Source organism: Thalia democratica, chromosome 3, assembly GCF_965202585.1.
Source record: "Thalia democratica chromosome 3, ktThaDemo2.hap1.1, whole genome shotgun sequence".
Lineage (NCBI taxonomy): Eukaryota > Metazoa > Chordata > Thaliacea > Salpida > Salpidae > Thalia > Thalia democratica.
The window spans coordinates 61,951,410-62,014,616 of NC_139167.1; the positions used below are offsets into that span (position 1 = coordinate 61,951,410).

Here is a 63,207-nt window from a genome sequence, read left to right on the forward strand (position 1 = left end):
ACGCCACTATGGACATTACAGAAAGTTAGTTTTTCATTTTTAATGTGCTTCATTTTTTTTAAAGGTTTTGTTATATAAAAGAATGATAAATAATACAGCAGAGAACTTTTTACCAACAACAAAACAGGCTATAAGTAGTTGAAAAGAAAAATGTTTCCTTAAGTTTAAAAAACTAAACTATCATGTTTTGACATCTTTTAATATTATATATTTGCTCTACAATCAAGTAAATTAAACCAATACTTGTTTAAACTCCCAAATACAAAGCTTTTCTAGTTAGTTTTACATCAATTAATTTTAGCTAAATTATGCTACAACGTTAGATACGCATTGTAGGAAATTTTACCTGCCGTATAAAAGTTTTAAAAATTGCGTAAATTGTAAATTACTTTATAGTTACTGAGTATCATTTAAAATCTATACGTTTAACAAATGTAAGAGTTCAATACTGAATATCACTCAATATTTTTAAAGTTTTTATTCTAATTATTTATAACTTGACTAGACATGTCTAACTTACAATTAGTTTATTTCTGTATAACTTGATAATCTTTTAAAGTCTACTATTTTCACTTTTATACCAATTTCAAACAATAGTTGTTTAATTGAATGTAATTTACTAAAATATTTTTTGTAATATGAAACTTTTACCGCGCTAAAAAAGGCTTTGTGACGTCATGTGATAAATAAACGATGAAATTTTTAATTTCACATATATATATATATCAATACAATTTGCCATCAGATTAACTGGAATTGAAAAACCTAGAATTTGACAATTATTTGTAAGCTGTATATGATACAGCTATTAATCATTTATTTAATAAAAGTTTTGTTTGAAAACTTAAAATTTAGTTTTTATGTTCAGCTTTTAATCATTTAATTAAGAAAACTTAAATTTGATTGTAGTTAATTTATTCCTATGTTCAGCTATAATTCAATTAATTAAGGAAATTTTCATTTAAAAACTGCATATTTTTATTTTTACGATTACGATTAGCCTTTTTAAGTATACCTATATAAGTATATATTTATAAAAGGTGGAGTAACTTCGCACTTTAAAAAAAACATGTAAACTTTTAAAACTGAAATTTTTCAGTAGTTTAAAGATTTATTTTCAAGCATTTAATATTTAAGTGAATACTTTTATTTTATAACAAAAAAGTTGTACCTATGCTAAATTAAACTCGTTTGTGTAATAAAAAATCTTAGTTTAAAGCAAGTTTCTCACGATATTTTCTGCAAAGTAGTTTTTAAAAAATCTGTTAAAATAAATTATTTTATTTTGTAATTACTACTTGTTCAAATAAAAACATTTTTAAATGCAAAACTTTAAACAAAATGACAAAGAAAGTTAACAAGTTATAACAACTTTAAGTCACCTTCTGTGTAACTACCTACTATCAAACATTCAAAAAAATGTTTTATTTAAAAAACTTAAACAGTTTCACAAAATCGCGCTGTGAATTGCTCTGTGATGTCATGAGTGAAAAGAAACGTTCAATTTTATTAGTTTTCATTAAATAATCGCAATTAATCTATTTTTACTTGGACTAGTTTATTTAATGAACAATTAACTTGTGAGCTGTAAGCGTTATAGCTATTATTCATTTTTTTAACAAAAAGTTTTTTTAACATCACTAATTTATATCTTACAATGTTTTGGAATTATTATTATTTAATTAAAAGCACGCAAGTATATATCTAATTATTGTATAGTGGAGTCGCTTCGAATCAAAAAAATTAAACTTTTACCTGCCGTGCATACGCACTTTTTTTTCAATGGTTTAGCACGCGAGGTTACGCAGTATTTTACTTTAAATTGATAATTGGTGACAAAATTTTTATTTAGTTTTAGTATTTTTGACAAATATTTACAAATTTACTTTTTGGCTGGTATTCAATCAACACCTAACTTATTTCGAAACGTTGAGAACAGAAACAACCCGAACGGAAAAAACAATTCAGCGAAAGAAAAAGGCAGTATCATAAGTAAAACCTAATGCAATTTTTAGCTGTTAAATTATATATATATATATAAAAATTAAAATAAAATATGTTGTAAACTTAAAACTTAATTATATACTTAAGATACACACTAAACAGATTTAAAATCATTAAATTAGATGATTAATAGTTTAGTATCAAATAAAACAATTACAACTAAGTTTTTATTAGAATACTCTAACAACTTAAAAAGCAGAAAGTTATATAAAACTCATCCGTAAAAAACAGAAGTAAAACAATACAAAGCTGATACAAGTATCAAATAGTTCTATTAAAAGAATTTAATGAACTAAAAACAAACATTTTACTCAAAACTTGTTTGAACGAGCTTATTTAAATAATTGTTTTTATAAAATTCTTATTTTGTTATCAAAATAGATTGTAATTATGTTGTTATTAAAAGAATATTTTAATTATTGTTTTTTCTATTTGCAGGTTTGAATATTTTTATTTGGGTTCCCATTTCTTTAATAGCTGTTGGAATACTCATGATTTTATTTTTTAAGTAAGTTTTTAAAGATTTATTTATGATTTTATGCTTTAAATAAGTTTTTAGAAATGTGTTCATGATATTATGTTTCTATTAAGTTTTCGAGCTTTTTTTATAGCTCTGTTTAAGTTGCTAACAATATTTCTTTAAGTATCGTTTATTTAATTACTTTGCTTTTACAGTAAGTTTTCATTTCAAGTACAAAACAGTGTTAAAAGGTTCAATAAACTACATAAACTACCCTTCTTATTAATTTCTGCTCAATAAGTATGTTAATCAGAAAACAATTATTTGCAAAAAAAAAAGAAGCTCATAAACTCGTAACTTAAAAAAAAAAAAATTATAAAATTGTATTTAATTAATGTTCATCAGACTTGGATAAAATTTTAAAATGTTTTAAGTTGTACATTACGGTGCAGCTGTTACCCGACCCTGAAAATTCGCAAAGTTCAATTTTTTGACGTTGGGAAATCAAATGATTAGAAAGCACAAAAAAAATAGCTCGCTTTTTTTAAGCCTGTTGGAGCAAATAACTTTTGAAAATTTTGCTTTATATCGTTTTATTTAAAAAGGGGAAAAATACTATTTCACAAATAAAATTATTTTCTCCTACGTTTTTTGAGATAATTACCTGAAAATGCTCCTTGCCATGTTTAGAAAACTCTGTATAAACCAGTTTATAAAAATGAGAATTATGTATTAAAAAACAACAAAATTAAAGTTTTTTTCGTTATTTTTGCACAATTTTTATAAAAACTTTTTTACGACAGAATTTTCTAAATATGGCATGAAACATTTCCTAAACGTTTGAGGTAATTATCTCAAAAATCGTAGGAGAAAATTTCTTTTTTAGTTAAATACTTTTTTTTCCTATAATAAATATACCGATATAAAAGAAAAAAATTATAAGTGATTTGCTTGAACAGCCATAAAGCTAGAAAGTTTTTTTCTGCGCTTACTATTTATGTGATTTTCCAACGTCAAAACGTTAAACTTTACAAAATTCAAAAATTTTCATTTTTAAGGTGCAACAGATGCACCCTATTGTACATATTACTTACGTTTTAGAACACAGTCTGTTAGATAATAAACTAAAATAAAACATTCTAAAACGTCATTTTGATCAGATACAAGATAAACTCTACTAAAAAGCTAGTTAACAAAATATAATGATAGTTGAAACAAACAGTTAATATAACTGCGCTTTAATTTAAATGACTAAAGATATTTTTTTTAAATTTTTTTTAACTAGACTCAGACACAAATTGAAGTCTAAGAAAAATCGAGATTTTTACGCGGTTGCAAACATTGATGTTGAACAAGAATTGCAAGAAATTAACAGAAACAGAACGAATCATTTGAGTAGAAGATCGACTATGTACTAGTGATTTAATTGTAATATATGTTTGCTTATTTAACTTGTGACATAGAAATGATTTTAAAAGTTTTTAAATATTTTTTTGTTGGTAAACTAATTTAATTTTATCTCAAAATTTCTTGCAATAATTTGTAATTTAATTTTGATTGGATATTAAACTAATACTTTAGAATTTCTCTTCTGTATTATAAACTAAAAGTTTATCAAAATCTAAGAATTTATTTATTTATTTTTTTTTTTTGTTAGGCCAAATTTGTTTTCTTAATTTTTTCTTTAAAGTTGCTTAACTTATAAAACCTTTGAATTATTTAACAAAAACAATTATGTGTTACTTATTACAATGAACTTTGTGTTTTGCATTTCAACTTCTGTATTAAAAACTAAAAGTAGCTAAAATGATTTAAATCTAAAATATTTTTTTCTATGCTCTACTTCGTAGGATTACTCTGAACAATTATAAAATTCAGTTTTGCTTAATTTGTTGTTTTATGAAATATCAACTACAAAAGACCAATAAAAATTCATTCAGTTAAACTTTAGCAGATGGTATGATTAGTTTTAAATAAGCAACCAGATATCAATTCTAAATTCTTATAAATTTATGTTTTAGTCTTTTACTCTTTTTTTATAGCTAATACTATACTCTATTGTATTCAAAACATTTATAGAACTGTTTTTATTTGTAATGATTTGTAATAGAGTTTATATATCTGAAACTTTAAACTCTTTTTGACGCTGTTTTAAATGTAGTTTTAAACTTTAAAGTTTATACACATTTAATTTGGAGCTTAATAAATGTTTTGTAATACTTTATTTACTAACAAAGACATCAACATATGGATTAAAAATTGTTATCATTATGAGCACTTTTATTATAATAAAAACCTAAGCTAAGCCTTTTTTTTAAGAACTTTTATTTAATTTTAATTCTAAACATTAAAAACTTTGTACAAACGTTTATCATTGTTTGATATTCACAAAAAAAAATCAAAAAAATCAAGTCTTTTAAATTAAAGTCTAGCTGTAATATTTTATTTAAATTAATACTATTTTACCCTTCATATTTTTTGCTCTTTTTTTAGATCTAGAATGTTATTTTATCGTATAAACTTATATTTTGAAAACATTTTATGAGTGTCTTTTAATTTACACACACTGTTTTGATCCAAAGTTCTGTAAGCTTACTAGCATTATTTTTAACTAAAAACTAAAACAATTTTATTTAATACAAACACTTTAAGTTAAGTTTCAGTAAAATTTTGTTTGCTTTTTTTTGGTGTATGATTCGTAATCTTTTAGTTCTATTTTACTTGCCTCCACTCATAAACATTCTCTTGATTGTTCTATGGTTTAATAACTTTATTATTTCTTACATAATGTAACAATTTATTTTAATAAATTTTCTAAAACAAATGTGTGGTTATTATTTTCGTAGGTAACAACTAGATAAATGTTTGCTATTTTATCAATTTTTTTTATCATAAACACATTATAGTTCTTTAAATAGCAATTTCATTTAAATGATCCTTAAAAAGTATTTATATTACTAAAAAAAAATATTGAAGTGATAAATATATATTTAAATATTTTAAATATTTGTATTGAAAGCTTTGTTGAGAAAATGTTAATATCATTCGTAACTAACCTTTTTAAAAAGCACAATTTTTTATTCAAGTATTGTGTTAAATAAAGGTAAAAAAATCACAACAAAAACAATAAACAGCTCTAATTTTTAGCAAAGAAAAAGTAGATATATAAAAGTAATGAATAAAGGATATCCAAAAAAAAAATTTTCCTTAAACTAGAAAGTATTATATCGTATTTGAAATATATTACGTTGACTATTTTAAAATTTTTGTTTTGAAGTATTGATTTATTGTCTAAATTTATCCTTGTTGTAAAAGACAAAAGATTTTTTTAAGTTCTTTAATGAATACTAAATCTGATTAAAACTATAACAGTTTTTTTAAACTACACTTTTAAGCTTAATTCGTAAGCATGTATTGTTTAAGTTTTAAATTTTGTTTTATAGATTTATTAATACTTTAATTCTGAATGTTTTGAGAAGCTTGTTATATAAAAAAGTTAGCGTTTAAGCTTAAATTATTTTCATAAATGGTTTTAATAACTTTTTTATAGCCTTATTTGTATACTTTGATATAAATTTTTATAGTTGTTAAATATATTTTTGTTTGACTATTTAGAAGTTTACGGCTATCTTATGTAGTTGAAACTAGTTTAAAATTTTTATACAACTTTAGTATTTTCGACGCTTAATTGATTATAAAGGTATTTTTACTTTTTGTTTACAACAAACATATTGGACAGTTTTTTAATATCAATGTAAAAATGAGGTCTTATTTCTAACTTCTAACAAGTCCATTTGTTGATGTGACGGAAATGCCCCAATATTTGCTGAGTCAGCATAAAAAAATTATAAAACTTTTATGTTTTAATTACTTTTTAATATTTTTGGTCAAGGTGGGTTAGGTTAAGGACATAAATAAAAAAAATATATATTTTCGGTAAGTGGGTTAGGGTTAAGGGTATAAATATTTAAAAAAAAATTCTAAAAAAAAATTCAATTGATGATTCAGCAAATATTAGGGGAAACATCTTTGCTTTAAAATCGGACCCCTTTTGACAAGTATTTCTGTTTACTTTGCAAATGGTGAATGCAACTCTTTAGTATGTTAGTTTGGTTTATTTGAACAAAGCTTGTTTTCGTTCAGATATTTATAAATAAATATTTTTTAACAGTTTGAAAATTATAATTGTAATTGTCTGTATCATATTAGCGACGTATTTTAAAAACCAAATCAAACAAAACTTGAAATGTACCAGTTAAAACCAGTTTCAAAGACTAAACATGACTGATTAGATAAAATAAAGTTTCAAGTATTGAAGTTAAATAATTTTTGGAAGAATTTTATTTTTGATTACATTTTATAATTGTTTATAAAGACTTAATACGGTGCAAATAAGTTTCAAATCTGAGCTAAATTTTCAGAAAATTGAAAACTAGACAATTATTTAAGTTGATAGATGCTTTAGTTATAAGTAACAAGTGGTAGCGAAAGTTTTCTTTAAAACATTAGCACGAGCATTTGCACATTACAGATTTATTTCAAAATTAAAAACAACTGCATTGACAAAAAAATTCACTATAAATTTTTACTTTGAACTAAAAAATAAGTTGTCAAAAAACTAAATAATTTTTTTAGTTTTTAAGATTTTAGTTTTGAGATTAAGTGAACCCGATTGAAACTACAACTCAAACAATATAAAAAGTTTTCCAAATATTTCAAAAGTTTCCACAACACAGAAATCAACAATAAAATAGTTGATTAAAAAATCAATTCTTACTTTTATGCTAATCAGGATCCTAAAACTAAAACAAAAATACAACAAACAAGTACAAAACAACAAACAATAATGGAGTCATACCATATACAAAATATGTCTACGACGAAACAACAACAATATATTCAAAAACTCAAAATGGTAATAAGTCAACTGATAATCAAAATAATACACATATTTACGAAGTTATAGCAAATGGACATATAACAACAAATACTAGTGAAGTACCACAAAATAAAAACTTATCTAAGGCTGCAAGAACATCAAATAAGTCGCAAGTTTCTGCTGACACAACAGCCCAAAATGATACTAAAATGAAACTGATGCAATTTCTATTTCAATATCGGCAACATTAAAAACTGTAAAACCCGAAACTGTTTCGGCGACTGTGACTTCAATCAGAGAAACTGATAAATACAAAACTGGTATTGAAAAACCATCCCGATGCAACAAAAACTTTTACTAAAACCACAGCATTATCAAAAAATAGCACTGCTATACTCACAAGTGTTTTTGCTTCGACAAATGAAAACTCATTTACCGAAACTGCTGACTTCAAACAGGTTTCTTCTACAACATCTTTAAAAAATCTCTTACTCCGGAAGAAACAACAGTTGCTGGATACTTCAAAGCTCAACAACAAAAATAATAATTGCTTTTTAATGACAATAAAATTTTACAGCTAAAATTTAAATTTAAAAACATGATTTTTTTCAGCTGATTTCATGTTTAACAAATAATGATAAACTTTGTGCAAAGTAAAAAAATAGGACTAGAGTTTTAAATGTTTAAGAATTAAGATCAAAAAAATGTTCTTACAAAAAGGCTTAGCTTAGGTTTTTATCATAACCAAAAGTGTTAATAGTGATAATAATTTTTAATCCATATGCTTTATTGTCTTTATAAGTTATTAAAGTATTTAAAAAAAGTTATTAAGCTCCAATTTAAAGTACTTTACAAACTTGAAAGTTTAAAACTATACTTAAAATGACTTCAAACACTGTTTAAATCTAAAGATACATAATCTCAATTACAAATACTTAAATATAGTTGTGGGCAACGTACGGCCCGCGGGCCGGATCCGGCCCGCGATGTGAAAATGACCGGCCCCCAAACCTTTTTAAATTTAAATGGAATCCAGCCCGCGGACAAAATTGATCCGGCCCGCGAGTCGATGATCCGGCCCGCTAAGCATTTTCAAAATTTATATGAAATCCGGCCAACCAATGTAAATATTACAAAATTTGTAAAAAACCTTTTTAGAATTATTTTAATAAAACAAAAATGTAAGACTTTGACCCTGAAAACGTTTGTAAAATTGGCTTTTTTTGTGGTGATAAAAACACTGTTTTGTTAAAGTATTTTTTTTCTGTTTCGAGTCAGTTAAAGTAATGCTTTCTCAAATTATTCAAAAACAATTGTTTGCTGAACTAACTTTGATGATCTTACCTACGACTTTCATAAAAAATGGACGTCTTAAAAATTGTCTTTCCCAGATGTGTAGTGAGTTGTTCTTATATTTGTTTAGAAAAGTAAAAAAAATCTTTTTAAGCATTGACAATTATTTTATGTCAAACTGCTCAACATTAAATTTTGATAAAATATTATAAGTTTAGACTACAATTTTCACTCTTTTTTGTTATTGATTTTTTTATTTTTGACTTTTTGATTAATTATATGGTTAAGTTTAGTGATAAGCAATTGATGACAATAGTTTCACTTGATAATGAGTTTGGTCGTCGTTTTTCAGACTTTTAACAACTAATAGAATGATTTGATATTGTGTCATCATAGTTGACGTTTGACACCGAAAATGCACCTAGTATTATACGGTTAGAACTGCTTAACTTCAATGTGACAGTACACTAAAAAAATTCAAACCTTAAAAGTTTTACAGGTTTTACGCCCTACTTAACAAGTCAAAGTTTGTTAATTTAAAAAAGATGGCAATGAAGTTACTTGTTCTGTTTGGGTCTACATATATTTGCGAACAAACATTCTTAACCATGTATATAAACAAAAGTTAGCTGCGTTCAAATCTTACTGATACCAATCTGCAGTCATTACTGAGAATATCTACTTCGAATATACTTCCAGATTTTAAACAACTTGTTAAAAACTTTGATGATCCACAAATGTCTCATTGACTTCCTTTTAGTGTAATCATTCTTGCTAAACTTTTTAATCTTACATTTAAAATATAATATGACAGTATTATATGTTAGTTTTTCGTTTAGTACTATTTTCATTAGTGAAACTTATCTTAATCCAAAAGTCTATTAAATTAATATGGTTATCATGTTTAATTATTAATTAATCTCTTTTTTATTTTAGTATTTCGGTACTTTATGTTATACTTTTATAAAAGTATTTTAGATGAATTGTTTGACAATATTATTTTTCGAGTACAGAACTTAGTTAAGTTTCATAAGTTGATTCATTATTGATATTTTGAAAGTAAAAGTACAAGAATTTTAAGCCAAAGTAGTTTTTTATCTAGGTTTAACTGTTTTTTAATATGTTGATATGAAAGTTTAAATCAAATATATAATTTTTGTTGCTTTTAGTAGATTTTTAGATATATTTTTATGTATTATTGAACGAGCCAAAGTTTGTCAACTTCAAAATATGACTATGAAACTAGTTGTTTTGTTCGAGACTTCATATATTTGAAAACAAACATAACCGACCATAAACATTTAAAAAGGATTAGCTAATTTCAAAACTAATCGGTATTTCAGTGCACTTGCAGAATTTCCCAAACCGTCATGCAACTAGATTTAAACAACTGTAATATATGATTTACCTTAAGTGTTTCATCGAGACTTTTTAATTTAATTTTTTCGCTTTTTATGGTAAAACTGTTTATTATACCAGAATTATTTGTTGTTTGGTTTCTTTTATACGTGCAAAAATATGTAATGAATCTTTATTAGTTTGTTCAAATTATAAGTTAATAGTTTAATTTTGTAATATTAGTTAACTTCTGAATATTATTATTATTAATATAAACTCCAGCCAAGGATTGGCAAAATTAGATAATTTCGGATAGTTAACAATTTTTCAATGTTTTAGCTTGAAATATTAGGCTCAAGTATTTTTTAGTAAGTAAGCTATTGTTTTTGTAAGACTAACTAGTATTAATTCGGTCCAGACTTATAATAAATATAGAGTTATGAATACTTAATAAAAATTTACACAAAGTTTCATGCTTGAGAACCTTGGTACTTAAAATATTAATTCAAAATTCTGAAATACCCGATCAATTAGCATCCAGCCGGATCGAAATCTTTTTCAAATTAGCTTCCATTCGGATCCGGATCTCTTTTTTTTAAATAAGTATTTAGCCGGATCAGGATAATATTTTCAAATAAGGATCCGGATCTAAAAAAGGATCCAGCTGAATACGGTAGATCACTAACTCGAAATGCTCCGGCCCGCTGAGGACTATTTTTTTTTTGGATCCGGCCCGTCAACTATTTACGTTGCCCACCCCTACTTTAATAGATACTCTATTAAATACAAGTAGATACAATTCTATAAATGTTTTGTTTACAACAGAGCAGGGGTCGGCAACCTTATGTAACTCGCGGGCCAACTTTCTTAAAAAAAAATTGCTCGCGGGCCGCACTATTTAGAAAAAAAGCTCTGAGGGCCGCATTTATTTAAATTAAATTCTAGTAATCAGTAGAAAAGAATTATTTAAGATCAAACATATGATAAATCAAACAATATTAGAGCCCTTATAAAATGTGTTTATTGAATTAATAGCCTAACAATAAGTTTTTATTAGAAATTTATTATGTTTATTGTTAATGAAAAAATTTTTTAGGCTAAAAATTAGCTCACGGGTCGCATATTTTGACTTTATGGGCCGCATTTGGCCCATGGGCCGCAGTTTGCCGAACACCGCAATAGAATAAAGTATTAGCTATAAACAAAAAGTAAACAACTAAAAACTAAGTTTATTAAAAATCTGAATAAATTTCTGGTTGTTTATCTAAAACACTTATCATTAACATCTGCTAAAGTTTAACTGAATGACTTTTTATTGGTCATTTTTTATTTACATTTAAAATAATAATAATGTGAGCAAAACTAAAGTTAATAAATGTTAAGTAAAACCCTACGAAGTAGAGCATAGAAAATTTTTTTTTTTTGTTCTAACGTCTCTACTTATTTTCTTTACAAGAATTTAGAAAGTTGAACAAACTTATACCTGCTGTGTAGATAACGTTTAAGTAACTGATTCGAAGTACCTTTTAATAAAAGATACATATTTTAGTATTAAAACTTTTTGTACTTAATAACAAAATTTCAATGATAAATTACTACTATACGTTTCTAATGACTTCTAGGAGATTTAAAATAAATATTGTTTCCTTAATTCTAAAGAAAGGTATGTCTAATAAATAAATAAACTTTACAGTGATTCGTATAATAGTCTTTATTTCTTTGATTTATACGGATTGTATCTAAAAAAACTGAATGTCACATTATATTTAATGTAAAAATTAGAGCTGTTTGTTGTTTTGGTTTTAAATATTTTTACTTTGATACATTTGTTGGTTACGATACTTGAATAAAAAATTATGTGTTGTTTTTTACAATCTAACTTGTTTTGTTAATAGAATTCAGCTACGATAGACTTTTATATAAAAATAACAAAAGTTTTAATCTAAAAAAAATTGATAGGATGTAAACAAGTACAATACGTTTATAAAGAAATATATATTAAGCATACATAATATTTGTCGCCTACAAATATAAAAAATCACACATTTTTGTTTTGTAATTTATTAAAATAAGTAGTTACAATGAGTTAAAAATATAAAACTGCATAAGAAATAATAAAATTAAATAAGGCATAAAATAAATAAGAGAATGTTTTTGAGTGAAAGGCAAGTAATTTAGAATCAAAATAGAAAAAAACACCAAATAATATATAAATAAGTAATAAAATTTTATCGAAATTTCATTTACAGTTTATGTGTTAAAAAATATTTATTAGATTTTAATTAACAATAATGTTAAAAATTTTTAAAAACAATTTTACAGCATTTTGGATCAAAAACAGTGAGTATAATTAAAAAAAAATTATAACATCATTTCAAAACAAAAGTTAAAAGAAAAAACAAATTAAATAAAAGGTGTCTAGAGCAAATAAGAGTGCAAAAAATAAGAATGATAAAAATTGCACTTTTATCTAAATAAACAACTACAGCTGGTGTATGAGTTTAAAATTTATTTTATTTTGAAACTTTTTTGTGTTTAACAACTAAGGATAAACTTCTGTGCAAAGTAAAAACAAATAACAAAGTTTTTAAATGTTTAAAGCGTTTAGAAATTTTTGGTCACAAATACAGTTCTTAAGTTTGTTTTTGAGTCAAAGTTTGAACTTGATTAATACAACGTTTAAGATATAAGTTTTAGTTTTTTATATTGTAAATCTTTGTTTAAGTGTTTACAAAAGTTTTAGACCGTAGATTGAAAAATTATAAATGATGTTTGCTTGATTCAAATTTCACAGATGATTGAGTTGTGATTTTTAAAATAAAATTAAAATTAAACGAAAAATATTGAGATTATAAAAAAACAATGCTAAGATGTAAATGTTAGAAGACTATAGAGCATTGCGCATTTAAATGCAAATAAAATAACAGAAAGTATTTGAAATAAAAAAAAATGTATTCTTTACATTTTATTTAGCTTGAAAATATTTTATGTAAGTGTTTTACTTAAAGTTTATGTGTTTTTTTTAATTGTTTGTTAAGTTCATATAAAAACACTTTTCGAGCGAAAATAAGTTCCATATTATAATGAAATAGCTTTTTTTTGTAAGAAAAATTATTCAAATTTTAAGATACATGGATAAACAATAAACAAAAATAACAAATATAAAACTGATGTCGATAAATAAAAAATAATTTCATGATGCCTACAATGATGATGTTAACAATGCGTGTATTTTGATGTGTAAAAAAAAAACTTGATAAACAAATAAAAACAAATAACTAAAAGCATTGTAGGAATAAAAATATGTTCAAAATTTAAATCTATGAAAAACAAGTTTAAAGTTCTATTTTTATTTTCTTTCTTTTAAAATCATATCAAATAAGTCAAATTACTTAATATGCCATTCAAAATATGCTTACTCAGCATTAATATAAAATTTAAAAAGTTTACGGGTATTCAACCACTAGCGGCGCTATTATATATTTTCAAATCACATGACGGGACTGGACGACCAGTTATCGGGGTGCTTTCTGGGCCCCATCGGTTTCCTTGACAACCTTTCCCCAAAACCTGGTGTTTTATAAAAACAAATATAAAATAAAAGTAATTAGAAGTACATAATTATTGCTGAAAACCGATTAGGAATATAAACAATTTGAAAATTTTTAATGGTGTTTATAACTTCATAAAATAAAAAAATAGTTTAACATTTTATTCCTAAAATTTTAACTAAAAAAAAAAGCTATACTTATACAAAAAAAAATTGATTAAAAACGATTTTTTTCAATACTTTCAAACAATTTGTTATAATGTCCTGTAATTATTGTTTTACTTTTGTAAATATTGAAAATGATCAACTATTTTCAAAATGGATTTCGATGATTACAGGTAAAATTTACAATTTTCATATGTATATTATAACTATATCCTTTTTTTTTTTTATGAAATGTATATAAATGGAGTTTTGCTGGTATGAAATTCAATAAAAATAAGAAAATCAAAACTACCGCAATAAAACAACAACTATCAAGCAGTTCATAAAGTTAAAACACTAAACTGAAATTGAACTGATTAATATTTAAGGTGGTTTTGTGTTTTTTAAGTGATAATTTCTACACTAGCTGTGTAACAAATCAAAACTTTGTTTTGCTTTTTGTAAAAAACATAAGTGTATGACTAACTCATAAATGGGGTTCATCATTTAAGAACCACGTAAGATAAAAAGTAACACGCAACTCAAGATTAAACCAAAATAGGTATTAAATAATTTAGAGAAATAAATATATATGTTTCTTATACATGTTTTTATATATTATATTGTTACTATATTTTTGTTTATGTAGTAATTTATTTTAAGCAGACATATAAATGATGCATGTAAAAAATAATAAACCTAAATAGTCAATAGTTGTTTTAAAAACTGAAAAATATCTTAAAAAGAAATATAGAACAAAAATATGATTAATAATTTTAATTAAACTCTAAAAACCTTGTTTTCCTTAAAAAAACTAGGTTTTGCTTAAAACATAAATAAGTTTAGCAAATATTAAAAAAAATGTTTACGTACTTAAAATTATTACATGAACGAAAATCAATCATAAATTTATAAAACAAATATTTAATTTTAATAGAAAATCATTTAAATGCTTATAAAAAACAAACCAAGATTTTCACTGCTGTTTGTGCTTTTAAAAGGAGAAGTTGCTCTCGCTAGTTGATTTATCTTCGTTTCTGAAAAAAAAATCTCTAAAATATTTATATTTATTAGTATTTTATCACTGTTTAGTATTTAACTTAATAAAATTTTTATGTATTTAAATCATTATTAGTTTATCTTTGTTTCAAAAAATTAAAAAAAAAGTTTTAAAAACTTAGTATTTAACTTTTTGTATTCAACAAATCTAACAACAAACTACTGAAAATAAAATTCGATACAATTTGAAAAAAATGTTAGTAAAATTAAAAATGATAGCCGATTTAAATACAGATAGACTTGAAGCCAAATATTATGAATATTAACAAAAAACTCGCCGAATATTTTAAATTTTATTGATGTATGTCAAATTATAATACACTAATACGCTTTAAACAAACAGAATTAGTTTAGACAGTATAAATATACAAAAATACCTTCGTATAATTACTTTCGACATTTTTGACAACTGAAAACATTTTTGAAAAGTAAAAATATAAACTTTTACAATAATTCTAAAAAACCTATAAATACTGTTACTGTTTGACAATTGAGCAGTAAAAACATAGATTAGTAACTTTTGTTAATAAAAACCATCTTATAATTGAAAATATTTCACTTAGAATTCAGAACACAAGTTATTTATTTATGTCATTAAACGTTTTATTATTTTTAATATGTAAGAAAGCTCATATAATTGTAAAATTTGTAAGAGAATACTTATGACACCATGCTACGATACTTGTTGATGTTTTTTGGTAAACTAGTAGTTTTTGCCCAGTAATTTAAAGATGTATTTTGCCCAGTAACAAAAAACCTTTAACGATGGAATTTTTTGAGTGAATTTTATACTTCAACAAATTAACTAATTAAAGTTTATTGAATCAATAAAGTAAATGAAATTGGGAATTATTTCTTATAGAGAAATTTACAAAAAAAGTATCTCTAACTTAATGCAATCACTACTTATTTATTTATAAACTAATTAAAAAAATAACTTGTTTTTAAAAAACTTAATACTTATATCATCTTTTTAATTATATGTTCAGCTGAGAAACTGATAAAACAATTTAATACTTATTTGTTAATTATATAGTTAATTACAGTTTTAAATGTTTTTTGCTAAAATGGTAAATACTCTGGTAGCATTTATCAAACATTCATACTATCTATGATATACTTTTTTCGATATTTAATAACAAAAAAAATAATTTTAGCACAGCCTAGGTTTGATAAATTTATTAGAAAAAGTTGTAACACTTTTTTATAGAACTGCATAAGAACGAGTATTACATAGTATTACAACGAGAACTACATAGTACTTTTACTAAATACTACACTAAAAGTTGCGCTGTTTTTACTAAATTATAAACAATTGACTGAAAGGAAATTATTAAAAACAAAACAAATGATACTTTAAGTAAAAATGTGCTGAAATGAATATTTTTATAATGTTTTCCAAATGTTTAAGTGTTGCAATTCAACGAACATTTTTATTTCCCAAATGATTTAAGAATAACAACTTTACTGCTTTTAAACTTTTAACATCCGAGAAAATTTAAACTAAAACTTTCCAAAGGGAACAAAATAAGTAAAACAAAAGCTTGAAAGACACAGTTTTGAGAGGTAAAAACATTTTGCTTTTTAATCCCACTGAGATTTAATAACAACAATTTTATTGCTTTTAACCTTTTTCAATTTATGAACTAAAATGTTAAAACTTTTAGCACTGAACCTATTAAATTTCCACAAAACTCATATAGGAGGTTGAAGTGTTTGTAAAAAACAATAAATTAAAAAATTTAATAGAAGTCATATTGATTATTATACGATTTTAATTTAAAAAGTATATTTTGGCTCTGTAAAAAACTTTAATGCTATGATTTAAACAAAATTTAAAGTGTAAATGTTATATTAAAACACTTCTTTGGAACACTTTACTGTTTTATACCTTCTATCATTTTCTTAAAGCTTACACAAAAGTTTTTATACTTTTTTTAACAATAAGCAAATTCAAGCATAGAAAAATTAAAACTATATAAGTTTCGTGGGTTTAGCTTTATAATATAAAAGAAAACTTATATAAAAGTGTTTATTCGGTATAAGTAGTTTTTATAACAATTTTTTTCAAGTAATTATAAACTGTATTGATTATTTGACATGCTGAGAATTATTTTTTATTTTTTGGACTTTTTTATTTAAATATAAATAGCTATAAGAAACTTTGGTACATATTATATCTCTTTTGCATAGTAAACAGAAAAAAAGTGTTAAATATTTAAGTTCAGGTAACTATATTTAAAACAGTTCAGTTAAGGTTTTTAAACAATAACATGTTTTCTATAAAATATTTTTCTAGTTGCAAAGAAAATGTGCAAAACACAGATTTTTGGGTTTTAAGTGAGTTTACTATGCAAAAGAGATATAATATGTACCAAAGTTTCTTATAGCTATTTATATTTAAATAAAAAAGTCCAAAAAATAAAAAATAATTCTCAGCATGTCAAATAATCAATACAGTTTATAATTACTTGAAAAAAATTGTTATAAAAACTACTTATACCGAATAAACACTTTTATATAAGTTTTCTTTTATATTATAAAGCTAAACCCACGAAACTTATATAGTTTTAATTTTTCTATGGTTGAATTTGCTTATTGTTAAAAAAAGTATTAAAACTTTTCTGTAAGCTTTAAGAAAATCTTTAGGCAAATTGAAAACTTACATATGCATAATTCAAACATTAAATCAATACAAAACAGCCGTTTAAAGCAAATTAGTCTGCAGAAAAATCGATTGATAATCTTACAAAGGGATTTTAAATACACAAACGACTGTAGAGCCAATAAAAATAAATATTTTAAAATCTCCTCAAAACAAATCGATTTAATTTCGCAAAAGAAAAATCAATAACCGGCAAAAAAACCGTTGAAAAATAATACAACCGAAAAAATAAATCAATAAAAAAGCATGTTAGACAACTTTCTTAAAATAAATATAAAATAATAAAACCAAACAGCCGAAAAAATTGATAAATCTGCAAAAAAAACTTTTTTTTTAAATAAAAAATTTGCAATAATGCAGCATTTTAATTTTACTGCTTAGCAACCAACATATGTGTGGTTGCCATGCGAACGTTGTTGTCAGGGGTCACCATATGGCGGGGTCGCGTGTTGCTTAGCAACGATATTGGACACAGCGGTTGTCAACCAGTTTTCTTGTGGGAATATTTATTCGGTTAATAGGGGTTACGTAACTTTTATTATTAGATTCATCTTTTTAAAGTTTTATTTTTGTTTTTTTATTTTTTGTTTACTCTTTTATGGGATCACTAAATTCTTTTTAGCATAATTTTTAAATATTCAATATATTTTGTTCAGTTTTAAAAGGTTATGTAAGTTTTATAATAAGATTTAAATTTTATTCTTGTAGTTTAAGTGTTAAATTAAATTATTTTGTTGTTTAGTTTAAAATAACTAAAGCCTAAACTTAATTTAAGCATAATTAGTATTAGATTTTTTATTCTTTTTTAAGAGTCATGTAAGTTTTATAACTAGAAGAATATTTTGTAATTTATTTTTGAGCTTAAGTAATAGATTAAATTATTTTGTAGATTAGTTTAAATTAATTTTAAAACAAAGGTTTACCATTAATTTTAATATTTTAACTTTTTTTTCTATTGTTGTGAATGAGGTAAATTTTAAAATTATATATGTACACTATACTATATAAAATTATATTTATCTATATTATTGCAATAAAATTTGATTATGTTGTTTTGTTGTTTAAGTCTTTTTGGATGTGTTAGAACTAAGTTTAATATTATTAAAAAACTTATACTTTTCCCACCTTTAACGGGTTATTAAAGTTTTAAATTTTGATTTATTTGTTTTAAAAATTAAATTTTTGCTAATAAAGTTATATTTTGGTTTTCTATCGTTTATATACATTTTTGAAACTGTAATAATGAAATCCTTTTAAAATAATATAACTTATAATTCTAAATTTGAAATAAATTTTGTATAATAAGCATAAAATTATTTTCTACAGTTATTTTTGTTCTTAAGCTACTTTTTCTTGATACTTACTACTTAATTTTTGGGCTTTAATCTGAGATATATTTTCAGAAAGGTTATGCATAAAATCTTTGAAATACAAGTTTTATTTTTCAATATTTTATAAACTATTAATATACAGTTTCAAGGTTTTAATAACAAGATATTTGCAAAAAAAATCTTGAACTTAAAAAACTTTATTTAAACTTTAGTTTACAAACTAAGATTAAATGAAGTGCTACACAGGTTTTTAATTGCTTTAAAAACAAAATCATTAACAATTGTAGTCAAATCAATACAAATGCTAAATGTATTCTATTGAACTGTTTAGTTTGATTGCTATTTGTTTAATTTCAAAGAAATGAACTATCATGTACCTAATTAAGTATGTACAAAATTTTATATTTAATATATATTTTGTATAGAAAATGTAATTATATAAAAAATATTAGTAAAATGTAATAAATAACATGACAAAATTTTACTTTTGTAACGCAATTTAAAAAAGGTTATACCTATTCAGTTTTATCTAAAAATCAAAGTTACAAACTATTTAGTCATTATTAAGTTGAAAAATACTCCAAACTACTTAATATACCAATCCTTAAACAGTTTAAATAAATCCTTTAATTTAAGCTATGGATAAGTTTATAAGAATAAAACGTTTTTAAAAAAGCCCTAAAAAAATTTTTTTTTGTTAATACTGTGTGAATTAGCTTCAGCTAATGTAATTTGAATTAGTTTACTGAACTTAATTAAATAAAGATTGAAAGTTATTTACTGGGATAAAAAAGTATAAAATTTGTCAAAAAACAGAATACGCATTAAGTTAATAAGTAAAAAAGACGAAACGTGTTTAATTTTTTTGAACTTTGTAACCTTTTAATATCTTTTTAAATAACCTTTTTGTCCTTTTTTATATTTTAGACTTATCGAATTAAGCTTAAAACTTATACAAATTATTTTGATTTTATCTACACTATGTTAAATAATATTGTTTAAATAAAAACACTAGCCTCCTGAACCAAGTTGAACCAAATAACTGTCAGTAAAGTCGTTTCTAACACAAACAGGAAAATAAAAACTCCAAGTGGACTATTGTAAAAACATTAAATAAGTTTATTCAATCAATTAACAGTTTTTCAAAACCTTATTAAGTATATTATTGTACATAGTTGTTTTCCGCATTTGTCAATTACATATAAACAAAATTAGTAAAAAGTAAACTTACAAAAGTGTTAAGCACGCTTAATAACAGCAGCTACTACCGACGTTGATTGTGAAAAATTTTGTCAAGTTTGTCATTGACTCAAACTTATGCGAAGTACGAAAACGAACCTTTTTCACGCGTTAAGCCAGCATTTTGTATAATAATTGTTAAAACTTGGTAAAATTGTTAAATAAGGTAATAGTTTTTTTAAATTTAATAAATAGTCAAACTAAACCTGGATTTGTCAGTGTTGTTGGCTTGAACATTTTGAGTTTATTCTGCAAAAGAAAAATAAACATACAATAAACTTACAAGAACAAATGGCTTTAGTTAAGTTTTAGGAACATTTATTAACATAAGACTTTATGATGCGTATTTTAACTAACTTATATTAATTTTATCTTTGTATATAATTATATTTATCATTGTTAATATATAAAAACATTGAAACTAGCTGAATCTACAATATTTATTTCAGATTCAGCGAATAATACTAATATTTGCCAACTACTGGTTACGAAAGTTTAAAATAAACAATATCACATATGTGTAAAAAACAACATTAATTTTGTATCTGTAAACTGTTTTTATAAACAAGGAAATATTAAAATAATTCATATTCAGCATAAAATTTAACTTACTTGTCATAAATTTATTAAGTTGTTAGTTTAAACAGGACAATGTCTAAGTTTTTAGAGAAGTTTTGTAGATAACAGTTGTCATTCACAGTTACATTAGTGTTAATACTTTCTATTTTAAGATTACAATGTATATTAGTACATTTATTAGAAAACAATTATTATTAATGTGAATGATGTAAACTTAATTAACAAAATGTAAATTCGTGAACTAACAAATAAAGTTAATAGTGTCCTTAGCTAACATCATATAGAACTAGTGAAACAAAGAAAATAAAACAATAAGACATTTATAAATTGATTTCATTAAGGCTCTAACCGTTTAAGAAACAGTTAAAAGTAATTAATATAAATCAAACTAACATTATTAAAGATACTTAAATAGTTTTTTTTTATTAACATCAATTTTCAAACATTGATAATTTTATACAAACAGCAAAACGAACCATCACGTTCATGACGTTGCTCTTAACACCTCCCACCGAAGTGCTGCTGATACTGCTGGGTGACTTTTTCAAAGTTGCAGGTTGGAAAGGTTGGTCTGTTTGTTTTGATACAGCCCTGTTGATAGTATTCATTAGATAATTAAGACATATTAAATAATAAAATATATTAACTAACGTCGTTAAAACGCTTGCAAAATTTTAGTTGTTAAAAGCGACCAAGTTATATCAAATGGTACAGTTTTAAGTATACATTAAGTAATGGGGCTCTAAAACAAGTGAGTGATGTGTTAGCAACCACCACAAGCTTTAAATTTATTAACATCTTTTAAACGAGTTTCAGTTTTTTTTTAACCGTTCTTAGAAAAATTTTTTGCTTAAATACTTTATAACTTTTGACTTCAAAAACCACCAATTCCCGCTCAATTCAATTTTCTCGAAACATCGCGCGCCAACTATTTGCAGGTGAGCGGAAAGTTACCGTGACGTAACACACAAAACTTATAAGGGGCTAGTGGAAAAATACCGGCAAGAGCAGTGTGACGCAATAAACCGAGTTGTTGTGGCAACAAAGTATAGTCAGCGAAGCGTGTAAGATGTTGATTGAAGAGGTTTACCGAGAAATATTTTGAAACTTTTATAAGTTGCTTCTCACTTGAGGATTTGTTCAAAACGGATTTTAGTGATTTCCTAACAAATAAAGTCATAAAGTACCTGTTTTTTAAATAAAGTTTACAGAAAAAACTTTACTTAAATAACACTTGAAATTCGCTTTGTTTTAAAAAAGACTTTAGTAACTCATCAAAAACTAATGATAACAAGTGATTGTTTTTCACACCGAAAAAAAATAACACAGCTAGATGGAAAGTTACCAGCCATTTTAATGTTACGTCACAACAGCAGGTGAGTCGAGTCTGCTTTACTCAAGATGTTCCGAAAGCACTTCGATGAATCTTAAAAACTAGCGTTTTTTGAAAAATTTACAGGGAGTTTGAGTTAGCATTAAGTAACAACGGTTGAATTGAGTTTGATTGAGTGTAGTTAAGTGGAAAAATTTAAAACAAATATTTGAAACATTTTCCCACCGACTTGTCATCGAGAAAAAATTTACACTGCAAAAAGTTTTATTTATTGAAGTGACTGTTTTTCATACTGTATATCTTATTTTTCTAGTAATGCCTTATTAACAATAAAAACCTTAAAGTTCATAACATTGAAACATATAAACAACACAATACATAAGTTCATAAAAGCTTTCAAATAGTACGTACTTAATTACTTATTGAGCAATTAAATGCATTTAATTGGAAATAAATAATCATACATCCATTATTTAGCTTAAGAAAAACACAATGAAACTCATTTAAACTATGACTTTTATGCTCCTTTGAGATTACTTTTATACAAAAAAAACACGTAGCATTAAAATCTAATTTGTTTGTAAGATTTTTTTTCAATTTAATGATTATTGCATAATAATTATAAAAAGTCTAAACAACAGAAATTAAAAGCTCATTTTAAATACGTTGAAGAAAATATCAAAGAACTCAATTCAACTTGGACTTTAAAGTACCTCTGAGATTATTTTGTTACAAAAAACATAAATGCTTAAAAACTAATCTGTTTATTACCCTTTTTCAAAATCATTATTTATGTATATCTCTAAAAAGAGATGTGAAATATTTTCTTGTCTCAGTATCAATACCTATTAAACTATTATATTTCTGATGATTTTAGTTGACAGTTTTAAAAAACCAACATAAACATTACAAGAGCTCTTGAAAAGTGTATAAAGAGTTGAATCTGTAAAATACTATGTATTTAATACATGACAACCAATGGTATTTTACTGAATTGAAATCCTTATGACCCAAAAAAAAATTTTTAGCAATTGAAACCCGCTCAATATAATAATACCATAAAACACAAGTTCATAAAAGGTTATAAGAAATAAGACGTATTCATTTATTTATTGAGCAATTAAATACGTTGAATTAAAAACTAAATGTAATATGTACTTTATAAGTTTAAGAAAAACATTGTGCAACTCGTTTAAACTTTGAATTTTATATTCCTTTGAGATTAACATTTAGAAAAAAACAATATATCATAAAAACAAAATTTATTTGTAATTGTTTTTTAACATTATTGTTATGTAGTACTGTATGAAACAACGAAAGTTTGTTATAGTAACAGTATCAAATTTTAATATTTTATCAAAAATTCGGTACAAGAAAACATAATTCGTGCTACATTAAGGAATATGCTTAATAAAAACTGAACACTGCAAACATCTACATAGGTAGAAAAACTAAAAAAAACTTTATTCCAAAACCATTCACCATAAAAACATTGAGAACAAATTTTCGAATTTTTAGGTGACTTGCTTTGAATTTTAGTAACTGTTCTTGCCAACATACAAATTTTCAAGTTTCAAACTTTACTCAAGCCATAGAGTTCGAAAATTAATGAGTTTTTTAGTTTCAAAATCTCAAATTTTTAGTAAATTTTCGTTAAATTATATACTAATACGTAAATATCAAAGTCTAAAGTTCGCCTCAATTGAAATAAAATAGCATACAAGCAGTAAAACGTTACAAGTTGGGGCTTTTTCTAGAAAAATCCGTGAAGTCAGTTTGCTCAAGATTAAAAGTAACTTGTTTATAAAACCGGGCATATGACATAAACTTTTAACATTTTGCGCAACGCAAGACGAATACATTATCGTACGATGAACGCTCATTTCTAATTGGTCGAAGTCCGGCTAGCCAACGATACGCTCCGGTGATCGCAGACCGCCAATATTTCAAATACGCACATTTGAGTATTGGCGCAAAATTGTAGTTTAAATTATTATCGCGCAAGGTAAATTCAACAGACGTTTTTATTTGGTTTATTTTTGGTAATTTTTTCTAAGTTCTCTTAAAAATTAAACAGTATTTAATATCAGTGTTTACAATATTATCAATTAATAGCAGACCGCCAAATTTTCAAAGGCGTATTGGCGGAAAAATGCAGTGTATAATAATATTGCGCAAGATAAGTTCAGCTGGTTTTGGAACAGCATTTAAGCTTAAAACTTGTCTGCATTTTTGTGAAAAATTTCAAGTCAAAAAAATTTTTCAACTTTTTTTAAAGTTCCACAACTTTACATTTAAACTGGTTTAAGTTAAAATTTTTAACTTATATCGTAAAAGCTAAATGTTGAACATTATAAACGTATAGCATTGATTAGCTTCAAAGACTGTTTAGTTATAATTAATTATAATAAATATACACATAAAAAGCAGTTGAATTCACAAAATTTATAGAGTATGTTTGCTTATAGAGCTGAAACATTGTTAGAATTCGCTGTAATTTGAAGAAATATGTACTTTAAAGCAAATTTACACGGTTTTATTAACATGATATTTTAGAAGTTGTTTTTATATTTAAAAACAACACAATTTGCTGAATTTATTTTAAAGAGTAAACAAGCTTATTAGAGTCCCTCGAGTATAAACGTATAATAAATGTTACATTAGAAGACATAAAAATATTGTGTTTATATAATTTGGTTATTTGGTACAACATTTTAAAGTTCATCTTCTTTAGACTTTATGTAAAAATAATTGAAAGTTAAAACTTTTTGTAAACTAGTTGAATGTTATAAAAATTGTTGCTAACAAGTTGTATGATCAGATCAATTGCTAATGCTTTATCTTTAATAATAATATAATCTAAGAAACAAATAAATTAAGGCTTAGTCTTTTAATATCTTTACAAGTCAAAAAAACATTAATAAGTAGCTTGCATCCTTTTTATTACTTATATTTCATTGTAAATTACTAGCTACTTGAATATGGAACAAATAGTTTTAAAAATTTTACCTTTATAAAAACATTATACAGTTTAAAAAGATTTTTTTAAATGACGTAAGTGTATGGAAACTAAATTAATTATTATTGATACAAACTTAAGCTTTTTGATTCGTTTGTACAGCTTTATACTGAGTGGCACTTACAAATACATACTTGAAAATTTGTACAAGTATCATTTGTTTGACAATTATTTATTTCTTAAATACAAAACGTGTTAACACTAAAACTGTATATTTTTAAAACAAATTTTATAAAAACTTTTCATGTAATACTTTAAAAAAGTAAATTTTTAGCATAGCTTCAAACAAGTCAATACTCATTAACTTTTCCGACTTAAATTTAATTATAGTTAACCAAACAGCTGTAACTGACTTTGAAAAATATTTTTGTTTAGTTTTTATGATACCAAATGAAAAAAACTAACAAAAACTGCAGCTACAAACAGCTGATAATTAAATTCAGCAGCTGAAACCGTTCACTAAACTTCTAAAAAATTATGAGTAAGTGTTTTGCAATTCAACTTAAAATCGATTCCAAAAGTTTAATTAAGTTTTTTTTTGGATTTGTTGTTACTTACTGCAGTTGTTTTATTATTAAAATAATTGCAAACAACTGTTTTTTTTTTTCGTTAATTGGAAAAAATTTCTAAAACATATTGAAAAATACTTCCTCATTATTTTACAATTGAATTCGAATATTTTTTTCTAATTACACTACATTATACAAAATAGTTTAAATTTCACTTGTGCAGTTTGTTAAAACATGATCATTTTTAGACCAGAGGCAAACTATTTTTAAGTCTTTTCTTTTTCTAAAAATCTATTTAAAGGTTCAATTAAATTTTAATTTGTCTTGAATAAAGCATTCCGATTGACCTAAATTACAAAATGACATTGGAAAAGTCAATAGAACTGACAATAAGGCAGTCCAATAAAAAAAAGCTTTTTATTTTTAGGGCAATACAAAACCATATAATTGTCTATGGTCAGACATATAAAATTCTAAAAGTATTCTTTTATGTTAGACCAATTCAAGACTGTATAACATTTTGAAAAGTTGTTTTTAATGATTTTTGTATGCATACAAAGTTTTAAATCAAATAACAAGTTTAATGCTCTACTTAATTGAATTGACACTTTTCATCTAAAGGGACAATAAAAATTATTTAATAGTTTAATTGAGTACGTATTGTGTTGTATTGCCTTCAAAAAAACAAAGTCGTTGACAAGGACTTAGAAAATATTAATGAGCACAACATGAGAAAATAAATATGGGCAATACTTCTTAATACCATAAAAGTTTTATCTACTGTTAACAAAAACACCCTGATTAAGCTTTTGTATGAAAGCCATGATGTTAGTTTAGAACTAAAGCAATGACAGTATTTTTATAAATGTTTACAAGTTTATAATAAAAGAAAAAAAACTTCAAGAAACTAACAAGAAATTTGGTTTATATAAAATGTTTACGTCTAACAAAAAAAAATTACATTTTAAATTTTGTTAGGAGTTACACTTTTAGCTTGGTACTTAGTATAAAAGTAATAAAACAAATACTTACAAGCTAGTTGGAACTTGATTGTTTTCAGTTCTTAAAATTTCATAATCGTCTGTTGCATTGTCATACTCTGTTATATTGAATTAAATTGTTAAAGAATAAATTACTGAAACATAAAAAAACAATTAATTCTTTATAGAAGTACTTGATTGCTACTGGTAAAATTTAATATTCTTATAAAGCTTGCTAGCTTTGTAATTTTGTGTATCCTTTTCTAATCACTTATAAACGTGAACACAAAATATGAGGCTTTAATTTAGTTTATATTGATACAAAATAAAAAACTTGAACAGTAGATAAAAAAAGTATGGGTTTTATTTGATAAAAGTTAAAATATAAACTGTATTTTTAAGAGCTTAGTATTAACTTTAATGCGTTAAGGATAAACCAGCAGTTCTACTTTGAAGCATTGTTTTAAAAATTTGTTCAAACAAAAAGTATGATTTCTATTTCATGGAAGTACCTACTAAACATGATCCACTTATTTAAATGTTTTTTAAGCTAAAAACTTTGGTAAAAACAAACTTAAATAAATTATAAACTATTACGTAAGTTTTAAAATGTTATTTGGTGTAAAAATAGTTCTAAAGATACACTAGTATTCGTCAAATACTCCTTATGATTATTTTACAAAAAAAGAAAGGTAACTTTGGCAATTAGTATACAGTATACTAGGTAGTTATTTATTTAATAACTTTTTGTCAAAAGTTTGGCTCAGGCATTAAAACCGGAGCCACTAAAACGGAACACAAGCGAAAAAATTAAGAATTATTGTCACAAGAATATTAAAAATTCATAAAATAAAGATTAATTACTTAGTAAACACAGAATGAAACCTCTGTTAAACTAACTTACTTAAGTATAAGTAAAAGTAGTTTGAGATATAAATTTATTTCAATTCTACCAGTAAATTCAGTTTTCTACTATATAACTTAAACTCTTTAGGATAAAATTGTTTGTTAATTTATACCAAAAGGCAAAGATTTAATGTGGGTACTTTTTGTGTTTCACAAATTTGATAACAAATATCTAAAAAATAAATAGTTTATATTTTCTTAAATAAAGTAAAAACATCTTGCGAGTTTAAAGTTGTGCTTTAAATTTAACTTTTAATTTACTCAAGTTTTGTGCGATTTCTGCGAAACTGAAAAAGTTAAGAATAAAAAACGTTTTACAATATTCAACCGATAGCGCGCGATTCTTGCGAAACATTTTCTCTCCAGTGCGAAAGATGATTATTACGTCACATTGGGGAGGTTCAGTCTGCGGTCAGCCATCCGTGTCGAGACTAATTTGCCACGTACCATCGGTGAAACGTATTGTTGAGTTGTTTTTTGAATCAAAAGTTTTGAATTAGCTCGTTTTTGCGCGCTTTTGCTTGAAAAACTTTAAAAAGGCAGATAAAAATATGATTCGTCTTCAAAACGAAAATAAGACATTTTAAAAATTATGTTATTTTATAAACACAGTTTTAACAACACAACAATCTAAACTGTTGTTTTTAAGTTAATACTGTTGGTGTAACTTTTAACAAAAATTTCAAACGTGCTTTCTTTGGAAACCAAAACAACTTTAAACACATTTTGTTTCTGAAACACAAAAAATAGACTTTTCAGTCTAGCAATAATTAAAATTTGTAGAAAAGTGACACCAAAAATTGCAACTTTCAACGGCAAAATATTACTGAAATAATAACAGCTTTTTTTAAACTAATTGTACAACAGTATTACAGTTTTACGAAGCATTTCTTTTCAATTTACTTCAATTTAACAATATACAACTTATATTAAGTAGTAACGCAAGCAACGGAAATCTTGATAAATGCGAAATTATGATAAAGCTTTTGTGAAATTTGACACATTTCATGGAAACTGGGTAGGAGAGTTCAGTTTTCAGTATGACTCAACGTTCACTATGACGTAACAAAGCGAAATCTGAGTCTTTCACGAGAATCTTTATAAAGGTATGGTGATTGATACTTCAAATGATTTTGAAACAAACTTTATTTTGACGTGTACTAACTTTAAGTTTCTGTTGGTAAATTTTCATAAAGCTTCAAACTATGTTTGCTTGAACTTTTTAAACTTCAACAGTTTAACTTTTTGTTGTTTTGCAAAACACAACCTTTATTATCTACTAAACTGAATTATTACCAACTAAACTAAAGTCATTGAACCTTTTATACTGTTATTTTTATTTACATTAAACCTCAATGTAAACTTAACTTAACTAATGAGACTTAAAACTTAGTTTGTAGATTTTATAAATTTTTAAACTATACAGAAATTCGATGCATATTTACTTATGACTAACCCGAAGTAAAAAAGTAATTTAGTAAAGCTAGCTTTGAATAAAAATTCTACTGTATCTTGAGTTGAAATAAACTTATCAAAAAATTAATTCAATAATTTATCAAAGCAGTTTCCCCTATCAAATGTGCAAAATTTTTGCAATTTTATTTCTCTAGTTTAAAAGCCTACCAAACGATTTTAACAACTTGCAATTACTTATATAACCATTCCTGCTTCCAAAGCTGAAAACCAAAAAGTTTACATGTAAAATAAAGAAAGAATACCATTATTGGCAAACTTTACAAAAATAATAAAGTATAAATGGACAGATGGACAGATGGTGTGCAACTTTTGTGAAATGACATTTTGACATTTCGGTTGCTCGGTTCGCAGCGTGTCATTACAAACAATTTCGTTTTGCATCTGGTTGCTTGAAACAGTGAAGTTTCGTATCTGCTAGCTGCTAGCTGGCAGAGCGAAAACTGTGTGTATATTTGTAAGTTACATCTGCTGGAAGTTTATGAAAAAGCACTGCTGTGAAGTGTGATATTTTACTCGCAAAACAGACTTCAGTATGTTGCTGGCTTTACGTTTGTAGAAACAAAACTAATTAGCAACTTTTTTGTAAACATTTTACAATGTTTTCGATACATTATATCGCAAAAACTTGTAAACTACATCTGCTGGAGAAAATCGCACAAACTGAAACACTGCTGTGATACGCGGGGTGAGTTCCTCGAAAAACAGACTACATTTGCTGATATTCATACAAACAAAATTATTTAGCATTTTTTATCATCACACACTTTACAAACTCTTTGTCATGAGTTTTTTGTAACAGAAACTTTTGTACACTATATTCTAAAGAAAACAGTTTTTAATTCAGTAAGCTCACTCATTGAAAAGTAACAGACAAATTTGTTAGTATTTAACAGACACTGCTGAGAGTTCTCTAGATATTTTTGGGCGCTCAAAAAATACACGCAGAGTTTATCACGTCTAGAAGCATAACAGCATTGTACCGCCAAAATGCAGGATATCGGGTTACACGTTGAACAATATGTTTATTGCGTATGAGTGCTCATATGTGGCCCCAGGCTGATATATGTGCATGATTTATTTGGTTAATATTTTTTTTATAAGTTAATATTTCAATTAGCCATGTTGATGCTTGTTGCAGTAATGTGTATTGCTTGTGAATTTATTCGTATAACACACAAATACATCGCTTTATGATTTAAATTAAATAAACTTTTTATTTTTAATAGATATTTAACTTAATATTTTTATAGAAAGTATAAACACAGTTTTATTCTAATTGTTTTAGTGTTTACAATATATGGAAATTTGCATATTTTTTAGTAAACTACATAAATTAATTATCCTATAATTTAAGTAATAATTTATAAATATACCTTCCAATTCATCGTCAGTAATGTAAGACTCAGGCGTTCTCTCTGGCAATTTTGCTACAAAACATATTTATTATTTATTAATTAAAAACCTTTTTATTATTTGTTCAAACTTTTGTAAATTTTATTTTTGAAATATCTAAATATAAAGCTTCAAAAAGTATCAGCTTTTACCCAAATCCCTTTATAGTTTTCAAGTCTTATAACGTTTTTTACCAACTTGTTCACTACTTTTGATATAAAAAAAATAAATAAAAAACATTAACAATACAAACAATAAACTAGCTAAACCATAACTTAATATACACATAATACAAACAAATGAATAAAATATATAATAATAAAAAAACCAACGTGGAAGGTTTGGAAATGAATTGGAAGTCGAATGTGACCTCTGCTGAATTCCTGCTTCTTTATTTCCTAAATTTAGTGAAAAATAAAACAAAATTCGAAGTTTTATGTCACGCCTCAATGCAGAGCGGTTTAAATCCACATTTTTTAAATATTTTTTACGAAAAAAATTCAATTAAAAATGTGGGCTCTAAATCGCTCTCAATCGAAGCCAACTTTTTATTTTTATTTCAAAAATATTTGAACTTTTTTTTGAAGTTTTATCAAACAATGCATAAAGTTTTATTCACAATCTTTTTTTCGAGCAAAAACTTTTCAGTTCTGAGGTTTCTCGACTCTGGCAGCCGGTTTTAACCTCGAACCGATTTTTTCTTTTTTTTATTGAAATGAGAGAACTTCTCTCGCTTTAAAATCACGTGACAATCAAAACGAGAGAAGTTCTCTAGATTTTTTTCTGCTTCGACAAACGTCTGTCGATGTTGTTTGGTGCCGGTTTTTGAAAAATTTTTTCTTAATTTATTAACGCGCGCATTGATTTTTTACAGGAGGTTTTTTTGGCCGAAACTTATTGTGAATTGAAAATAATCGATAATAAAAACGGTAAGTTTTAACGGTTTTGAAATGATAAGTAAGTTTCAAAGATTTTAGCAAGGTGCTATCAAAAAATTTTTGATTTGATATTATATGCAGAAAAAATGTTTAGAAAATCCTAAGCTATGTAAATAAAGATTACTTTTAAAGTGGTAATAGAAAACAGATAACAGTATTCATAGTTAGTGGTAAAACTTTATCTCAAAAAAAATTGCCTATACTTTAGTATATAAAGCATATATAGAAAGAAATTCTTTGATAACTTTAGGAGAAAGCACTTATTAGATAATAAATGATAAATTTAAAACTGTGTGAATTTTAAACTGAAAATAATCGATATAGGAACTGTAAGTTTTTAACGGTTTTGAGATGATAAGGGAATTTTTAAAGTTCTAGCAAGCTACAGTTTCAAAAAAACTGTTGAAATTATTAACAATTTTTTATGATGAATAATTTTAAGAAAATAAGTTGTACAAGTTACGATTATATTTAAGATGTATCTTAGAAAATGAATGCCGACACTTTAGTACTAAACTTTAAATGAAGCTTGATTATTCTTTATTAACTTTAGTATAAAGTATTTAACTATACAATAAATTAAATGATAAGATTAACATAGTGCCTGAGTGATAAAATGAAACAAACTTGATTTTTAAATACTTATAAAACTTAATACTAAAACAGTTTATAACAACATTTAGTTTTACTTATTATTCACTTTAAGCTTTTATTCAATTAAAAAAAAAATTATAAATATTTTAAAATGCTACAAGTTACGCAACTGTTTAACATTAATATTAAATCATAAAAAAAAATAGAGGTTTAATGTTAAATCTAGCTCTATACTACCTTGAAGGTTTAAACCTTTTTTAACCATTTTACTGTTTATAAAATTTTGACTTTAACTTTATAACACATTCGACTTGTAAATATATTTATGAAACTTTATTATATTTAATATAGTATTAATATTAATAATTTCATATTATATTAATAAATAATATTTGATATATTTAAAAAATTCAACAAAAGTTTTATTTCCTCATATCAACCTATTCAAATAATTAAACTTTATTTAGACACCTCGTACAAAATGTAGATGAATCTCAATAATTACAGCTGTTTGAATAAAAAGTACTACTCGTTTTAAATCAAGATCAACCTAAATCAACTTTTATTATGTGTAGTTAAAAATGTCTTATTATGTGTAGTTACCTTGAAATATTTTTTTATCCTATTAACCTGCCAACAAATTAAAAAAATATGTAGTGAACGTACAACCTTGTTGAATTAATTTAAAAAAAACTATTCAGAATAAATATTATGTAACAGTTTTGTTTGACCTAAATAAATTGCAATTTCGAATGCAGGACTCAAGCAACCACAAACGAAATTTTTCATTAGTTGTGGAAATTTTATTTAATCTGCAGAGATAAAAAATTCCCGCAGGTTGCATCATGTTTGAAGTTGAAATCGAAAAAAAGTGCTCTGTGGCAGCGCTTAGCGGTTAAAACATTATACTTGATTTTAAAAAGCATGGTTAATTACTGAAAAATAAGTTCCGGGCAACCTGGACCGTTCCAAACGTAAATGATTTCTTTGAAAATATCACATTTATGTTTTATGTGTGTTAATATATAGAAAACTTATTAAAAAGTTAAATATATGTGTTCTGTTTTATTATAAAAAGGCATGCTACGATATACAGACGCTGACCGTAGATTACTTAAGTTAATGAAGGAAGTAACGGAATTACAAATTTTGATTTTTAAAACAGCAAACAAAGCTTACAACATACCAAGGAGAGAAGTATAAGCTTTATCAACCAGAAGTTTTTAACAACAGTAAAGAACTTTTGATCAATAAAACTTGAACTGATGGAGTGCAATACTTAAAACTACTTTTGGAACTTTTTCTTTTTTGAATAGTTGAACCAAAATTTATCTGAGGTAGACGGAGTTTTAAAATGTGGGTTCAAAATAATTTTACTTTATAAAATTTTAAACGTTGTATTTGATTCTTTTCGTTGCACTCTTTATTAACAATTATTGTAAAGTTTTCAGATTTTCAGTACATTAAGTACTCATTATAATTTGTTTTTTAGAAACTTAAAAAATTTGTTTATAACCACGCAATGAGCCTAACTTTATCCATATATCTTTTTTTTTTGCTTTAATTTTACTGTATTATATTAACATATTGAATTTACATTAACACTTTGTTTTTATAATTATCATATATTTACTTGAAATAATGTACTTAATTTTGCTGAGTAATACAATAACTACTGTGCACTTAAAACTTTTATATATTTAACCAAAAAAGTACATTTATATCAATTTATCACAACCTGATACGGGCTGGCTGTTGGTTGCCATGGAATAAGGGCCGGTTGCCGTGGTAACCATGGTGGAAAATGGACGCGGTTTCGGGGCTTCTTTGGTGGGACTTACCCTCCTCATTTGCATATTCTTGTCTGAGGCTGTAATAAATATAAAATTATCTTTTATTTTAGTAAAGAAGCGTATAAACGTAGGTGTAATATTTTTTTCTTCTTTTTTCTTATTTACTGCGTTACTTATATTTAGTTTTTATAACTGTTGTAAAATCACTTTCATAGTATTTAACCATTATTTTTTTTTATAAGCAACAAGCATTAAAACTGTTTTCGTTTATAACAACCCACAATTAAAACTATCTTATTTATTTTAATAATACTAACCATTAGGTATTGAATGCACTGGACTTTTCATTTGATTAGACTGGCTGTTTCTTTTAGGTTTCACGGGTGGCACACCGTGTGATGGTGAAGCTGTTTGTTTATATATATTTGAAAATGTAAACAGTTATACGAAATGTTAAAGAATAATAATTCTTAATTACTAATTTTTTGTATACTTATACTTTACTTAAAGTTTTATATATAAAAAAACTTTAAACGCAAACTTAAATGTATTTTATTTTTACTTTTGTTTTAAATGGTTACAAATTAGTTTGTTGACCTTTTTGATCATAAAAGTTTTTATTTCTAACATTGAAAGTACGAAATTAAAAGTGAAGTAAAACCTTATTTGTTAAACTTAATAAAATTGTATGTATTTTTAAACAAATAAGTATCATTTTAACTTACAACACAAAATCAATATTTCTGTAAAGCTCATACATTTTTAAGCATGCTTCAAATTCAAGTTAAAAATAACAATATCATGCCGTTTAAATAAATTCTAACGTGTTTCAAGGATGCATTTAAACTTCTAAGATGTTTAGCATGACAGACGAAAATTTGGCGTGATTTCAACAAAAACTACAAGTTTTTGCCTTGTAATTATTGAAAAATTTAATGCAAATGTGAAAGCAGTATGATTTTCCAATGAAATAATCAGATACAAACTTTCTACTGATGTTTGAAGTAAAGAACTTTTATGAAGCTGTCTTATCGAATGCTTGATTTCTAATGGTGTGTAGAACAATTTGTTTCGAAGCTTACGAGCAATATTGCAAATTAAATATAGTTTACAATGAGTTGAATCACGGTTCAGTCAGTTTTGAGTTACATAATAAGCATGCAATAAAGTTTATTAATATTAATTTTAATTATCGAAAACATATTTTTAAATGATGCGTTTATATCGCGTGTCAAACCTATATTTTTATAACCCTTCAGAGTTATATGAAGTTCAAATTATTACGTCTTGGGCAAATTATAATTGGTAGCTTAGTACAAGTTAAATGAATATAAAATCAAGACTGTTATAACATGCTTAATAATCAAGATGATTGGCTACTATGACTTTTAGGTGCTCTATGATGGAGCACAACTGTATTAGTTGTACATTTCTTAACAACTGGATTATCAAAAAAGTCCGTTTAGTATTAAGTAGATCCAGGTTATCCTGAATTCATGAGCTACTTAGTAAAAATATCTATGATTACAAAATTAGTGACTAAAATGTTTTAAAATACCAACAAATTTCAAGCTAAAATGATCACCGTTTTTCATCAACTCACTAACAACAAATCACTACAATATTACACAAGGCAATGAGAATTAGTTGTTTTTGATGTGATTTAATTAGTTATTGTGAGCATGCATAATAAGTACTAAAATCAATACATTAGTTTTTTAAATTAAATAAACATTTTTGCAATCGTTTTACACCAAGCGTATTTTAGTGATTTACAGTAAAAGTTAAGCAATTTTTTTACTGGAAACCATGACCTTATTAAAGAGATGAGCACTAAATAGCTTCTTAAAAAAATTTATGAAGCTGCTTTAAATTTATGAAGAAAATATCTACTTAGAAATCACCTAATTTCTAGTTGATTTCTGTACTCTGATTTTAACTAAAACTTTAACAATTACATAAAAGCCAATTGATAATGAAAATGTTATTTTTCATTAGTATTTTCATAACTTAATAAATGCAATACTTTTATATCACCCAGTTTCCAGATGATCTTTATGCAATTAGAGTTCACAAAACTTAATTTTACAAGCTCATTTACAATCAAGCCTAGCATAATTTAGCACCAATCATTATTTACTAAATAAAACTTTTTTTTATCAAACTCTTTTTTCACAAAATCACCTTGAATAAACCTTGAATAAAACTTCTAGATGAAAATTTGATAAAATCTCATTCGAAATTACTGCAAAGCTATTTTTTTATTAATTAGTTTACATTTACGTACCCGTGCAATTTATTACAAGTTTAATTTTCATGACAATTCTATTCTAAATGATCTCTCAGTGCACATCGCAAATCAGCAACATTTAAAAAGCGCAATCTCTACAAGGATGACTCCTAGCTTTCAATTTCAATTTAGCACCATTCATAAACATTCTACTGCAGCTATACTCAGGATAAATTTTCGCATCCAACTTTTTCTCACCTTTACTCTCATTTGCCAAATTTTTGGCGGGAACTTTCCACGTGGGCTGGGGCGTGGCTTTCATCGGCAGGCCGTAAGTCGGGTTGCGCACTGTTTTGGCAGGAAAAACGTCCTTTCTGCCCACTAGACCATCTAGTTTTGCCGGGAGATTTTTTTCGGCTTTTGCAGGAAGGCTGGGAGTTTTCTGAGTTTCGTTCAAAACCGAGCTTTTATCCGAGGCGTTTTTATCCTCCGGTGCTTTTTCCGAGTTTTTCCTTTCGAAGGAGCTTGACAGTTTTTCATCGTTGGCTGGGTTCCTCATTTTCCAAACGGGGGATTCTGGGACCTTTATCGGGCTCGACAACGGTTTTTTGAAGGGCGTGGGGGTGACGAAGTTGACCCCGGAATTGGTCCTGCTCATGGGTCTTATTTTAGGGGAATTTTCCAGTGTTGGAGTTTCTTTTGCCAGCTCCAAAGTCACAGGAGTGGCTTGTTCCGGCGTCAGCTTGCGGCGGAAGGAGTTGAGGGAGCGGGGGAAAACGTTGGGCGGATTTTTTGGCGGGAAAACTTGACTTGGTGATTTTGGCGGGAGGTTTCTGGGCAGGTTGTTTCTGAAGCTGAGCGGCCTCATCTGCGGCTTTTCTATGGAAGATTCGGGCAAGTTGTGGGGATTACCGGTTTGAGACAGAGCAGTTTTTTGATGAGATGCTGTTGTCGGGGTGTCGGGTTTTTTGCAGGACTTTTCGCCCGTTGACGAGGTTTGCAGATGAGAAGTTTTATTTGGAAGTAAGTTTTGCTTAGTTTTCGTTTTACTTTTTTCTTTCAAATCTTTACCAGGTTTTTCAACAACTTCTGATCTCTCAGTGTTAGGGAGACTTTTTTCAGCGCCACAAGATTCTCCTTTGCCAACAGGCTTCTTATTAGCGGCAGAACTTTGCCTAGCAACGGTATCCTTCCTGGTAACAACAGAAGGGTTATTCGGAGCTACGCCAGGCTGATTTGACTTAACGAGGTTATTTTGGTCGACGTGATGGTCAGACGGCTTCCTTTTCACAGTCGGCTTGGGCATCAATTTCGGGGGGAGCGGTTTCGGTACTTCCTCTTTCACGGGGATTTCCCCCTGACCCTTGTCGCCCCTGGCAACGGGCCTCAGACCCCTCCTGACGTCCAAAATGTTCGCCATAAGGTCCGCGTTGGAACTCGTCTTCTGGAAAAATTTGGGGGATTTTATCCCGGGGGAACTACGAGGAGTTATGAACCTGTTCCACGGCGGGTTTTGCGCTTGAGGGTTTTTCCCTTTACTAAGATCTTGCACTGAAGCTGATACTTTTTGCAACTGGTCCCTGTTTTGTATTTTGTTCAGCTCCAAATTGGACTGGAACCTATGCTGTATTGACGGATCTTGATTTGGGGGTTTTCCTTGACTTGAAACTAACGCCCTCTTGTTAAGTTCCTGCAAGGACATGAGCTTCTTGTGAGGTTTGGGCGGGGGCGCTTCGTTGCCGTCTAGCGGATATTTTTTTGATTACAGAAAATTTAATGACGTTTAAATACTTTCATAAAGTTCTTATGACTGTTGTTTTTGTAGCAGTTGAATGTTTTTTTTACAATATATATTAAACTTTTCATCACTTGTTTTCTGAATATTTTTTATCAAGGGCTAAATTTTAATTAATTTTACAATATTAAAAAAACTTTCTTTTTATTTTCGAATATATTCATCTAGCGGTTAAGTTTGTTTACTTTAAACAATCATTCCGCTACATTGGTTTAAAAAAATCTTATGTTTTATTAAGGAAAGTTACAAAAGTTATAAAACAAATATTATTTTTTGTTTCCTCTCCTTACTTTGGTGTTTAAGTAAAATAAACAAATTTAAGGTTGTTTAAATTTAAGGTTTTAAGGTAACTTTTTTTTTTTAACTTTCTGTGGTATTTTTGTTAATACTTTTGCCAAATAAAGTTTAAATTTTAACTTATCTTCGACTTTTAAACATCAAATTTTTGAATGGTTTGTTTTAAATTCACAACATATAGAATTGTAATAACCATACTTCTGATTTTGTGTTTGTTAAAAAGGCAATCGTAAAACAAATAACTGTTAACACTGTTAATTATAGTTTTTTTTTAAATATGCCCATGTTTTAAAAAAACACTAGAGTGCACACTGTAAAATAACTTTGTTCGTATAAAAACTTTTATAAAAACACTTTTTATTGTAAGGTTGTCGTGATAAACAATATTCAGAATCTTTGCTGAATTGTTGTTTATAACCATGTCATGACCTTTTATTTTAATTTTTAAGCAACTTAAAAACAGTTTTTGATCATTAAGAGCTTGGTAGTTGTATGGATTAGAAAATAAAATTAAAACTAAAAAAAAAAATTGAAAAAAACTTGAAGTATTGAACAAAAAAAAAAGCGTTTGAAATAAAAATCGTGCAAGTTTTTTTTAATTTATACGATTTGTTTTTAATTTATATATTTTTTAACTTACCTGGTCGAATCGTTAATGTTGGCTGGTTTGGTCTGTAAAAATTTTTATCATCATTTTAAGTTTTTTTAATCTAAAGTTTAAGTTGAAGTAGGGTATGAAACAAATAAATAAAAATTGTTTAGTTAAAACATTAATGTAAAAAAGCAAAATATTTCATCATGTATTATAAACTATAGTGTTAAGAAATAGTAAGCTTGAAAAACAAACTTGAAAATAATCAAGGCCTCTAAACTTTAATGCTAATTTTTTTTTTTTTAATAAAAATAAAACGTTAATTTGTTTAATAAAAACATTTGTGTCAATAAGTAAATTAATTCATCGTGTATTATATATTAGATTGATAAGAAATAACAAGGTTAAGAAAAATTTTGTTTTATTTAAAATAGTTATTTGATTGAAACTATTCAAGTAGATTACTCTACTGCTAAACCTATAGAATACAAAGTTTAATGTCAACTCAGATATAGTACAACAAAGTTAAAACTATTCCTTTGAGAGTAAAATTCAAAAACTTATAATATAACACTAATGCCCTTATAACTACATAGGTGGTAAAAATTAATAATTTTCGTCCAAAGTTTTATTAACTCATTAATTTTTTCAAAGATTGTTAAAATAAGTATATCAAATAAGTTTTAGTTGAGTTAAAGCTTTATTGAAAATTTATCTTTTCATGCGCTCTTTAGCATACACTAGCGGTAAAAATTGCTTGCACTAAACTTGCTTGTTGGTGAAACTACTACTTCAAAAGTCATGTGTTTAAGTTTTGGTACTTTAAGTTTGTTTTAGTGTAACTATGAGTGAAGTTTTTTTTTTTTTTCAGTAACAATTTTTTGACACCTAATACCAAGTCGCAAAAGACAAACTTCAAGTAGCTTCGCTGCTGGTTCAAATTTCTGGGGTTTTGATTGGCCAACATCGGTTTTCCAATATTCTGATTGGCCAACATCGGTTTTCCAATATTCTGATTGACCAACATCGGTTTCCCAATATTCTGGTTGGTCGAAATTGGTTTTCCAATATTTTGATTGGCCAACATCGGTTTTCCTGTGTTCTGATTGGCCAACATCGGTTTTCCCGCGCTCTGTTTGGAAGAATTTCTGCTGGGCTTAGGAGGTGGGTCCACAATCTTGGGTTTTCCTCTGAGAAAAAACACAAATATTATTTTCAAAATATACAAAAAATGCTTGTATAAAAATTTGACTAAAAATAAAAGAACTAGTTTTTTTCAAAGTATAAAAACCAATTTTTTTTACAAAATAAAAATAAAACAACTGAATATATTACTTTAAGTTTATTTTTTAATCAAAAAACTATTTTAACAATAAACACACAAATTCAAGTCAACATCAACAAAAATTTTAAGTTTTTTCATTAAATACTGATATTTACTTTATTACAAAACTTTTTTGCAAAAACAAAACTCAAAACTGTAAAAAATTAAACTTTTTTCAAACAAACAGGGAAAATAAACCGACCTACAGACAAAAATATCTACATAACAAACGTTTTAGGTTTTTCCCCCGAACTGAAACTTGAATTCCTGGAACCTCCTGATTTTGGCGGTAGTCGTTGTGGTCTTTGCGGCGATAAATCTTTTGTAACAGGGATTTCCCCTTTACTGGGGATTTGAACGTTGACGTAACTGTGATTGGATTTCGGCTGGTTCTGCATTGATGTTAAATAAGTTGTAAATAAGAAAATTATACAGTTATCGATAATAAATAAATTTAAATAAACAAAAATTGTTTCAGAGATGCTTGAAGCTGAGTTGACATTGGAAATTCTTTTTTTCCCGTTTTTTGTTGCAAGTTTTAGTTAAACACTTTTTATTTATGATTTTAACAATTTACAGGTAACTTTACTATTAGAATCAACTTGTGTTGGAAATTAAAAAATTATAGACATTTATCAGTGGTGTAAGTATTGCATTTACTTTTTTTCGTTGCTAGCCATGTTTGTTTTTTAACTATTCAATATTCTATTTTAAAAATATAATGTTTCAATATAATCAATTTTAACACTCACATAATTATCTTTCGGTTTCTGGTCCTGATTATGTATTTGCACGTTGACGTAGTTGTTATTTTGGGGATTTTTTTGTGTTTTTCTTGCGGCGGATTGGTTTAAAAGCTCCACTATCGCCATGTGAACGAATTTGTACTGATCCTTAATAAATATTAACTTTTTTAAATTAGAAATTTATAAATTTATATCAGTTAGTGCTTTAGATTGTATAAGAATGTTATTTTTGTTATGCACGAATTTGTACTGGTACTAAAACATTTTATTTAATACAACATAAAATTGATTTAAATTATTAAATCTAATAAAAATAGTTTAAATACATTTTTAAATTAAGATCAACTAACTTTAGTTTGAACGATCGAGCTTCTTTGCCTTCTGAATTCGCTGACAACATCGAAAACTCTTCCTTGCAGCTTCTGTATAAAAAATGTGATTTAAATAAACAATTTCTGTAAAAAATATGCGATTTAAATAAACAATTAACTAGAAATTGAAAAAAAAATATTCATGTTTTGAAAGTTCTTGTGATTTCTACATGAAATAAAATAAAAATATATTCCTAATAAAAAAAACAACATCATTTATGTTTTAAGTACATGACTTAGTTTTAGCATTACCAAAAGTTAAAAATATTTTTAGATTAAAAGTTTATTTGATAAATTTTATCAGTATCACTGGAAACAAAAGTTTTAATTTATAATTCTTCATTTGCAAATTATACTCATTAGGTATATTTTACTTTATTAAATATGATATATAATATAAACAACATTAATTACCAGCAGAAACGTTTTAATAAAACAAAATGAATTAGATATTTTATATTTTGTAAGTTAAACAAACAATACCCACATTAATTTCGAGCAGGTATCTGAAATAATCGATCGCGAGCACGGCACCTGTTCTTCCGCAACCAGCGCTGCAGTGAATACATAAGGGAGATTGTACGTCCATACTGTATTTTTTTTGTTTTTATTAGTTTAATTATTTATTTGTATCTAGTAGCTATAATTTTATTTGTTTTTTATCTTTCTAATGTTTTATTCAGCACTACGATGAATACACAGAGGATATTTTACATACATGTTAGAATATATTTGTTTTTATCACTTTTACTTAGTTTAGTTATTTTATCCTGTGCTAAAATGAAATATTGAAAAATCTCATAGTGAAGATCTTGTATCCATGCTTATTATTATTTTATCAGCTTTACAAAACATACACCAAGAACATCTCACATACATGTTAGAATATATTTGCTTTTATTTTTATTTTTTTCATTTTAAAACAGTATTATTTTTATTATTTTATTTAAGACAATGACATAAAAATAATGGCGATCTAGTACTCATGCAAAAATATATATTTCTATTAGTCAACTTAAACATTTTATTGATTTTATTAAATTTAATATTTTATCCCGCGCTAAAAATAATACACAGTGGAGAATTTACATCCATGCTATAATTTATTTGTTTGTTTATACGGAATTTTCCTAAGACTTTTGTTTATTAATATTAAAACATTTTGTTTTAAAAATTCTGTTCACACCAAAGAGTAAATTAAAATCATTTTGAAAAATAAAATATTTGTTTGTATTTATGTTGTGAAACATTAAACATAATCTTTACATAAAAAACTGAAACCAAAATACAGTTTAGAGACAAATTTTTAATAATCAACAATAAAGCTAAATTAGAAAACAAAAAAAACATTTACAGCAAGAAGTAATGTTTACATCTAAAAATTTATGCTTCAAAACTTTTAAAAATATAGCAATTTATTCTAGGCAGGAAAAATTATTTACAAATTTGTAATCAATAACAATTTTTTTAAACCAAAATGAAATGCACATACTACTTAGTAGGTTTAATTTTTTTTAAATTACTTGAAAGGTATATATTTTACGAATATATCATCTTATACTTATTTAATATTAAAATCTGGTAAAACTCGTTGCCAACACATTATATAGCAATTTAATACCATTACCAGATCCGGTTTTAAAAGATTAGTTAAAGTTTAGCAGACTAATTTCATTTATAGGCTGAAAGTTAATGTTTGTCATTAATTATGTCAAAAGTGCAAAAAAAGTATACAGAAAAAATGTAATAATTTTTCATTTCGTTGAGATTTTCGTTTAATTCTACAAATTTTTTAACTTATGTCTAAATTGTTCATAAACAAATAAAAATAATGGATATAGTTTAGAAGTACCAATGAAAAATAAAGTTAAAGTATTTAAAAAAATACTATTTGTTATTAAGTAAGCTAGTAATTAATGAACACCTTCAACATTTTAAAGCAAAAATGACAAAATGAACACTTCAAATTAGGATTAAAAAATATAAACTTTTTAGCTACTAGTAAAGATGATTATTTTTAAGATTTAAGATTTTTACATTGAAAATACTACCAGTATCTAACTTGGGAACAACTTTTATCATAAATAAAAAATGACAACAAGATAAGGTTTAATTTTTTTTACGTTCTATTGTAATTTTAAAAGTCATAAAAAATATTTTCATTACATTTAAAGTTAATTAACTTTTTTTTAAACAAAAAGGTGAATTTTCTTTAAAGCTTGAAAACTTTTCCTGTAGAAATTTAAATTTCCAAACTTGTAAATTTTTTTGAAAATTTTTGTTATAATCTAGGAAACTAGAAAATATTTACTTAACATTTAAAGCCAACTTTATCTTTTAACAAAAAGTGAAAAAAATATTTTAAGTTGTACAACTTTTATAAATAAATTTAGCATTGCATAATTTAGACAACATCAGCTTTTTTCATGTTAAAAAAAGCGTTACAAAACCATAACATAAGCATTTTAAATTTAAAATAATAGTAAGATATTTTCTCTCTATGGAAAACGCTTCTTTGTACTCTGACCGCAACGCAAACATAATAAAATACTTAGCGTTTGAAGAGAATAAACTTTTATGTTTTAAAGCAGAAAAAATATTACTGTTGAAAATAAAATTTTATACGTTAACATTTTATAAATGGCACTAATCAAACTTTTAGTAAGTTTAAATGTGTTTAATAATATTTATGATTTTAATAGGATACTTAAATTAAAATGCTTTTTATTATCATGTTTGTTGTTTAAAATCAGTTATAATACATTATAACAGTAAACTAGAGTAAATATAAATACGTTTTATAACTTTGTATATTTAGCATACAAATTACATAAAATTTATTTAACATTTTTTTAATAATTAAAAACAATAACTGAAATATAAGTTAAAAGAATAATATTAAGTTGTTTTTGAACTACTAATTCGGTGTTTTTTTTTTTTTTTTTGAACTTTATTACTTTGTATCGAAAACTGATAGAAAACTATTTAAACTGATAGAAAACGATTGTTTTAATTTGAACTAGAACTTCAAATAACACAAATTTCAATTGTTTATCTTTTTTTTTACAAACTTTAAATTTTTAAAACATAAAAGATAAACACAGGGTTGCCAATTCTTTTTGGCAAATTTCTCCAGATTTTCGAAATTTCCTCTAGGTTTTAAAAAGTACATATTTTTGGGTCTATTTTTAGTTTAAAGTTAAGTTTAAGGTTAAAACTGTGTTAAATAGTATAAAAACACTGAAAAGATACTGTAAAGCTACTTCAAATGTATTTTTTAATAAAATACATTTTTGATGATGTCAATCTTTTTTTTTTATCTTTATGGTAGATGATATTTATGTTTCCAATCAAAAATTTTCTACTTAAGATGTAAAATTTGTTTAAAATTCCAGGTTTTTTCAGGGTTTTTTTTTTTTTAAATTCACAAATTCCAGGTTTTTAGCCTAAATTGTCAAATTCCAGGTTTTTCCAGGTTTTCAAACTTTTTGGCAACACTGTAAACAGTAACCGTTTTTGATAAAACTTTTATAAGTTTTTATAAGCCTTTTTTTTCTAAGTTGAATTTTAATTACAGATTAGGCAACATTACTGCACACTAAATAGCCCTAAAGCTGTAGTATAATTACAAAACTTCATTTAAATTGACACATTAACAGTTTTGAGACGACCCATTACAAAATTGTAATTTAATTTTTCTTTTATCATTCTGCAAAACTTTCAGTTTACAGTGATCATAATAATCTGTTCATTTTTATTTATATATTTCAATATGTTTTACATAAATAACCGAAACGCTGGTTAATTGCTGATAATTTTGCTTGTTTAGATTTTTGTTTAATAAGTATTAGAAACTGAAACTTATAAACTTTATCTATATAAACATTATTTGAATAAAAAATGTACAGCCTATGACCAATTTAAATAGAAAAAAATCAAAACTTTCACTATAACTACTTATTAACAAGCTAAATTAGATTTATAGGTATTTAATTTCAAACGATACTTTCAAATTAAAAACACATGTATCACAAGTCAGTACAACTTATGTAAGATACAAATAATGAAAATATCTTTCACACGGCAAATTACAATAACAATAAATTGAGGTGAACTTGAAAAACAACTTGAAATTCTTTTGTCAAATTAAAAATTCCTAACGCTTGTAATAACAAGGAATTTGTACGGAAAATTTAATTTGTATGTCCTAGGAACACAATAGGTACAAAAGAATTTCAAATTATAAAAATAAACAATTGAGGAATACGTTTGTGATATTTAAGTTGTTGAAAGAAAAACAGTTAGAAAAAATTAACTAATTGCTCAATAAACAACTTATTTTCCATGACCGATATAGTGTTTTAACAATTTAAAAACTTTGTTATATTCTAAATAAAGTTTAATAAAAGCAGTATTAAAATCAGGATAAAATTAAATTCAGTTTTACTTGAAGAATAATATTTTTTATTTTTTATTAAAACAATATACTAAACTATTTATTTACTTTCTCATTCGATTTATTACCTATATTCAAATAAATGAAAACCTCCGAATATTAATCAAAATGTTTCATTTGAAGTTCTAAGAAAATGGCTTTAGTTTTTATCATAACCATTAATTATTCAAATTGAAAAAAGTTAAAACTTCTATAATGATTGATGTTACTAATTTAACTGAGCTTTTCTGGGAAACTTTACAGTAATTGGTTTTAAATTTGCTTCAGTTTAAAGAAAAATAGTTTATTTCTAGTTTATTGGATATAATAAATAATTAATAATTTAATTACCACTTTCCGAAAGAGTTTTTAGATTTTTAATTATTGTAATCATTGATATTAAATTGATGTATTAATTACTGATTTCTAAAAACTTCTTAAGTTTAATGTGCTATCTGTTGTTTAAAAATTAAATTACCTAAACTTTATCATAAAAAACTAAAAAAACCTAAAATCCTAATAATTTCTGGTTATTTCAATCAGTTTTAATATCAAATACTAACTTAAAATGCTGATAGTTTCTATTTATTTCAATTAATTTTAATAAGTAAAACAAACTTATAGTTCTGACAGTTTCTCGTATTTTCTATTAATTTGAATATACAATTAAAACTAACTAACAACTTTTATAGATTCTAGTAATTTCAGTTAGTTGTAATTTTTAAAATAAACAGTGTTAATAGTTTCTTGGTATATAGTTAATATCAATTAATTTATATATCAAATACTAACTTATAATGTTGATAATTTCTTGCTGTTTCAACCAACTTTAAATAATTTCTAAATAAAAACTAACTTATAATGTTGATAATTTCTTGTTATTTCAATTAAATTCAAATAATTTTTATATAAAACTAACTTATAATGTTGATAATTTTTTGCTATTTCAATTAATTTCAAATAAATTTCATACAAATACTAACTTATAATGCTGATAATTCCTGGTTATTTCAATCAATTTCAATATTGAACTCCTTGATTTGGGTGTGTCATGATCAGGCCACGCTGTATAGTGAAGCTGAGTTATTCTTCTAGATTCCTGGTACATTTAATATTTTTTATTTTATTATCATAGTATGAATTTTTAAATTTTTTAATCGGCATTGTTACTTTCAAAATACAGGATTAAATTCTGCTTGTTTGTAAAACCAAAAATAATTTGTTTGTTCTATTTATAATTAAGTTTAAAACAAACAAAAATATTTAATTATGTACAAAGTTTGTTATACAATTTTCACACAAATTAATAGTTGACTTTGAAACTGTGGTTCTAATTTTAGGTGAACTACGAAAATTAAAACTATGTGATACCAATAGATAAGTGGATAAATTTCAAAAATACTATTGTTTTTTTTTCTACAATAAATATTTCTAAGAAAACCCTTGTAGGACATCAACATTCAATACAAAACTTTTTAGATATGAGAAATTGTTCTTCAATTTTATACTTTAGTTGAATAAAATTTTAATCGGATTAGTTTTATTTCAAACTACTCAATTGTACTGTTTTTATTAATTTATTGTACTTATCTATTTTGCATATGTCGTACTACTAACTTAATACTTTTCAAACCTCATCTAAAATTTATTCAGTTAAATAAGTACTTTCAATACATATCATAAAAAATATTTAAAATGCTATTCATCTTTTTACAAACAGACTTTAGTAAACTAAGTATATACATAGAAGATATTATTTTTGTTTTAACTTCTTTATATTACTTTATATAAAAAAATTTAATTTTATATAATTAACATATTTTGTTTTCAAACAATTTTTAAATAGGATACATTTTAAATAAATAGAAACAAAGCATCAATGCTTATAGAAGTAGAAGTGTTTAGACTACATGTATTGTTTTTTTTTTCACTTAACAAACACTTATAGTATTTCCTAATTACTTCAGTAGGTTTTTCAAAAATGCTAAACTAGCAATATTTCTTTAATTTTTAGTATACATAAATCTATCAAGCTTAATTTTAAAATGCAAAATCGTGCACAACAAAATTTAAAATATTAAAAAATAAACTACTTCCGTCTTAAACTGTATAAAAACTAAAACTTAATTAAACTTAACAATAGTAACTAGATAAATGTTTAATTGTTTCATAGTTTGTTATAAAACAAACTTTTAAATTTTAAAAAACTGATTTTTACTCTATTTACATAATACCTTTGATGACTAATAAGCTGTGTAAATATAATTATTCAAATTGTTATTTAAAAAACGACCACAGAGTGATTAGAGAATTTTTCGTATTTAAAGTAAAACCAATCAAGCTTTTCAAGTTTAATAACCATAAAGGGTGTAATTTATTCACCAATAACAACTTTTAAAAAATTTGTGGTCAGAATTTTAACAAGCTAAAAACTACTTTGATTTGAATGCAAAAAAAGTTCTTTATTAGTTTATGTTTAAAAACAAATATCCTCACAAAAAGAAGATTTTAAGACAAAAACTGCATAGTTTCTGCCTAATTTTTTGTTCATATACATAGTATACAATAGTATATTTAGCTATAGTTATTCAGATTAGATAAAACATTTTAGATTAATTATACATCAAATAGTTCTCTTATTTCAAACATACTTAAAAAATATTTTTATTTTTTAGTTTGTCTACAATTACAATAGTGCAGAAGTTTTGTAGCACAAATGAAAGAAACTAAACAGCATACTCAACGTTTAATAAAACTGTTTATAACTTTATTTTATTACAACTAAACTTACATTTTTGTACGTAACCATCATCACTCTAGTTATAATTTCTTTGTTTGTGTGCTCTGCTGATATCTATAAAGAATATTTATTTTACTAAAAACAAAGAAATTTTTCTATAAGAATATATAAACAAAATTTATATACGTCCAAGCTTTTTAAATTCTTAAAGTTATATTTAAAATAAATTATATAACTTTTTTTTTAATATATATTATACACTGTTCACTGCACATAAAATATTAAGAGTTTAAAATTTTAAAACTAAAAATTTATCTCAGTTTAAAATGTCACTTTATTGGAAAATGTACTTTAATTAAAAAGTAACATCCTTAGATCTACATAAGTATAGAATAATTAAAAACTTAACTATAATAATAATTATTATAAAAAACACCAAGCTTTACTGCATTGCAAGAATATGGAATAATTTCTAAATAATCAATTTTGTGTTTATAAACTAAAACGTAATAACATTACTTACAAAAAACTAGCTACACAAACTAAATCATTTATTATATATTAAATAAAAACTAACGAGTTCTACAGAAATTTCCCCGAACTTTTTCGTTTCATTTTCATTGTCGGCCCAGTATCTAAAAAAATTAATTTTGATTATTTTTATTTAACAATTCAAAATGCATATAAACAAGCATGTAAATCAGCATTGGTGAAAAAAAATCTGATTTGTAAACTTTTTTTTTATTGTTTCCCGTTTAAAAGTTTATAATAATCACCACCTATTTTTTTTGGTTAGTTTATTTCAAATAATCAATGTAACTTGAAAAATAATTAACCAAGTTTTAAGTGCTCGCTATAAAAACAATTGTTGTAAATAATATTTAGATTGAAAAATTAATTTTACTTATATTTTAAAATTAGTAAGTGACTTTAAGAAAAGAAACTAATTAAAAAGTGTAATAAGAAATATTTATAAGTTTCTTATTTAGCAATGCAAAATTAATGTCAAAATGAAAGAAACAATATGTAGTAATACATTAATAATTATGAAAATATTTTTTAGGAACTCAAATTTACTTAAATATTATGAATTATGCAAACTATAAACACTGAAGAAAAATATTGATGTTAGTTAATATTTTAGTTCGAAAAAAACAACACAGTACCTAAAAATTATTTATATAAAAGAATAAAAGTTACTTAATAATAAAGTATTTTTCCTTATTTAGCCATACAAATATTGATAAATTTTTAGAGAAAAGAAGAACATCTTAAAAGGACATTTAAATAATTTAAAATACTCATACTACGACATTCCAAACCTTGAGAAATAGTTGTAACATGACTTTAAAAATAACTTAAAACATTTCACGTTTGCTCTTGGGCTCAAAAAATAACAAAGATACTTTATTGGAATTACTTTTAATGTTGTTGTTAAAACAAATAATATTTGTGTATTATTAAAAATATGAAATATTTAAAAATTAACCCAAAACATTCTAATTTCGTTCTATTATTCAAAAGTTAACCGAAAATATTTAGTTAACCGTAATTGTTTTTAGTTTTATTTCTTTATCATTTAGCGTTTTGATTTTTGTCATTTGATAAACAACAAATAACTTGATAGTTAACAGACTAGTTAAAGATAAATTCAATATTTTAGTCTTTTTGTCTAAATAGAAACAATTAAACAAGCTTTAAAGTTAACAACTAAATTATTTTTATATGACTTTTTTTACTAAGTTCTTAACTACAAACAGCAAAAGTAAAAATGTTAAAATATTTTTTATTAAATACATAGAAATGTTGTTGTTTTAGCTTACTTAATTTTTTTTAAAAATAGTTTATGAGTTACAAATCAAATTAAATAAAAGATAATTGGCACATATAAAACAAACATTACTTATATTATGCATATATATATATATATATATATATATATATATATATATATATATATACAATATATACATGATAAAGTACAAAACAGAAACGTTATGTTGTGTTTTAAAAAAATACTCCACATCTTACTTTATTACTTGTAAAATCCTTAGTTGTACTCAATAACTAAAGTTTTGTTGTATTGAAGTATTTCAGTTTTTACAAACTAAGTGGAAAATAAATGATTAAGTTTTATATTATTATTTATTAAATAGAAATGTGTACTAAAATAAAATAAGCATTTATCACTATTTTTTAAATTCAAATATACACACTTGGCAATAAAATACAACTCGTTCATAGTTTCTTGTTTTATCATTGAAAACTTGCAAAGTTGAATTGAAATTGAAACTTACTACGATTTACTAAAAAAAAGTAAAAGCACCATTTTCTCCAAAAACTACATACATTAAATATTAACAACGCACTGTAGACTTGAACTTTAATCTTTTACGGTTTAAGCTAAAATACTTATTTATCTTTTTAAGTAACTTCGTGGGAAAATTCTTTCAAGAATAATGAGTTTAACCATCTAAATAGTTCTTTTTTTTTGCGTTTTTTTACTACGGTAAATTTTAAATTCGAAAAACTTTAATTTTGCATTAATAAAGTCTCCGTTTAAAACTTTAGTCAAGATTAACTATACTTTGCTTGAACTTTAACTTTTTTTTACATTACTTTTTAAAAGTTCTTTTACTTAATCACACAAAAAAATTATTTTAAAAATCATTTATTTTAATACAACTAATTAATTTTATATTTACTTGGTAAAAACCCTTCTTGTAAAATATGCATATTTCTTATAAATTGAAGTTGTACATGACAGTATCTTTTTTTTCAATTAAATCACAAAGCTAATTCTAAAAGTGTAACAATAAAAAGTGAAAACAAAAAGTAAGTTAATATTTCGGACAACTATATAACTTAGCAATTATGCAAAGCAGAACATATTCTAAAAGAATTCTGTTCAAAAAAAGAGTTTGAGAAAATTTATAAAACAAAAAATATAGGAATAACAATATATTATAGACTGCTTACAAAATGAAAAAAAGTTATTAGTTTGTTAAATTTTTAATATACTTTTATCGTGAATATTTAAACTTTAATAAGTTAAAACTAATTTTTTACAAAAAAAAACTTTGTGAGTTTAAACGTGTAAAAATAATTTTATTTAAATGTGCAAACATAAAACAACTCATCATAAAGTCTGTGAACTTATCTACATTAAATTGCACTAAACAAAACATTTATGAAGAACAATTAAAGTTTTGTTTTGTGTATAAACAAAAATGTCATAGAACAAAATGATTGAAGGTGGGGAAAATAAATTCCACAAATAAAATACCGAAAAATACCATTTAGTATTTAATTACCAATTATATGGGTGTGAAAATTAAATGTCAGAAAATACTTTTTACTTTTTTTTTATAAAATTTAAAGTTCTGAGAAAACGGAATTCCACTCACAAACAATACATAATAAAATTTAAAATTGTTTAAATAGAACAGTTTTTAGTGTTAATGAGTTGTAGAAATGGTGATTTTTTAAATTGTAATGAATACTTAACATTTTAATAAGTTTTTTTTTTGTTTTTTTAAGTGCAAGAAAAATTAAATTTAACATTACTTTAATAACTTAATAAAAAATATTTTTTTATTAAGAAAACATATTTTATAATTTCTGTGGTCACATGCATATTAAGTATGCAAACACGTTCCAAAAATTCCTTTAAATTTCCTCAGCAAACAACTTTTTCATATAACAATTATATTTCAGTGGTCTAAGAGCATATCATAGTTTTTATGAAAAATGTAGCGGTAAATTGTACTATATACTTGATTAGAATATAATAACATATCTTTCGATACTAATTATATTTTTCAGTGATCTGTAACAAATGAAACGTTAAGAGATAAGGAAAAAACTGTTCATCCATAACGAGATATTCAAAAAATTTCCAATTTTTTTCTACTTTTAAGGTCAAAGTGTCTGTACATACATAACATGCGATAATTTGCATTTAAAACAGAAGTATGTAGAAATAATATGTTTATATCGGCTAATAAATTTTATTCAATTAAGTTAGAAAACGATAAATGTTCAAAAGCATGATAAAGTTTTTTTTTTATAAACTTTAAATTTTGTCTTAATTTTTTCGTGATTTAAATAAGTTTTAAATCACGTTTAAAAATAAGTTTTATTTTTTTTTTTATGAAATACGAAAATAGTTTTTTTAAATAAAACTTCACCTAAATTTTTAGTTTGCTGCAAAAATTTTGACTTATAGTTATGTACGAATAAATGAAAAATAATCAATACAGTTTTTTTATTAATAAAATGAAAATTGAAAATTTCAAAGCTTGTAACTAAAACTGTGTTTTGTATAAGCTTAGTCTGATGGTTTTAAATAAAGAATATTTTAAATCTTTGATAAAAGTTAAAAACATCCTAGGATATATATATATATATCAGAAATTTGTCTTATCTTGTTTATTTATTTGCACTGTTAAGGTTAAAGTGTCTGTAGTAAGTTTTATATAATTTAAACAATCAGTGTTTATAATTTATATTTCAAAGAAATAAATTTCAACTAAAACATTTTTGTAATTAAGTTTCAATTTGGTTTTTTATTATTTTAAACAAGTAATTCAAACCCAAATTATTTAAAACTAGTACTAAACTTTTAGATTTTATTTTAATATACATAACACAATTTGAAATTTGTAATTGTACGAAGACTTTTATTTAAACTTTTATTTTAAAACATCGGAAAATTAAAACAGACTATAAGTACAGCAAGTTTAAAAATTTACGTTTAAAAATCATTTTTTTAATATATACAATTAAAAAACAGTTCATTAAGTTTAATTATTTTTGCAAAAGAACATATAGTGCCTGAATTATTGTTCAATTTTAACTTATTATTTTAGATTTGTTATGATTTTTTTTTCAGTTAAGGTAAATAATACACTTTTCGAATGCATTAAATAAATGAGGCTTTTAAATATTTTTGATAATGAAAAAGTTGAGACTTTATTTTTTCACTTTTTTTTAATTATCAAACTAATTTATGAAACTAACTTTTTTTTAAAGTTTTGTTTATTGGGGTATATGTAATGAAATTGTTACAGTCATAAAGACATTTTACACTTTTTCCCCCCCAGAACTTAAACATCTTTCAAACTTTAACAGTTTAAAACTACACATTTTCATAGTATTAATATAAATCAACAAAATTATAAATAGTTAACATCAATAAATAAAAATAAACAAACAAACTGTTTGCATTACTAAAAAAAAATTGTTATATATAAACAAATACTTTAAATTTTTCTCTCAATATAAATTATATACAAATAAACTATTAATATTATTAGATAAAATGTTAAACACATAACACCAATAATAAAAACAATAAAAAAACAAACTGCTTGCATTTCTACTTGCCCAATTCAAAATTACATAAGATTAAATAATCAATATTATTAAATAAAATTTTTAAATAAAATTCACTAACTTTTCAAATACAAATTACTTTTTCCATTAAAACCTTCACAAACAACAAAACAAACTTTTCGCATTTTTTTCTTCCCATTTCGATTTCCCTGCACACCATCACCACCACTCTGACGTCACAGTGCCACAGCATCGACCAGAAATCGTTCAGAGTGTGCAAGAGCGGACCCTGCGCTGCAATGTAGCATTTCTCCTGATCGTCACGCTGTTAGAAGTAAACAATTCGTTTTATTGGTATTTATTTTCCCAATTATGTTTTTACTCTATTTGTTTTTTCACCGGAAATCGTTTAGCGTGTGTAAAAGTGGGCCGTATGCGCGGCAATGTAACAGATCAGAGCGTAATACATCAGTGTGGCGCTGTTTGTTTCAAAAAGGAGTAAGTTTGTAAGAGTGGACCTTGGGCAGCTATGTACAGGGTTGCCACTCGTTTTTTACAAACTTTTTCCAGGTTTTCCAAATTTCTTCCAGGTTCTTAAAAGTACAAATTTTTGGGACTATATTTAGTTTTAAGTTAAGTTTAAGGTAAAAAACTGTGTTAAATAGTATAAAAACATTGAAAAGATTCTAAAGCTATTTAAAATGTGTTTAAAAAAAAATTGATGATCACAAAAAACTTTTGTGTATATGATAGATTTTTAGTTTCAAGAGGAAAATTTACGACTAACATATGTTAAAATTGTTAAAAATTCCATGTTTTTTAGCAATTTTTGTTCAAAATTCCAGGTTTTTCCAGGTTTTTTTAGCATAAATTGTCAAATTCCAAGTTTTTCAAGGTTTTTCCAGGTTTCCAGGTAAAGTGGCAACCCTGTATGTAGTCCTGATTATGCCCCTGTCTATTAGATTATTAATTAGCTGTAATTTTTTGTAGTGTTCCCACCACTGTTACGGCACAACTGTTACGAATCAAAAGTCGTTTAAAGTGTTGCTGTTTGTTAATTAATTAATTACTATTCATCATTTAAATAGCTTTTTTCAATATGTTTAAGAGTGGATCTTGGGCTGCTGTGAAGCATTTCTCACTCTGGTTATTAATACAAAGTAGATAATTGATTGTTAGTTTATGCTTCTATTTACGTTGATGATAACTAATTTTTATATTACTAATTATTACACTTTTATTATCTTTGACCGTAATTATCAGTCGTAAGTGTATTTTACAGAAACTAAATTACCAACAAATTAAAAAACAATTAAACACTGTTGATTTAAATAATCAATTTGCATTTAAAATTTCCAAAATATAAACTTTCTATGTCTTTATATGTAAAACAGGGTTTCCTAAACTTTTTTTCATAAAGCCCCCTTTAAAGAAATAAAAAAGCTATGGCCCCCTCCGAGAAGAATTCTCAAAAAACTACCCTTAAATGCACCAGAGACTTTTTCATTCGTTTTGCCTCATGGCCCCCCTCTCGCCCCTTTACTACTCATGACCCTGCCCCCCTTTGCTGCTTATGACCCACTAAATATTTGTGATATGACCCACTTTGGGAAACCCTGATGGAGCCAATAGACGTGTTTTCAAATTTTTTTCTTAAAAAGCCTTAAAAGTTATTAATAAGTGAAAAGTTGGCCTGAAATTATTTTCTTTAAACTTTACTAAAGATCAAAAAAATCTAAAAAGTAATTCTAATTAAATTAGAATTCATAATAAATATTAATTTTATAACTACGATAAAAAAAAATTTTAACAACCGTTATAACCAAATATAATGAAAGTTGTATTTTTATAATACATACATAACTTTTTTTAACGTTTTAACAATAAACTATATGAGGGAGATATTTTTATTTTGTTTAGACTCAACTAAAAGTTTTGCTGGTAAAAACAAAATTTAAAACAAACTGATTAATAAAATAAAAATGATATTAACGAGGAAATTAGCTAGTCAAAACAATGAAAAGTTATAAGGAAGTAACTTAGTATGATTGTTGCAATTCTAATAAAAGTTTTATAAAACTAAGTTTTTGCGCACTTGTAACTTTATGTAAAACTTTCAAACTTATTATAAATATCAATTATTAAGTTGTATTCATTAAAAGTCGCGTATCTATTTTTATACCTTTCAGTTGGATAAAATTAAAACATAATTTATTTAACCCAAAAAAAAAGTTGTTCTTTATACTATTCTAAAAGACTCACCTAAGCAAAATATGATTACACAAGCAACTTTATATGTTGGTAGATATGTTTTCATCTACACAACAAACTTTTAACTCGAAAATACTTTAAGACACTCTACAACACAAAAATGAATTACAACAATTAATCATCATGTTTTACCAAACTTTTGTGATTATAAATTGAAAACGTTTATTTTAAAAAAGTTTTACTCTTTGTGTTTACTATTATTTTGTATTGTTTACACTCTACAGATCTTTAAACTTGAAAAAGTATTAATAAAAATGTTTAGAATATTTTGTACAAAGTTATTAATAACCTGATTCGTATATTACTAGTTTTAAAAAAGAACACAACAAAACTGAAGATTGAACTAAAAAGTTTTTGTTTTGTTTGTTTAGTAACAATATACAAAAAACTACAAAACAATGTTTTAACAAGTTTAAACAGTTTCTTACATAAGTATTATTAATACTTTTTCTTAGGTACTTTTAATAAGAAGAAATATAAAAATAAGAAAATTGTAAGAAAATTATTATTTTATGCAGTACAAAAAATAAACGTAATCAAATTAAGTTGTTTTTTATAACTAATATCAAAAAAAGCTATAAATAGTTAAAGTTCTGAATTCAAAAAATCAGATACACTATATGATGCAAAAAAACATACAAATAAGTTAAACTTAAAACTTTATGCTAAAACAAAGTCTACTTTATAAAGAAATGTACTTTTTGTTTTAATTATTGTTTGAAAAAACTATGTTTTGTTAAGAATAAGTAAACTTTGTTTAAATTTTTTTGTAACTTTTTAGTCCTTTCACAGTTATAAACTGTTTAAATAAATTTTTGACATATAATTAAAATTTGTAATTGAATACTTTTGAAAAAAAAACTATTTGTATCATTTACTATCAAAATATTAATTGAGAAGTAAAAAGCTTTTTACCAAAACTTAATAAACAAATATCTTACAACCGATCTAAAGGAATTATTTTTTTATGTAAAGTAAACATTCTTTTAATGTATAATAGAATATAATATAATTTCATGTTATTATAAAAGTTAAATAAGCAAACCAAACAGTTATGTTGGTGTAAAAAAATCAAAAATTAAAAATTCAAGAAATTTTTACATACTTAAGTTATACGCACATTTTTTTCAACTTACTTAACTTTAATAGTTTCAATATAAGAAAAAAATATCAGCTAAAATTTATACAGCTACCAAAGTAGACTGAAAAATTATTTTCAAATCTTATTACTTTTTATCAAAAATAGCTTAAGGGCATAGGAGTCAGTAATTTGATTTTTACAATTTTATAGAGTTTTATCTGAGATATCAGACATTTGTAACCGCTTTAAAAAATTAAAAGTAACCTTTGAGATATAAGCAATCAAAGTTGGTGTGCTCAATGGATTCCTAATAGAAGGCACAAACAAAAAATGCAAAAAAAAAGACTATTTCATTAAAAATCTATCTTATCCTTCATTTTTTTACTAATCTTCTTCAAATTTTAACATTAACTCCATTATTAAATCTTTTATATATTCAATGCAGGAATTTTGTTATTTATGAAAAATATAAACTTTATTAAAAAAACCACCTGTATTTTTAGTTTTTTATCTAAAATTTTTTTTTTTATAATTCCAACATTCAAAGTCTTTTAAACTGTAAAAAGAAACCTTTCCTGAAAGTTTGAGATCTCTAACTCAAAAAATAAAGAAGATAGATTTGCATTGACTATTTTTATTTCCAAGAAAATTGACCCCAAAAATTTGTGTTTTATAATTTGTATCAGTAACTTCTTACAAAAGTTACAATATTTCACAAGCTAAATAACATTTTTAAGTTTTATAAAAACTTTCTTGTAGTTTGTATAAAGAGCCAATATTTTTTTAAATATGTTAGATCCCCCCTATGCCCTTAAGTCATTTAAAACTTATTTCTAAGTAACTACATAAAAATTTAATTTAAAACTAACTACTTTGTAGTAATTAAGTAAACTTTATTATAAAACTAACATTCATTAGCTACTAACTAACTAAGTTATAACAACAATTCTAACCCTTATGTAACTTGCATTGATGTAGTCCGTATTGGAATTATTGATGCTAGTATCTAATTTCACTCTTGCAAAATCAACTGTTGATAATTAAAAATGATTTCAATTAATTACATTAACAATTAAGATTATTTAACAATTGTCAAGTTGATAATTTAAAAACATGTATCAAAAACTGGTAAGTAAAAATGTTTAATAATTATCACATTGGTGGTGCAGTAAAAATATTGACTTATTTTCATACTTTTGTCATAAAATTCTTATTTTAATTTCAAAAAAATTGTTCTTACAACTTGTTCTAAATGCTGTAAGGGTAAAAGTTTCAGCTAAGTTTGATTAAAAACTGTAGGAGACAAAAAAAAATTAAAGTTATTTTAGCAGTAAATATTTATAATTTATAATTTTCAATTTTGTAATGTAACAATTTTTCTAATTCTTATAGCACTAATAGGAACTACTACTAGTAAAAGACCAAATTTTTATAAATTGACTTAACTTTGAATTATATCCCTTTTATTTTTTGAATTGGTTGTGTAGTTTTTATTTAAGGCCTTAGGAAGAGTGAATCACTTTTATAGTTTTACTTTTGCTTTCAGTAATTTAGTATATGTTTTATTAATCTACTATGCAACATATTAATTTAAACTTACAACTCAATATATTTTTAATAAATTATGAGGTATATAATTTATAATGATTTAACAAGGAAATATATTCTTAATGAACTAAAAAGAAAGTATATATATACAGTTATTTAAATAGTATGCAATTTAACAAACTAACAAGGCAGTATATCTTTGTATCTGTTCTTTTTTCTATTTTCATCAAGTCTGCCAGCTGTGCAGGAAAATTTTGGATTTTTCTTCAGTTCATCTGCTTTTCTTTTTATTGTCTGCAAAAAAAAAAATTAAAAAGTATACATTTTTTGTAATGAATTCAAAAAGTTTTTAGGATAGCAATTGTGTAAAACTGTCTGAAAATTAAGAATTAAGTCAAAGTCTGTCAGTAAACTAAAGTACAAGTTTTTATTGTTTTGTTAAATTCTCTGAACCCTTTTTTGGAAATATTTATTTAAAGTTACAACTATACCAGAAATTTTGAATACAATTCCAACTAAATATCATGCTACTTTGTTTTGGTTTAACTCAGTACAAATGATTCAAAAAGCAATATAAATATGAAAAAACTAAATTAAGCATTCCCAAGAAGTCTGTTAATTATAGCCATAGAAGGTTGATGACTTTTTCTTGTCTTTGTTAAAAAGTTTAAAATATAAGATATTTTAAGTAGAAAATTTATATTTAAATATAAAACATCTACTAACTAAAATCAACTTGGAAAATTTTCTGAAACAACCATATTGAATAAATATTTTTCATGACTAATTTTCTTTAAAATTCAAAACATTAATTAAAAATCTATACACTCAAGTTTTAAAATATAAACTTTCAACAAGTTTTTCTTGAGTGTAATGAAAAAATTCAAAATAAAATTTATGATTATCTATATTTTTACATGTGAAATTTGCTAAAAGCAGCCAAATTCTTAAAAACTGATTAAAGTTCAGCAAGTTAAGATCTAGTTGTAAAACTTTCTTAGCCCCTTCCCAAATATGGCTTTAATTCATTGAATACATTTAAATCTTTATATTAACTGTTAATTTTACTTGGAAGTATGCAACTTATTTTTTTATAAACTCTTTCAAACAACAGTAAAAACTCAAATAAAAAAAAAACAATAGAATAATTACTACCACTACTGAATACAGTAAACTAAGATTAACTTATATGATATAAACATAAAATATTATTTTGAAATTATAAAACAAACAAACCAGGTATTCTTTCCCAAAACCATCCTCAACACCAGGCAGAGGTTCGTAAAGTTTTTCAACATATTCTATAAATTCTTCAGTGAAAATTTCTGTATCCATTTATTATAGTTTCAAATATATTTACAAAAAAAAAGTCTGAAAGAAATAAAAAAGTTCAAGCCTTTAAACTTATCACTTTTTTCATATAACTTCTTCTGAAAACTGAAAGACTATTGTAACTTGATTGTAATCAGAAAAAAAAAATATTTAAGTCCTTAAACTTTTAACCAAATAAATTCATTGGTTAACTTTTATTTTTCCATTCAGTGTAAGTAACTTGATTATGTTTAAAAAACCAAAACCAACAAAAAATAAAAATAAAATGATCTGCCTTAAGCTTTTAGTTCAATAAACTTTTAAGTAAATTTTTCTTACTTTTTATTAAAACTCAAACACATTTACAAGAAAAAATATTCCATAAAGAAACTAAAACTATATAAAACTATATAAAACTTCTGATGTAAGTTTGTGTAAATTAAGAAAAAAACAATATCTTTGTCTATAAAACTGTTAGATACCATAAAAATAATTTCATATGAGTATCATTATGAGTATCTTTTTTCTAGTGATTTTCTTTGTTGTAATTGTTCTTTTTTTTTTAATATGGTTGTAACTTTTATACTTTTCTGTAAACTTTCCTTTGTTCAAGTTAACATGCTAATAAAGTTTTTTGATATGATAAATATAAACTAGGTTTCAAAAACGGTTCCAACTACAACTTCAAAAAGGAAATCCAGGACTTTTTTTAAATTAGTTTTGCCTTATAGAATATCTGTTTTTTTAACAAATTTAGTTGATAGTTATTTTAGTTTTACATAACTCAATATAGCTAGCTGTAACATTTTTTATGTATTCATTAAAAAATCTAATGACTTTCTTTTTATAATGTGCACAAAATTTTTAAGAGTTGGAGAGTCATTGTGACTCAAGCTACTATTAATTTGCATCCTTTTTTATTTTAAATAGTTGTTTATTTAATTTTTGTAAAAAAACCTTACCACCCCCTATGCCCTTAATAGTATAAAGTTACTGAAAATAGTTCTACTTTAAAATCATTTACAATAATTATAGTTCAAACCTTTGTAAACATTTTTCATATCATATAGTAGTTATTTCTTATCTAATCTATCTTTCATTATTTTAAATGGAATTTTTTTACTAAACTAAACTTAATTGATATAAACTTAAGTAAAACTTTATGAGTAAAACTTTTTAACTGAAAAAAATTCTAGATTTTCAAGTGTAAACTTTAAGAGTTGTCAATACTTTTTTTTTAAGTCAGTCTTAAACTCTACTTTTTGCAAAGATAGACGTTTTCTGGGAAAAATCAAGTGTGTTACATTTTATGTAATTTTACATTCTGTGTTAATATTTAATTTACAAGTTTGTAAGTTGATGCTGAATACTTCGAGAGGATTTGAGGTTGACTACAGTTGTTTTACTCCAGTAAGTATGGTTCATACACACAAAACAAGACATTCAAAAAATAAAATTTTGTAGTTGAAAGACCTAGAACAAGGCTTGGCCTAAACTACTTCAGGTATTTGGGTACTAAGTTGTGGTCTAGTGTTCCAGAAAATTTTAAAAACCTAAAAAAGAGAGTGGTCAGAATAGCACAGCAGGTCACTTGGGTCACTTTTGCACTTCAATTGTGCACGGTGGATCCTTTTAAACCGAGGGTCACTTTTGAACTATTTCTTTTTGTTCTATTTTTAATTAAAGAGTCTTAAAAAATTATTTGTTTGACTGAGCATTATTTTGCACAAACCAAACCTTTTTAAACCTTATATAATAAGAATATATTTTTCTATAATAAAATTATAATAACAAATATTTAGAACTCAGTAATATATATAATACGTGTTTAAAAACTAAACTGAAAATTAAAAGTAAAACACATTAGATTTGTAAAATATTCAAACTTAATTTACAACTTTATTTGGAAGTATATTAATAACTTTTCAAATGTAGTATTAAGTAAAATTTTATCTAAAGCAAGTTTATGCTCTATGAATCTAAATTCAATACTTAAAAAAATATAGCATTAAGTTTTCAGGTTTTTTGGTCAATTTATTTAAACTTATAAGGCTTAATTTAGTCAAAAAGGGTTAATACTTAAAAGCTTTTCTTAGTTTTACTAAACTTTCTAGCCTAAAAAAATGAAAACTTTAGAATGTTAAGATTATTATATTACCATATAGAATTAAAAAATACTATACATTAATAACAAAATCAGTAGATAATACACTAAAAGTCTCTAAAAGCAGACTTAAATTTTTTCTGAAACAATTTTGCTATTTTGAATTTTTTAGTTTTTAAAGTTTTGAAAAATTTCAGCTTTCTTTTAATCTAAAAAAATATATACTATCATATTGATTAGTTATTATCTTTACTATCTTATCATATTATTTTTTTATTTAAAAATTTATATGGTTATTAAGTAACAAACTTACACATTTTTAGGTTTGATATTAAATAATGCAAAATGTTTAATCATTACATATACAAAGTACTAAAAAACTTAAAATTAAGTTTTGCTTAAAAAACTAAAAGACTAGTTAAAAAAAGAATTTTTAATTTAAGCATAAAATTTCTACAAATTAAGAGTGTTAACATTTATTTTTCATCAGTTAAATAAAAAGTTTTATAAATACTTCTATTGAAAAACTTTAGTTTTTGCAAAAATAAGGCATCATGCAAAATTGACCCACTGTGCACAATTAATGCACCATGCTATAAATAAAATGTCCACATAAACTCATTTTTTTAAATTAAAAATACACTTAGGAACGCACCATTATGAGAACACTCACAAGGGTAAAGTATAAAACCTCAAAAAATTAAAAACCATGAAGGTAAAATTCACAAGCAAATGTTTATAACAAAAAGTCATACAAACAATCCAACAATCTAATTTCGGGATTCAAACTTACATACTAAGTTAAATTTCTCCACACCATATGAGCATATTTTTTAAGGTACAAAATATCAATTTGAGATTCTATATAAAATAATATCATACATAATAAAAAAATATATGTTTTCTGGGTGTGTTACATCATGTGTAATCTTTATTTATGAGCATTCACATTTTTTTCTTATGCTTGATATAAATACTGTTTATCGTATTCAATAAGCTATGGTGGTGTCAAAAAATAATGATTTTAACATCCCGTAAAGTATATATTAAATTAACCAAAAACTAATAAATAAAGTTAATATAGCATTGTTTATTCCAAGAACTCTGTGGAAATAAAAGCACCTAACTGAGATGAACAACAAACTTTTTTGGTCATTTCACTTAGCAAAGCCTGTTATATAAACGCTATTTCTAACTAAACATATAATATTGGGGAGCGGGTCAGATTAGCACGGCGTCACTTTAGCACGGTGCGTCACTTTGGCACAGTGTATCGTTTTGTCATGGTCCGTCACTTTTAACACGGCGTCATTTCAGCACGATGCGTCACTTTAGCACGATGGGTCACTTTTGCACAATTGGTCACTTCAAAACGGCTGATCACCTTTGCACGGTGGGTCACTTTTATACCATTTGTAAGGCGTCAGTTTATCAACGAGCGTCATTTTTGCACCTTTTCTTTCTCTTCTATTTTTGCTTGAACCCTCTTTTTACTACATTTTTGGAGCGTTGTTTTGCACAAACCAAACTTTTTTAAACCTTCA

At 24.8% G+C, this 63,207-nt stretch overlaps 1 protein-coding gene across 1 annotated transcript; it reads right to left on the reverse strand.

The window, feature by feature from the left end:
- Window positions 1–12,995: 12,995 nt before the first annotated feature.
- Window positions 12,996–59,611, reverse strand: LOC145831430 (uncharacterized). Its single transcript, XM_082938687.1, has 22 exons — window positions 59,485–59,611; window positions 58,434–58,542; window positions 57,654–57,730; window positions 53,525–53,673; window positions 48,589–48,646; window positions 48,063–48,125; window positions 46,255–46,370; window positions 41,324–41,426; window positions 40,816–40,887; window positions 40,472–40,612; window positions 39,951–40,111; window positions 39,310–39,585; window positions 38,444–38,475; window positions 33,799–33,888; window positions 33,427–33,558; window positions 30,489–30,554; window positions 30,138–30,191; window positions 26,435–26,501; window positions 21,018–21,132; window positions 20,169–20,211; window positions 14,637–14,705; window positions 12,996–13,544 (listed from the first exon to the last, which is right to left on the reverse strand). Exons 1-22 carry the CDS (start codon window positions 59,581–59,583, stop codon window positions 13,465–13,467), a joined length of 2,172 nt encoding a protein of 723 aa, XP_082794813.1. The 5' UTR covers window positions 59,584–59,611; the 3' UTR covers window positions 12,996–13,464.
- Between the last annotated feature and the right edge of the window lie 3,596 nt (window positions 59,612–63,207).

Excerpts from the sequence above, each read along its gene's own strand:
- LOC145831430 (XM_082938687.1), bottom strand. The coding sequence starts at position 59,583 with ATGGATACAGAAATTTTCACTGAAGAATTTATAGAATATGTTGAAAAA. Across the intron at positions 46,371-48,062 it reads TGATGGTTACGTACAAAAAT|GAATCTAGAAGAATAACTCA; the intron begins GTAAGTTTAGTT and ends TAAATGTACCAG. Across the intron at positions 21,133-26,434 it reads AATCAAGTTCCAACTAGCTT|GGCTGTATCAAAACAAACAG; the intron begins GTAAGTATTTGT and ends TACTATCAACAG.